General features: G+C 31.4%; 2 protein-coding genes across 2 annotated transcripts; one reads left to right on the top strand and one right to left on the bottom strand.

Annotated features, from left to right (window-relative positions):
• Window positions 1-15997: 15997 nt before the first annotated feature.
• Window positions 15998-46488, bottom strand: LOC143081030 (uncharacterized). The gene is made up of 35 exons (XM_076257265.1): window positions 46377-46488; window positions 45990-46019; window positions 43989-44123; window positions 41960-42088; window positions 41337-41456; window positions 40628-40753; window positions 40098-40208; window positions 39631-39762; window positions 38799-38906; window positions 38327-38449; window positions 37649-37756; window positions 36697-36822; window positions 36023-36130; window positions 35301-35420; window positions 34474-34581; window positions 34009-34140; window positions 33471-33575; window positions 32573-32698; window positions 32244-32360; window positions 31830-31955; window positions 31384-31500; window positions 30581-30712; window positions 30156-30266; window positions 29498-29623; window positions 28939-29046; window positions 27963-28088; window positions 27025-27132; window positions 26146-26256; window positions 24645-24770; window positions 23368-23472; window positions 22489-22614; window positions 20529-20654; window positions 19913-20029; window positions 18852-18980; window positions 15998-16207 (listed from the first exon to the last, which is right to left on the bottom strand). The coding sequence occupies exons 1-35, from the start codon at window positions 46486-46488 to the stop codon at window positions 16059-16061; spliced, it is 4119 nt and encodes a 1372-aa protein (XP_076113380.1). The 3' UTR covers window positions 15998-16058.
• A 9482-nt stretch (window positions 46489-55970) lies between these two features.
• LOC143078331 (uncharacterized) lies at window positions 55971-68294 on the top strand. The gene is made up of 11 exons (XM_076253223.1): window positions 55971-56117; window positions 58199-58265; window positions 58773-58898; window positions 59885-60013; window positions 61457-61591; window positions 61953-62093; window positions 65619-65741; window positions 66266-66373; window positions 66771-66914; window positions 67440-67571; window positions 68084-68294. Exons 2-11 carry the CDS (start codon window positions 58199-58201, stop codon window positions 68248-68250), a joined length of 1272 nt encoding a protein of 423 aa, XP_076109338.1. The 5' UTR covers window positions 55971-56117; the 3' UTR covers window positions 68251-68294.
• Window positions 68295-72089: the final 3795 nt, after the last annotated feature.

The following is a 72089-nucleotide window of genomic DNA, read 5'->3' as shown; positions in this document are numbered from 1 at the left end:
TTTTTTTTCAGGTGTTTTTGCTTCATTTAGACATGAAAAGGGAACAACGGACGACTAATTAAAGTGTTTGTTTTCATATAATGTATTGAACTTCCGAATATATCTCACCCAACACGTTTTGATCGGGACAGTGAAACCTAGTTTAATACGGTTTTATTCATTGAAGTTTGCATGCATAGTTCTTATTTAAAAAAAACACACAAATAAAGCAAGATCTATTAATTAATTGGACTGAAAAGACAAAACTAATTATTTTGCATTCGCATGTATCTTAATGTAGGAAAATTACCAAATCAGAAACAAAAGGAACATTTACCGGATGAATATTGTGAAGGACCTTATGGATCTAGGATTGTCCGATTAGAAGTTCTTAAACAAGATGTTTAAAAAGCTAATTGTTGGAAGAGTTTACTTATTGTTTTCTAAGGTCTGGGCCCGTATGCATAAAACATCTTAACTTAAGTATTCCTTAGACTTAGATTTCACTAAGAATTCCCTTAGTTAAGTAAAAATCTTAAGTCGTATGCATAAACTTACTTAAGTCTTCACTTAACTAAGGAATACTTAAATCGGAACCTTTCTTTAATTACCGTATGATATATATGAGTATATTAGCTCATCGATTGAACTGATCATCCGTGTAAAAGTTTGTTATGAATATTTACATTGATTGATCAATACATACTTTTATCATATACTTAGACTAAATAACATATGATTTTTACCGTATGATAATAGCATTAAATTAAAGTATTTTCCATATTTTTCGAATTGGTGCTTAGCGGGCTGATATGAAAAGTTTATCACATGCTTCGATTGTTATCACATGCCTTTCCGTAACGTTATCACATGGCATTCCGGTGATACTCGGCAAATTCCGGAAAATACACCTCAAAGCTACGTTTTTAGTGAAAAACATTACAAAGTAGTGTACAAAACAATTATTTGAATAGTGGAAAGTATATTGTGTAAAATGATTAAATTAAATTAAAAAAAAAAATTAAATATATGCAGTTTTTAAGTTTTTCTGAAACAAAATTTAGAAAGTTACTTTAAAAAAGTTGACTTTTCCAAACAATGTTCATTATGTATATTGTTGAATTATTTTTTGTCGATTCGTCAATATTAAATGTGTTTTTTTCTCTGTTGAGGCATATGATAGAAAGATTTCATATTGAATGTATCAAATTTTGGGTCCGACGTCCGTGAACTTTTTACTCTTTCAACTTCTTTTCGGGAACCATGTAGAAGGATCAATATATGAATCTGCTATTTTTCTCTACTGTTGAAACATATGATAAAAAGATCATAACATTTCATTTTTCATATCGCATGTATTATCAGCCCTCGGTCAATATCAGCCCTCGAGCCATGCGGCTCTTGGGCTGATATTGAACCTAGGGCTGATAATACATGCGATATGAAAAATGCCATGTAATAATCTGATATTATTAAGAGCTGGGTCAAATGGATGTCGGTATGTTAAACAATTCAATAACTAAAAACGGATGAAACATTAATGCATAAGAGAAACGATTTACGTTTTGATGTTTCCAAAACTTAAAACTACTCAATCTTTAATGCATCCTTCATAGATGTTATATTTTCTAGAGACAACAATATTATTTAAACTCTAACAAAACTTGCATGATAAAGGTTCCAATGGCGTAGCACTAGTGTAGCATTGTAAGCAAGTGCTTACAAATAAATTAATAAAACTTTTTTTAAATAAAACATTCAGCTGCTTTTGGACTGTCGTCCCCCCTTTCAGACCTCCTTCTTACTTTTTATTTATTGGTTTAAAAAAATCTATTACGATTTGAAATAAATAGTTTTATCATTTTCCTTTTACAAAAAAAAAAAAGAAGAGAAGAATCAATTTTCCACGAATCCATATAAAAACGAGGGCATTTTCAAAAAAGGTCCTACAATCTTAACTAAGACACATGATTAGATTGATATATTCACAGCAAGGTATTATCAACATCTTAGTGCGATTATCAATATTTTCGTTAACAGCAACTTATCACTGCATATATAAGGAAACATGAAAAGTACGGTTAAGGTACCATAAATACGTTATATAAACGTCGATTCGCATGGCAGTGGCGGATCGAGGGGGGTCATTGGGTTGGAACCCCCCTTTTTTCGACGATCAATTTATGTGCATGGGGACAAATAGTTGGAACCCCCTTTATTCTGGGTTAGGAACCCAATTGTAAAAATGGCTGGATCCGACCCTGCATGGGTTAGCAGTGGCGGATCCATAAATTTTCATAAAGGGGGGGGGGAGGGGGGCACTGACTGCCATAAGAGCTCCAATGATTTCCTAAATTATAAACCAAATTGTTCCTCAAAAAGGATGTTCGTACCCCCCCCCTTTCCCCTCTTTAAATGCACCACTGGCTATGGGAAGGTCTTAAAACTTTCCGATTTGTAAGTGTAACAAATTCTGGGAAATTTGCCTTAAATCTTTAGAATAAAACTAAATAATGGAAAATTTAACCGATGCCGCTCATACACACACGCATACAGAAAACAAAGTTTGGCATGCATGCAGTCTTCATCTTTCTTTCTTTTCATACTGTTTTTTTTTTTTTTACTAACGGTTACAATTGATACCACGAGGTGTACTTAACAGATTAACGTTATAAGTTATGTGTGTAAAAATACACGTACAGAGTAAACAAAAGAAAATAATAGCATGAAGTCCATGCGTTTAAAAACTGAGTACTCTTCGGTATAGATAACAACGACATTGAGAAATAATGGTATGATGAAATTATATATCTACCCTCTGTTATCACTTGATTTGTTTATTATACGTGATTTTAAGAAAACTACGATGATCGTTAATATTCAGCGAATTATTAGTATTTTATTACTGATATTATTATTTAATCAATTAAATTTTATCTATGCTATTAATGTTCTGCAAAAAAAATATTCTTTCAAATGATTTTAACTATTTCTGAAAATTTAAGGTAACTCTATAGGTACCTTAGACTTAAGTTAATTCTTAGGCGTTTTCTTAGTATAAGGGGTTTTATGCATAACACTTAAGTTTTGTGGGCGGGACTTAAAACAACTAAGATTTTACTAAGGAAATACTTAGTTTAAGATTTTTTATGCATACCACTTAGATAAAAAGGGCGGAGTTTCCTTAACTTAAGTGTTTACTAAGGAAAATCTTAACTTAAGTAGCTTTATGCATACGGGCCCTGATCTTTACGATTCTAATTCATGATTACTGACAGATCAAAAACATCAAGTATATATAGCATGAAGTTGTTGGGCATAATATTCATTGGTCAGTTATAAATGAGGTCTGTATGGGGGTTTTGATTGCCTGATTTAATAAAAAAGAAATCGTTTTTTTGAAAAGTTGGCTAAACAAATATAAATTTAACCTCTAATTTTGTAAAACTATCTTTTGGTGTTATTTAGATGCTATTCCTTTTTTATCATGAAAAAATAATTTTATGATGTAATGCCATTAAATCGGTCCGTTTTCATTTTAATTTGGTAACTGTTAATTGTTTATATCAGTCTGAGTACTGTTTAACAATCATTTAAGTTGAACATATTTGGACTCGTCCAGTTCAGGGGAATTAGGGTTCTGCAAGTGCTCTTTATGTACTTTTCTTATATTTTTGACGGTTTGTAAGTCAGTAAAAGTTCAATGATTAAGTTAATATTGACATTAAAAGACCTCCTCACAAAAAAGGCTGTTCAAATCCCCTCGCCCTTCGGGCTCGGGGATCTGAACACCCCTTTTTGTTCGGAGGTCTTTTAATATAAATATTAACTTATCACTGAACTTTTACTATTACTAAAAGAGCATTTAATTATTTGGTTGCACATTGTATCCGAAACGAAATAGTAAACAGTAAACTTCGTTTCTGTCATCTTAAAATACAAAACACAAACCTTTGTCCTGGATGAAGAGACATTTGACTTGATTCCAGTCACCTCATGTGTTCCTCATGAAGAAACTTAAAAACATCAAGTCAAAACATTAAAACTCAGGAATATTTGGAGCTAGTTCGACCAAAACTGGAATATTCATGTACAGTATGGGATCCTAATTCAGTTGGACAAACTTTTTACATACTCTAAAGTTTTTTTTTCAAAAATTTCCGTCATTCGAAACAAAAATTCTTTCCGGATTTTATAACAAAGTATGTGTTAAAAGTCTTTCTACACCGTCTCGAATGTACATGTATATACGATATGTGGGTTATCTATTAGACCTCAATGTAAAAACTGCTGACCTCAAATAAATTATTAATTTCTGAGATATCCGATACTTTTACTTCAATACTTTCTTATCTTGAGGTTTAGAAATTTTCTTCTATCATATTCAAATTTATATCCTATTCCGATATTTTTTCTTAACTAAAAATACAAAAACTACCCGTAAAAACTTTTATGATTGGCTAGAGTAGAACAAAATTGAGATACAATTCATCATCATTCAGCCTTTCTCGCTGGCGTACCCAAACGCGTACGGTAGTGTTCATTGTTACTTTTTCTTCACGAGAAAATGAGACTACAAGTGTGGATTCTACTGGCTTTTAGCTGCATAATATTGGGTAGGAATATTAATGTTTTTCATACTATTTTGATTTATTTTATTCTGTTTAATAACGAATAAAATACGCTGATATAACTTAAACTTTTAAAATCAACTTTAAAATCCGCGTTTTAAAGAGTAAACCACTTAATAAAAGTCCAGTGTCTCCCTTTGTTATCCAGCTTCTGTCAACCCCGATCCTAATCATCAGTTGTGTCGTTCTAAATTGTGTATCATTAATGAATTTTGGCTTTATCCATTGCGACTATTTGAATTTTTCTTTTCCTTAACTTTGCAAAGATATTTTCTTTTCTTTTTTTATAAATAGAGACGTTAGATTCCTTTATATAACACATTTACTAATTTGAATATGAAGAATATTTTGACAAACTCACCAAGCATTAAATTATAAAGAACAAGTGTGTAGTATACATATTTTGAAAGAGTAAAATATCAAAAACATTTTTAGCTAGAATATATGAGTAATATTTTTGCCATGTTCTTTTATTGAGGGAAAAGGCTCTAATCGTACATTTTGTTCAAAATTGTGAAACTAAATTTAGAAAAATCAATTCAATCTTTTTGCAGGACAGCAGGTATTCTTTAAAACGATGGGTTTCTACGATACTCATCTTTTATCAGATAAAGGCGCTTTCCAGAAAGATGCACCGTTTTTTACTTTTTATTATTTGTCTTGCTATGAAAGTGTTATATGGTTTCTCTCACAAAATGAGAACTTTGGCGTTCCATTTTATAAAGCAATAGTTGGCGGATGGTCCAATACCAAATCACAAATGCGACGAAATATTTACTCTGATGCGGTTGCAGACATTGAAATATTGCAAACTGTTGCTGGAGCTGAAATGAATTGTAGTGATGTCAGACAGTTTTGGGTTAGCTGGGAAAATGGCGAGTTGAAAATCGGAAGAGGAAGTATTCAAGACGTAGAAATCATCTTAAATGTAAAACAGGAATGTCCTTATGACATACAAAATATTGGCCTAAGTGGAGGACCGTATGACGCATATTGGCTTTTTAACAAAAGTAAGTACAGTTATATCTATACAGTTTATTTAAAATATAGCTATAAAGATATCAAAAATGAATTATATACAAATACATATGAATGAGCCTATCTCAAATCAGAAGCCTGTATAGGTGGTTGTTGATTGTTACTGTACATATAAAAAAAGATGATTTGGTATGTTTGCTAATGTGACAACTCACCACAAGCGATCATTTGACACAGAAATTAGCAGCTAAAGGTCGTCATTCGGCCTGAACAATGAGCAAACCAAATACTGTACAGTCAGCTATAAAAGGCTTCCAAAATGTAAAACAATTCAAACGAGAAAAACTCACGACCTAATTAATGTACAAAAAATTAACGTGTATATCATACCTATTTTTATTGTTTTTTAATTTCATAATTCAAACCGATAGTTTACTTTCTTGAACTGTTTTTCATAGCTTTTACAATATTTGGGTCTTTCACAGCTTAGTATGCGGGATTGGTTTTGCTAACTGTTTAAGGCAGTACATTTAGTCCAAAATGTGCTTCCCAGAACTATATAAGAATGAATTTTCCAGCTCAGTCTTATATTTCATGTTTTGAGTTACTTTGACACAGTCAAATATGAAAGAAATTACCTGCCAAATGACAGTAATATATTTGTGAATTTTATAGGTGATCCCATTCAAGCGACACATCTGAATATACATTTATACGGGATTTGACACCCCCTTCCCAGGTTTTGTGACCAGTACATATCTATTCGAGGGCACCTCTATATAAAACCGAGTACCTGGTATACATACCATATAAAACAAACAATTTAGTCTTAGATGAATAATTTATTTTATTAGTTATTAGTGGCTTTGAACTAGTTATCAGTTAGCTGCGAGTACTCTTAGATCTGTTCCTAGTGTCTTTTTGTTGTTGGAATGTACAAGTACCCGGCCACGTTCACTTGTATTTTTGTCCATCTGATGAGTTGAGCCTTTTTCAACTATTTTTATAGTTCGTTCTTATGTTGTACTGTTACATTGTATACCACTGTCCCAGGTTATGGGGAGTGTTGTGATCCCGCTAACATGTTTAACTCCGCCACATTATGTATGTATGTGCCTGTCCCAAGACAGGAGCCTGTAATTCAGTGGTTGTCGTTTGTTTATGTATTACTTATCTGTTTTTTGTTCATCTTTTGTACATTAATTTGGCGTTAGTTTTCTCGATTGATTTATTTAACATTGTCATGTCGGGGCCTTTTATAGCTGACTATGCGGGATGGGCTGTGCCCATTGTTGAAGACCTTACGGTGACCTATTATAGTTATTAATATCTGTGTCATTTTGGTCTCTTATGGAGAGTTGTCTCATTGGCAATCATACCACATCTTCATTTTTAAACGTATATATCTATCTTTTTGTTTTCTTTTATATGTATGTGCTGTACATAATTGATTTAAATTACTTAAGGTATATACATATTCCATATGGATTTGCTACTAATTACACGAGGCTTATACACCGAATAAGAAACCAAGCTCCATCTGTCGTCATAATGATCGTTAGCATAATAAAACAAGAGGCTCTCAAGAGCCTGAATCGCTCACCTGAATTTTTTTGGTTTAATCTCTCATCAATGATTATTTTGGCTTTTCAATTTATTTAAATGTTCTTTGAATCGTCCTATTTTCTTCAAAAGCAAAAAAAAAATCATTTTCTCCTATGTTCTATTTTAGCCATAGGAGCTATGTTTCTTGACATACAAGGAAATGAAATATAAAATTTATACTAGATACTCCGAAACTCTGAAACTCATTTAGCCTAAGTTTGGCTGAAATTGATACAGCAGTTTCATAAGAGAAGATTTTTTAAAGTAAGTCAACATGATGAACAAATTGTGAAAAAAGTCTTTAAAGGGCAATAACTCCTAAAGAGGTCAATTGACAATTTTGGTCAAATTGACTTATTTGTAGATCTTACTTTGCTGATCATATTTGCTGTTTACAGTTTATCTTTATCTATAATAATATTCAAGATAATGACCAAAAACTGCAAAATTTCCTTAAAATTACCAATTAAGTGGCAGCAACCCAACAATTGGATGTTTGATTCATCTGAAAATTTCAGGGCTGATAGATATTGACCTAATGAACATTTTTACTCCATGTCAGATTTGCTCTTAATGCTTTCGTTTTTGAGATATAAGCCAAAAACTGCATTTGACCCCTATGTTCTATTTTAAGTAACGGCGGCCATGTTTTTTGACGGATCAAAAATCAAAGCACACACTTTGTGCAGGATAATCTAAGAAACAACCATGCTAAGTTTTAACCAAATCCATTCAGTAGTTTCAGAGGAGAAGATTTTTTAAAGTTAGCAAATATGATGAACAAATTGTGAAAAATTGTCATTAAAGGACAATAACCCCTTAAGTGGTCAATTGACAATTTTGGTCATATTAACTTATTTGTAGATCTTACTTTGCTGATCTTTTTTGCTGTTTACAGTTTATCTTTATCTATAATAATATTCAAGATAATGACCAAAAACTGCAAAATTTCCTTAAAATTACCAATTAAGTGGCAGCAACCCAACAATGGTTTGTTTGATTCATCTGAAAATTTCTGGGCTGATAGATCTTGACCTAATGAACATTTTTACCCCATGTCAGATTTGCTCTAAATGCTTTCGTTTTTGAGATATAAACCAAAAACTGCATTTGACCCCTATGTTCTATTTTAAGTAACGGCGGCCATGTTTTTTGACGGATCAAAAATCGAAGCGCACATTTTGTGCAGGATATACTAAGGAACAATCATGTTAAGTTTCATTCAAATCCATTCAGTAGTTTCAGAGGAGAAGATGTTTGAAAAATTGTTAACGACGACGACGACGACGACGACGACGTCGACGACGACGACGACGACGACGGACGCCAAGTGATGAGAAAAGCTCACATGGCCTTTTAGGCCAGGTGAGCTAACAATGACATCTTACACATCCACATTTAACGAATTGAAAAGTTACAAAACACCAATTTACAAATTGACAATTTACCCATAAGAGAAATGACACAGTTACAAGTAACAAATTGACAATTTACCCATAAGAGAACTTACACGGTTACAAGTAACAAATTGACAATTTACAAATTTAGAAGTTTGAAATTACAAAGATACAAGTAACATAATATTGATTCTAATGCAATTTGTATGTAACAATTTTTTTCATTGGCTAAAAGTTGTCGTCAAATCCACAGTTGACCAGGCGTATCTAAGGAGGGACAACCATTTTGAAATGATTGAATCAACAAATGTTCGATTACTACTATATAATTCAAAATAAAACAACTCCTACCTCGAATTCGCCGTTTTAAAGTTATTTTATCCGAATTTGAAGCGTACAGGTAACCTAAAAACCTCCAGTTTGTAAGTTTTTATTTGTATGACGTCACGTTTACCCATGACGTCTTTGCGCCAAAATCATTCATGAAGTTTCGCGGATTTTTTTTTATTTGTCAAATTTAGACATTTTCCCAAGTTTTATCGTATTATTTCTTTTTGAAATGCATTAGAATCGGAATAACAGTACTGTAGTTGAAGAGTTGCCACCGTCAATTTTGATTTGACGGTCGCAAATCTCCGTTTTAATGTCTCCGCTACGCGTCGCCAGTAAAACTGCATTTGCGACCGTCAAATCTACAATTGACGGTGGCAACTCTTCAACTACAGTACTGTTATTCCTTAGTTGACAATTTACGAATTAAGAATTTAAAATTACAAAGATACAAGTTACAAATTGGCAATTTACAAATTAAGAATTTTGATCTCGTTGGCTTTCCATAATATTATGGTACCACTTCAGCTTATTTTATTGTTATAACCGTTTTTTTATTTTCTGTAGCAACACCTATTGAACCAGAACAAAAACAGATAACTACACGTGTCATTACAAAGTACGCAACAATCAATGGTTGCCCGCTGTTTCGTATCATTTCTACTATCTATAATGTAAGCTTAATTGAATGCATGGCTTTTTGTGCACAGCTGACTAATTGCAATCGTGTACAGTTCACAAGATTTCACCATAGCTGCATAGGACTGTCATCTGAAGCAAGCAGCAAAGGAATAATTCCAAATTACATCGGCGCCATGTAAAACTATAATTTCACAACCTGATTCAGATATAGATCATGTGTCCAGGCGTTTCTTACATGAATTTAACTTAATGTTTTTATACTCTCTGTTTAGTAAATTATTGTATCAGCTAATGAAATAGGACGGCGCTATGCTACATGATTTGCATTTCAACAGTTTTATATTTACATGAACGTTGGTTTCAAGCAAGCAGTAATCCATGAAATTTATATACAGACGAATGCCAATACGTTGTAACACATTGTGCTATGCTGACATAGTTTGAACACGTTTTTACTACATTATTTTCACAACTAAAAGTAGGGCAATGCATTTGCTATAACTTATGACGTATGATTATACGTGTAAGCATCGAATGTATTTCATTTGTGATGTTATTGGCTTAGAAAAGCACCGGGGATCAACGACTATTTTTATTTTACATGTACACATTACCTTTACCACACAAATTGTACCCTATAAAACCAGAATTTGCAATTGTGTATTTCTTGTTCTATTATAAAACAACGACAAGTCCCTTTTTCAACTCGATCGTCCGCGGCGCCCATTTGACAAAAAAGCTTCATGTTGTATCTTGCAGCTGATATTTTACTTAGAGTAAACACTTAGTTTTCGTTATGTTTAGTTGATTTATTTATTGTCAATATAAGTATTTTTTGTATAGCAATATTATATTTCCCACAGAAAGTAACCAAAAGTTAGCGTGCAATAAATTCCAATATTACACTAATGCAATAAATCTTCAAAATTCATGACGTCATCAACGACAAAATCTTAGTTTAAATCAATTTTTACTTTCAAATATTATTATATTGCTGTATACTAAAAGGATTATTGCATGAATATTGGGGAATATTGTCCCTCGTAGAGCATATATTCGACTCGCAAGCTCTTGCAATATAAAATTCGACTCGAGACATGAATATTCCCCAATATTCATGCAATAACCCTATAATATCATACTGTCTTTGTTTCTCCTCTGTTGGGGCATATGTATTGGATGTATTTCATTTGGCGTCCGAAGTCCGTAAACTTACCACTTTTTGAATTTCTACTTGATAACCACTTCAAAGGATTAAATTATATATGTATGTGTTAGTTTTTCTCCATTGTTGAAGCACATGATAAAAGGATTATTAAATGTCATTTTTCATATTAGATGTATCAACAGCCCTCGAGCCCTCTGCTCCTTGGCTAAAATTGAGACGTTACGCGTGATGTTCGTACATGTAAGCGTAACACAACGTCGCGAATATTTCGTAACGTCAAACCGAAAATTCGACTGAAACGTTGTTTTTAAGCAACTGCGACATTCTTGTAAGACTCCGCAAAATCGACGGTGCTTTTTAACTACTTACCGAAAATTGATGTATTTTAGTTTTTTGAAAATTAAAGAAAAATAACATTTTAAAAAATCATAAAATTCTACCATTATAAGAGCAGTGATAAGCAAAAAATTGACGTAAATTTGAGTTGACTTCGTTTTTACGTCAAAAAATGGCGGTGCGACAAATTTGTAAGCCTTCGAAAAATCGCTCATAAATTACCATATATCATTTTTCAGGATATTTGTCTTTAAATTCATAAAATTAAGCAAATTAACATTGATGTAGTAAATACAAATACTAAACTTTTTCCATTTTAGATAAATGTTTTTGATTCTCAAATCTGGAATCCCAATTTTTTTCCCCGCGGGACAGTTTTGACCTTGTAGAATGGAACGAGGTTTTTTTTCTATGACGTCATCATAACGTCATAAAAAATGCATAAAAGACTGGAGGAACCATTCTGTTTAATAATGGAAAAAAAAGTTTTTCAAAATATTAAATTGTTTTGACGAAAATCATAATTTAGTGGTTACAATAAATGAAATATGTTACGCGGGACAACCTAAAAATCGCCGTTTTTTTAAAATGAAGCTTGTCGCATGCAGCATAAAACATAGTTTCAACAATTATTTTTTTCGTTTTTATTTTAAAAATCGTTATTTTTTAAAATACGTACAATAGCAATGAATATGATATCACACAATTATATATTTTGGACTTGCATCTTGCCAACAACACCGAATTTCCAATGAGGTACGAACATCGCGCGTAACGTCTGAACCTTGGACTGATAATACATCTGATATGAACAATGCCATATATCTAATAATCTGGTAATATCAATATGCAGACAAACCTGAAAATCGGTACGTCTAAATCGTCTAATGTATACATACGTTGTGGATATTAATTTACCGTCGTTAGGTTTTGTATGCAAATGTCTTTATATTACCTTTGCGATTTTCTCTCTCTAATCTTTATTTGGTTTCCGACCGTTTTTAAAATCTAATGGCACTATAGGTTTGCGTATTGCCTGTCATTGATTTGGAATGAATGTTAATTGCGTTTATTTTTTTGTGTTCTAATTGATGCCTTATATAAAAAAAAAAGATGATGTTGTATGATTGCAAATGAGATAACTATCAACAAGAGACTAAATGAGACAAAAGTAACAACTATAGGTCATCGTACGGCCTTATCTTTGCTTTTGTAAGACAATATGAATTGCTGTACTTTCTTGGTGTTTTTTTATTAATGATAAAACGTTCTTGTAAATCTGCGTATTTCTATGGTTGAGTTGCTCTATCGTTGACTGTGTCGAAGTTGTATTTTCAATTTTATTATTTTTTCGTATTATTTTTGTAGAGTTGTTTTTAAAACAAAAGATGTATTTTTGTTTAGTATGCGGAACTTCAAACGTTCATTTGAAAATACGATAAGAAAACGTAGTATTGGATTGTTGTGTTAGAAGTAGGTCAATTAAATATTCATAAAATGATTTTTTTCCCTATGACATTGTTAAATTTGAACCTTATTTTTTTTTCATTGTTATCATTAACCCGTAGCCCACACACGTAGTAAGATACAATAGTATATGAGTGTGGGGAAAGCACAATGTGAATTTTTAATACGGGAATAACTTTTAAAAAGTATGACGCGTATTTTAAACATGTATGACAATCAAATAACTTTGACAAGTACAAATGCAAGACACAGCTATGGGTTTCATTTTTATTATCATTTAAAACGGTAAAATAAAAGACAAATCGAAAGAGTTGATTTTGTTTTGTTTTTGAAAAAGGCCAATGCAGATACAAGTACAAATAACATTGAGAATAGAAATGGGGAATGTGTCAAAGATACAACAACCCGACCATAGTGAAGACAACAGCCGAAGGCCACCAATGGATCTTAAATGCAGAGAGAAACTCCCGTACCCGAAGGAGTCCTTCAGCTGGCCCCTAAACAAATATGTACTAGTTCAGGTATCATGGATATATATTTTTTTTCGTAGAAAGGGATAACTCGTACTATCTAACACATCTCTGATTCGAACAAGAAATTCAATAAACTGACCTTATCAAGATGCTTGATTTCTTAAGAAGCAAATTAAATGTTACGTTTTGAGGGCACAGGTTCTTGTTTCTATTCATTGAAAGACCCACTATCAACGTATATTTACGAGAAGGAACCCAACTACTTTTTTCACCTCTCCGCTTTAAACCCTTATTTCTCTTTCAATTTAGTCTCAAATGTTTTGTTCCATACACCATTCGATTCATGAAAAGTTTTTCCTTAAGATGATATGCATTGTATTTACCCTTAGAGTACCCCTTATCACCAATACCCAAGATTTGTCAATTAATTTTCATGTTACTGTTTTAGTCCTCCTACAAAATACATAGCAAAGCCATTTTTTAATCTTTCATGGTCTTATGTATCCTTTGTCACAAATACTATGCTTCACTGCAAATATTGTCCTCTGAAATAGTTAATTACCATGATAGGTAATAGTGACTGGTTTTAAATTTTGTAATGTCTAAGGGTGGAGTAGATTGATTTAATAGTGTACTAAAAACTAACTGGCTACTGGACGTTTCCTTACTGGGAAAAACGTTTCATCAACTAGTTTTCATTCAATCTAAGTATTCCAGTAGCACGACTTGCGACTTGTGTAGCAAACAAAACATTAATTCGAATTATTTTGTTTTGGTTTGCTGCTCATTCTTAATTTGTCTTGTATTGTGTTATTGTCTGTCTTCATACATTTTCCCCCTTTACTATAGCCTGATTCGTTCTCTATCAAAAATAAATCACATCTTAATCATCTATGTATGTTAAGATGTTGTGATTACTTCGTTGCTATTGCGTTTTATTGTTTTATTCGTATTTAGTTTGTATCGTACTTAAAATTTGCAACAATTTGATATTTGTTTAGGACTGAATATTGAAACGTGATCACCTCTATAAACCCTGTAAACAAATCAGTATTTATTTATACTAATAAATATACAAGACATTTTTTAAATGTTCATATGTGAATCGAATTAAAATATTTTTAGTTAATTGCACCTTGCAACAAAATACAAATAGAGAGAACACGTATATTTTCTGTCCGTTTTTCTCAAGTCTTAAACAAATATATTTTTAATTACTTGACAAACACCCAACAAAGCAAATAAAGTTGAACAATCTATTTATTCGGAATTTAACTATATAAATTGTACTTTTAATTTTATTGCAAAAGCTAAAACTTACAAAAATACCGAACTCCATGGAAAATGCGAAACGGAAAGTCCATTAAGAAGACAATAACAATCAAAACCAAGGAGTAAACAAAGACTAAAAAAATCAAAGGACATTTACATCAACAGTTATAAATAATAAATAAGAAACAACACGAACTCTACTAAAAACCGGAAGTGAAATCAGGTGCTCCGGAAGGGTAAGCATTTCCTGCACCGTATACGGCACCCGTCGTGTTATTTCTTTGTTCAGTGCGGTAATGATAGAAGGTTATAATGACTGAGGAAGAATATCCGATATGATTTCTGACACACTTTTTGTCATAATGGACAATGCGCTGAAATGGCAAAATCAAAAGCTCAAACACATAAAACAAATGAAAAAAAACTGTAATATTTATGACTTAGTACAGACATTTCCATATGTAGATAAAAATGAATTAAACTTAGATTTATTGCTAGCTAAACAACTCACTTGAATGGTGCGAAGATATGCTTACCCTTTCGAAGCACGTGATATCACACCCAATTTTTGTTGGGGTTTGTGTTGCTTAGTCTTAAGTTTTCTATGTTATGTCTTGTGTACTATTATTTGTCTGTTTGTCTTTTATTTTCGATCTATGAGTTTCACTGTCCCTCCGGTATCTTTCGTCCCACTTGTTTGACGGTCGCATCAAATTCAATTGTATTGACAACGATGTTTGAGCAAAATAAGCAGACATCATAAGACCAAGGTTAAAATGTCTAAAACTGGGATACAGCAGTCAACATTGGGTTGTAATCTTATTCACTATGAACACAAACAACAATGTTAACTAAGAAAAACAAAATTGCACGATACCATCTATGGACAAAACAAAAAAGCAACAGTGAAAGTAAAGAATACAAAAAATACCATAGCGCAATAACACACTAGCAGTAAGTATGAATACCGTTCACGCCGAAAGGATATTACCAAAAATGGACAAAATAGTAATGGATAAAAATACACAAAGAAAAAGAACACCAGAACACGCATTTTTAGCCATGACGTTGTCGGTTTATTTTCGATTTATGAGTTTGACTGTCCCGCTGCTATCTTTCGTCCCTTTTTTAAAAGAGTTATACAACGTAAGTACCTAAAATCTTTGATAGACAATCAAGTACCATTTGTGAAGTTGATACAAAATATTTATCAACAAGGACTTGGTATCACAGAACTCCAAATGCATACTGTATACAGCAGATGTTCATATACATGTAAAGGAAAATAACATTTTATAAACGGAATGCAGCCTAAGTGTAGCACTTTTATTGATTGCACTTTACTAGGAACATTTAAAATAAAAATGTTAAAGTCAATAATGAACATGTCGAAATTACCTGTTATTATCCAAGGAAGCATAAATAGACTTTAAAGTGAGCATATAAAACTTATGGGTGGGGGGGGACAAAGAGCCAAGAAAGGTGTTCAAACTGTATAATGGTTAGAAACAGCGTCGATTTTTTTTTTGATTCACTGTTTCATCGAAAAATACTATTATATCACTTTCTACATGTATTGAACAATATTTACCAGAATATAAGATTGAATAATATGATGTGTTCCAAAAAGGGAAACACTATCATGCTCCAACGTCTACTAGTATTATCATAAAAGCACATCAAGGTTCACATTGACATGAAAATAAGAGCGCATGGTATTATATTAATTTATTCAATAAATGTTTTAAAAATATTTGGACTGCGTTAAAAAGGACATCTCTTAGGGGAGTTCCGAGGTTGACTGACACTGATACACCACTTTCTCATTCTCGTAATTACATCTGCAGCTCTGGTAAAGTAAGCCATTCATTTTAACATCAAAATCAGAATCTCCAACTTGACGACATTTACCTTGTATATCTCTACATTCTGTGTAATAAAAATAAGATTGTTTATAATCATTTTTGTTTTACTACATGTATTATCATTTCTCAACAAAATAATATATGTTTTAGACCCGCCCTTTTTTTCGCTCGGTCAAGTCAGAAGCCTGTTAGTCCTGTGGTTTTTTTTTTATAACTTTAGTTCATTTACATGTTTTGAGAGTTTATAATCACATCCCTTTTTCAATGAAATAGTACACATTTTTATTTATGGGCTAGCTGAGGCCCACCTACGGTTGTGGGATTTTCTCGATGCTTTGCAGACCCATTGATGGCCAACGGATGTTATCTGCTCTTTTGTCGGGTTGTTTTTTCTTTGACATATTCAACCTTTATATTATAATCAAATACAACTTACATTTCAGTTCTATGAATGAACACGAATGCGGCCACTTTCATTTAAGACGGAAACCGTCTAAAATTTAAATAAAATGCTAAAATTGTGAAGATTTCAGTAATTTAGCATGACTTTATGATGCTAGTACCCGATATATGTGCATCATATTGTCAAAAACAGCCCATATTTATGTAGCAGAAGCATTTTACTTTCCAGTTGATAGCTAAAAGATTACATTTTCACAATTTTGTAAAACTGCTATATTTTGAGGCCAAAAAGGGGTCTTACTGAACCTATTCCAAATTTACGAGAACTGGTGGATTAATAATTTTGCTTCATTGCAGTGAAGACCCGTTGATGGACTTGATGTTTTATGATCGTGGGAAAGGTTTGTAATAGTGTCTTGGAAACATTCCCCGTTTCCATTCTCAATTATTTTGTTCGGTCACAATCTTTCTTTTATTCGATTTTTTTTATGTATTTGCTATTAATTCTAATAAATAGGAAAAGAGTGAATCTATGGCTGTTAGTTTGTTCCTTTATAACCGGCAGATATTGACCACACTTACATACAATTGTGTATGTTTAAACTAATTGTATGTGCAATTTTATAAAATTACTAAGTTTGCACGCTCTGTATTTTATATACACATACATGTCTGTAACTTATGTTGGTTCAAATGCTCTTTTTGAGCGTATGACGTAGCGTATTTACCTGACGGTATCAGGATATAGGTATTTAGTCGGATCTTATCATATTCTTGTTATTTGTTTATAACCGGTATTGATAAAGGTAAACAAACTATGTCGAAATGTTCATGACTTAATTAAATCTGTGTTTGGGTAAGTTGATGCAAGCATACGATTTTTATTGCGTCTTACACTTTGAGAAGCAAATAATCTTTAACTACTTAATTAAAATATTGTGTAAAAATGTTAATTATGAGCTATGAAAGTCAAGTGGCTCGAGTATTTTTCTGAGTAAGTTTTAAAAAATTTCAAAGAAATATATTTTACATTGGGTTAGCTTACATTAGTCTTTACCACTTATAGATTAACAACTTTTGGTTATATTAATAATTTAAAATCTTCATTGAAGGTGGTGCACGAATGCACAATTAATAATATTAATTATATGTATGTGCCATTTGTATGCAAGGATGACATTCCTTTGTATTATGCTTAGATTCGAAAAAGTCAATGTGGGATTGTCTCCCTTTAACAGGTTCATTATTTTATAATTAGGTATAGGTTTCTGATTTAATTTTGAATAATTACAAAATGTATCATTTCAATAGATTTCAGTTTTTGTTATTGGTGTATCAAAGACACTGATGTACGAAATCGAATATAATTTCATAAATTTGTAACTTTTAAAATAATTACATACCAATAAAAAGAACCGTTCATCATTATTGAAAAAGACTATAAATGAAAGTTGAAATATTTATCTCCCCTTCATGATAGGTAAGTTGGGGAATTTACCAGAGTTATCAAGTATTAATCACAGAGAGTGACTAGCAAGCAATTTTTAATTTAGCTTATCTAACGATAAAACAATTTTCCACGATGAACGAATGTTACTTTATACAAATATAAGGACTTTGTTAGCTAAATCTACAAGTTTTATTAGATATTATTTATTTTTATTACAATAGATAAACATGCTATATGACGTATTGTTGTTCAGTATGACGACTTAACATAAAAAATTGATTTCATTTGATTTGACGGCATTGTATTAGACCACAAATCGTTGTAAGACGTCAAAGGAGAGATTTTCATAATTGAAATGTTAGTTTTTTCTTCAATGGCAAACAGTGATATAAGACGTTTCATTAAATATAACAGTAAGTGTTGTATGCATTTAAATAAGTAAGCATTGTATTATTTTGAAAAAAGTAAGCATTGTACTATTTGGAGAAAGCATTGTTTTACATTGAATAAGTTACTGTTGTTATACATTGTACATAAGTACACGTTGTATTATCTGTACATTGAATAAGTACAAATGTAAACATTGTAATATATGTACATTAAAATTTAAGTGTTGTATTATATTATAAGTAAATATTTACATAATGAAGTAAAATATCCATTTTATCAACTTCAGTAGTGTTTTATATTCTTTTTTTAAATTATATTGTTTCAGAGGATAAAGCTCAAACCAATTCATTCATTCTATATAACTGCACAATATGTAATTCACACGGTATATTCATGTTTAACATGTTTAGTTGACTTTGTTGACTAATTTTTGTTCCCGACCAATGGTACTTATAAACAAACTCACCATGTGTAATTATCTTTTCGAAATAAGTTAAACCTTTGACGTTACATGATTTTGTCACACATTGACTTTCTGTATTCTCATCCCATTCTGAACCAACAGAGTGACATTGTCCAGCTGCATCTTTACATCCTATTTTGTAAAAATAATTATGAGTGAAGAAATGAGCCTCTTCATAGGTTTCTTGACTATGCAATGACTTGTCCATTTTTGATACTAATTATTTGATTGACTTGACCAACTTTTTGATGATTTGATGATTTGATGACTTGCGCTGGTAGAATTTATCAATGATATTACTGTTAGCAAACACCAAGCATTTGATTAGTAAAACAGTAAGTCATTTAGAGCTTATCAGGTAAAACTCGATTTCGGAGCAGTCATAGATAAAAATTGCTGAGGAAGAAAACCTGAATTTATTCATTTTGAAAAATATAGTACATATCCCGCAAAGTGATAACAATGATGATAAAAACATATTTGTATACACGATAATATATTTATCATATATTTACTATGGTTGCTGCAAGCCCTTAACTCCCTGATTAAAGCATCTACCAAAACGACAATATTAATTCAAATTTGAATACAAACCGTAAAATACCCGTTCATAAATCATGTTACTGTACTGAAACTAGGGTTTCAACTCACCACATAAAAATGACTATGTGAGGTGTCTGTTTTATTGTTATGCATTTATTACTTGTGCACCAAATCATGTTATACTGTCAAACTTAATGAATTGTTAGAACATGACAAAGATATTTAAGAAACAGGGATCGTACCAAAGACCATCTGGATAAATCAAATGGTTCCACATAGAAAGCGATTAACACATGTTCTACTAACAATCACATGCTGTATTTTCATATAGCGAACATTTTTTTATATGCATATAAATAATGCATAAGTAAATTGTGGCAAATATATCACACTTAGATTTTTTTCTTATTTGAACACATCAGCAACTGATCATGATAGTTGAGACAAATCAACAGGAGGGTATAGAATAAATGACATGATAAGTATCCTCGAAAACAAGTTAGGTGAATTTTGTACACTACCTTGCTGTGATGAAAGCTGAAGAACACCTTTCGACCTACTGCAGGAGTACTGTGCACACTCTGCATCCCAGGCAGATTGATCTACAGGATAACACGTGCCGTCATCTCCTCGACATTCTGCAAAACGAAATCAAACAAAATGTGCATATAATTTATATTTATATTTGCAGCAACCTGGATCCCTTCGAGTTTAGGCACTGGAAGGGTAATTGAGTCTACTGTAATGTAGAAACAGGTGTACGTAGCAAAAGAAAACAAATCATGTAAAATAAATAAAGTAAGAAAGGTCCTGCATCTTTCAGGATTAAAGAAATAAGTGCGAGGGGTTTGAAAGTAACACGTCACATCTATTGTTGCTTAAGCATCAAGTATGTGTTAACATACAAACAGTTATTGGGGAAACGTATAATTGTATTCCCTGCAGTCAATAGTCTTGAAGTTCATTGTAGTCACGTATTTATTCTTTTGTAAAAATATGAAAATACGGATGGGAAGATAATTTCTCACAATTTCTTTGCAGGTAAAAAAAAACATGTTTACAAGCTTACATACGAAACAACGAGAAAAAGCATTCACTTTATACCACAGTTGAGAAAAGGAGGAATTGTTTACTTACTTTCCCCGATTTGAACAAATGTAGCAGCATCAATAGTCTTGACACATTTATATGTTTTACATTCCATTACAACCTCGGCACCAACATCATATTCTTTGCCAAAAGCTGACATCTTACATTTATGATCTACATTAAAATAATAATAAATAAAGAATTATTCAATGGATGATCATCACTCGCATAGAATCATAAACAGATTGATATAGATGTACATTATGCCAAGGGTTTACTTTTATATTAGTATATTTAACCCTCCCTGGACCTCTCCAAACATGAATCAAAACTAATGCAAATAAGAGGTACCTGTTAGGATCATACTCAGATACATTTATTTAGAATAAGGATGATAGAAACTAATGCTCCGGGTAGGGAGAGTACCACGTTCCGATCCTGAACTGTTAGGGTTCCGTAGGTGATCAGTTACAGGCATAATATCTGTTCTTATTTAATATAGCATCCTCCTCCTATGACAATTCTACATTTCTTCCAAGAATGGACCAACTTATCGACTAAACATCTTTATAAAGTTCTAACAATCATACCTTTTACAGCAAAAAGTAACCTTCTGAAATATGATAATGTTTTACCAATGGTGTCAATACGATGTTGTTTTTTTCACAATTCTAAATATTTAATGCAAAATCTTTAATAAAAATTATGCTACTAAAGTGTTTTTGTTTCGTATTTACCGACAACGACTGGTTCCAGGTCTCCAACTTCACCGCAAACATATGTCATTTGCTCTGTGCCTTTTGTGTACTCATATACCTCATTAAAGCCGATGCAGTAACCATCAGGTGTCATACAACCTGTCATATCGAATCGAAATCATTAAAAAAGAGTTATGTCAATGAAACAAACTCTACGACAAAAAAAGTCATTTTAGAGGTCAATTTAAAAAATGCACAAGCATCTATTCATAATGTCAATATCAGAGGCGTATTGTGTATTATATGTTACTAACTGTGTATAGTAAGCCATATATAAAGTAATCTACATACATGAGATCGCCGATGTTTAACTTGTTGAACGGTCCATTAATAAATACATGTGACCAAAGAGTCAACAGAAAAAGAAAGAAGTGTATGTTGCTACTCGATATTTGTCATTCAATCTACAGAATAAACGAGAGTCACTTGATTTTTAGCGTAAATATCAGATGAATTATCCTTTCATATTCCTATCAATCCTTATTGTTCAACAAAATACGGTCTGTTTTAGAATCTATTTACTATTATCAGTAAATGCAGTTTATATTGTACTCACGATTGGATATAGTTTTTGAAAATCCACCAGCCATACATTGAGTTGTTTTACAACCATGAGTAAACTCGTCTCCAACACGATGGCACTTATGGTAACAATCCCAACAACCTTTGGAGTAAATGTATACATTCATGTTAAATCCATCAAATATATGAAGAGAAAACAAGTAATATTTTACTAAGAATAAAACTTATATGAATATCATAATGTGTTTTTTGAAAATAAATTAAATTGAAAAACAATTCAATAACCATTCCGTTTCAATTAGTCAATTATTTTCTTTGAAATGTGAATAATTCAATATCTACAAAACTTTCAAAAAGTAAAAAAAAACATCCAATATGTGTTTCACATTTCAGTCTTCTAATGCCGATAGAACCATCACTTATCTTGTGATTATGTTAGTCATATGACGACGAATAAACTACATTGGAGATTCGTAAATGTAAAATACTCCAAAATAAACAGTTCAAACGATTTCATTCGTGTTCTTTCCAATTTTAGTATGTTTTACACACTGCCATGTACTAATGATGTAAAAGTCAATATCCATCAGTGTACTACCTCGACATTAAAGATAGAGCAATCTGGTTTGCAATATATTTAGTATAACACCTTATAAATACTTTGTTCATATATGTAAAACAAAAAATCACTTTTGAATTAAAAGATTCGGAACTGTATGCTATCTTACCGTGCTCAGTTATAAGTCTAGTATCAATAAAGTTTGGACCCTCTGCTGCAATCACACATTTCTTCCATGAACAACCTTCTTGTATGCTCATATGTAATGGTAGACATTCTCCGTCGTATTCACAACCTACATCATTGTATATGGTAGAATACAAATATAATATATTCATGTTTGAAAATGTGTAACTGGAGTCATTAATTTGGTTTTATTATTACTTTTGGCGTTATCTACTTTTGCATCAAGAAAACCAGTACATAGTGTTTTACTGTCTTCAATCAACTGCTATGGCAAAACGTTGTTCAAATTTTTTTTGGTATACACGTTGAAGGTGGTGGTATTGTTTGTGTGATTTTGATCGGTACTTGTTTACCATAACAATTACAGATGAGTTTTGATATAAATGCCAGTACATTTAAATTTTGTCATTGCGAAAATATAGTCTAAACATTATCGAAGACATAAAATTAAAACAATGTGATCGTAGTGTTTAGTTGTTTTCTTCGGTAGCCAAGAAATTAATTTGGAGAGATGGTATAAGTAAATACAATATATAACTTGCACAATGTAATACTTGCCACATATATTTATGAATTAGGGAAACTTCACATATATAGTATCTGATACATGATTTAGGTCATGTTTCCAGCTACAAACGTATATAAATTGACGCGCAAAGGCAGTACCTTACCAACGGGAGATATATTCGTATTTAATCAACTCGGTATAGCTGCATAGGCAGTTCGATATAAAGTAGCCATGCTGCTAAACAGTTGAAGTCTGAACACTGAGGCGTGAAATCCAAGAAACTATTTAAATATGCAAATGAAAAATAGCTGTCCGGTGTTTGATAGCCATTCAAATAAAAATAGTTTTACAAACCTATGTCAGTTGGTACCATCTTTCCTTGTTTACACTGGAACTTAACACAATCTTTCCCCTTTACTCTTGCTCCTGGGCGTACACATTTGTCGGCAGTTTGACATCCTAAAATAATCATGGAGAATGATGTTATAACACAACAAATATATTTACGTTTAAAATGAAATAAAGTTGTCTTGGTGACTTCTTTTCTAACCAACCTTAGGTCAAGGAATTGAACAAATCTTTTTACATACGTAGACATGTAGTTAACATATGCATTGCCAAACAATTTTTACTTATATTATATGTTGTGTTCCCATTATTTAAGTTTTACATTTAATGCATCGTACTCGGGAAAACGATTATTCTCTAATCCACACATACCATCAGCAAAAGGAACAAGAATTTATGAATTAAATTAAGCAACAGTAGTTAACGGATAGTTAAATTAACAAAGAAAAATAGGAGGAACAATATGAACACTAATAAAGCAATGACTGTTTGCGCTGACTAGGTAACATCCACGTGGAAGCAGGTATGAATTAAACCTTGCAGATTAAAACAAAATGCATTCACTTTGTATTGTTGACATGACTAACGAAGACAGACCTATTTACCTAAGATACCGAAACAGTTTTTTTTTTATCTATTAAAAGCCATCTATACGTTCGATGTGTTGAAACAATTAAGAAGTACTACCTAACAGTAAACGAAATAGTAGTTGCTAGTAGGAGATAGAAACTCTAAACTTGGATATTGAACAAAGAGGTGTATTTTAAAGGGAATGTATGGTATACAAATTGTGGATGTTTCAAGTAAGCTAAAGAATAAAAAACATCAAACTTTAAGGTAATTTTCAGTATAGTAATCTAATCATCAATTGTCCTAATTTTTCAAGAAACTAACTTAAGGATAACATTGACTTTTATTCTCGGACTATATTCTATATAATCTTTGCCCACTCCAAATGATTGGTCCATGTTCCTACAATAGGGTCACATACTTTATGAATAAGGCAGGAAGCTCCACTGATTGAACTTCGGAGTCCTTGAATAGGCATTCGTCCTCATGACACACAGGCGCCGGGCTCTATGTACAAGTAGCCTGGCTTGATACTTAAGGCCATTTTGCACAACTATTCTAAAGTTGCTTTCCAATCTCAACGACTTTATCATTTATTTTGCCATCCCACCGTTTAAGAAGGGCACAACTAATGATCTTTTTGTAGACGAAACATATATCTGCAATAGTTGAATAAATAGCTGGGACCTGTACTAATTCTTTATTTAACCAACCTGAAATTCTTTCTATGACGTCAACATCATTGGTTTCTGGATTGTAAACACACCTGTAACCCAGACATGTCTCCTTGTCAAACCATTTATCATCGATTTCTTTACAGACTCCATTAACGCTACAAGCTAAAAAATGTATTGAAACTCTTGGTTAGATGTACAATGTGTATTTTGTAAGCACAACTTACAGGTTGCACTTTGTAAATACAGCTGTTTCTCAAAACACGCCTCTTTTGGGGAGTAATTGAATATTCATAGAAAATTGATTTTGTTTACATACTGGTTCCCAGTTATGCTCTCTGTGTTCCATATCACAGAGACAGAACTTGGGAATGTTACCAGTAAATAAACACGTGCATATTGTTTACATTGAAATCTGTGGTAACCTTTCATTCGAGGTAGGGGTCGTTAAGAAAATTAGTGTAAGTTTAAACTCTGAGAAGTTCAGGGCATATAAACGTTGAAAATATGCCGAACAGCCCTATATTTTGACCTTTGAAAAAAATTGTGGTGCATATGAACTTTCAATTCTAGGATAAGATTTTTTTCAAAACTTCATAGTAAAAGTGGTACAGTTTTAGCCGTAAAAGGAGTTCCTATGGGGAATTGCATTGTCAATATTTACAGAAATGCAACCTATAGAAATAATATTTGGTTTAGTTTTTTTTAATCGTAGTGGAAAACGATGTCTATAGCGTCATATTTCAATTTAAATACATGTGTCTGTTTAGAAGATGTTTATTGTTTTGAAAATATAAATGCTGGATAGAAAATGTATAGCCCTGGAAGAATATAACTGTAGCCTTAAATTGGAAACAAATTAAACGGATAAAAACGATACAAACAAGAAACAATGCAATAGTAGCTACATGGGCAAACACGTTCTTGCTGATTTATTTTTTCAAACTTCAAATCTTACTATATGTTACTATTACAAAATAAATGCATCACCTCGGGTCGATAAAAGAACGTTAATTCCGAGTCCTATGTTATTCCGGGAACATAGTATGTTTAGAAAACATTGCAAAAAACTCTTTAAACTAGTACGCATTTTGTCTGTTGGCAGCAAGTAATTGATACTAGTATTACTTAATTTGTTTGTCACTAGAACAAGGCAATCAACAAAAAACAATCATTCAAAGCCAACAGCAGATCCCTTTATAAATAGATATATCAGCTGTGTTGTAAAGCTTATAGACTGGAATCAACATTGTAAACCTGACGGTGATTGCAAATCTAATGATAATTTCTCACACCGCGTTAACACGTCTGAGATTACAGAGCTAAGGTAGACTAGTTACGCTGATGCTTAAACTATATTATGGCTGCAAGGCAAACGAGGGAGGTCACACTGTATATATGCTGGTGTTTAAAGTTAAAGGGACAGGCCACACAGTAACACTTATATCTACACATATAAATGGTATCTAGGCCTACAAGATTACTTACGTTTACATGCTGGTTTTCAAAGTTAGCAAGGATGGATCAAACTGGTACTTACACATATGAACTGGTTGCAAGGCTAACGAGGACGGGTCACACTGGTACTTGTTACAGTCATTATCTATTGTTTCTCCTGGTAATACACATCCTCCGTCAAATCCAACACAGCCTGCATATAAGATGACATTGAAATTAGTTATAATTATATATATACCATGCTATGAATTAATTAATATCAACGATGCATTTCAATGACACCCACTACTTGAACTTGCACGTTCAAACTAACAATATGATTAATGAAGGAAAAAATAGAATTAATTATATAGCATTCATTAATAAAAAGTAAAAAAAAAAACACAGTTTATAAAGAAGATTAAAAAGAAACCACGTGGTAATGTACTTTAACTGACTTAGTAATGGTACTTAGAGCATTACATCGAACGCAGCATGTGTGTATGACGACTTTGGTCAAAGACACAAATTGCATTAATTGTCAAAAATAATGGCATATTTATTATGTTTATGGTTCAGAAAAAAAATGTGATCCCAAATAAATGATCTGACGTTCTAGTCAAAAGCTTATACCCATATGATATTATTATTGTGGACTGATTTATTTTCGTGGGTACCAATTTTCGTGGGTAAAGGATACTTTTATTTCGTTGTTTGACAAAAGTCTACATTTCTTCCCATAGAAAATAAGTAATTCGTTAAACGTTTAAATTATTGGTTTCTCTGTAACCACGATGTGTACGATTCTTGATATTCAGGAGTAATGAATACATATTAACTGAAATAATTTTCAAAAACGCATTATCATTTTGTTAAATATTTAAATTGATTTAAAGCAGTCGTTAATATAAACTAATTTTTATTCTTTTTACATAAGACGATCTGTCTTTTTAAATCAAGATTAAAGAAGAAAAGGGCTTACCAAAGTTCTCCTCTTCAAAGTCTCCTCCTGGTTTGCATTTGTATGATATACATCCATCTCTGAAAGTTTCTCCTGGCTCATAACATTTACCATCAACTCCAACACAACCTGTTTGTAAAAAATGAACACAAATCATTTATAATTTTGCTGAAATGTAGTGAACCTATTCTTGTAAAATATTTCAATAATGAATTGGAACGAAAAGTAAATTTAGCATTTGAGAATCACTATAAAAAATCAATGTTGAAATACACGACAATTTAAACAACTTGATGCATTCAATGCAATGTTCAGTGGTTTTCTTTTGTTTGTGTGATTCATAAGTGTTTCTCGTTTCTCGTTTTATATAGATTAGTTTTGTTGTTGGAATGGTTTTACAATGGTCATTTTTGTGGCCCATAATAGCTTGTTGTTCGGCATGAGACAAGGCTCCGTGTTAAAGGCTGTACTTTGACCTATAATGGTTTACTTTTAAAAATTGTGACTTGGATGGAGAATTGCCTCGTTGATACTCAAACCAAATCTTGACAAGACCATATGATGGAGTTATAAAACCACAATTAAGCTCGAACAAAATATAACCATCAAGGAGAACCAATTTAGTGTACTTTCAGTAATACAAACTCATAACAACCACAATACTCCCCTATTTTTGAAACTAGTTAGTTATTCAAGTCACAGAAATTATAAACATATAGCACATATTATGCTGGTAAAATCCTAAACATTGAACATTTGTCAGCAGCTATCTCATAGAATAACGGCATGATCATGACACGCATATAATATTGATATTTGTACAAATAAATAATGTTTTACTTTGCAAAATAGTTATCAGAATATTTCTCATTTTGAACTTTAAGAGATTTTGTTTCCATTAGCGCGATTACATATAATTTTATGGTGAATTGTGTCTTGTAAGATCTCCATCTACTAACCGTGACGTTCGGCAATCTCGGTTTCTACAAAGTTAGGTCCTTTATCGAGCATAGCACATGTGTACCAAACGCATCCTTCCTGCCATGATTCGTCAATAGCGTAACATTTGCCGTTCTTTTCACATCCTAAAATGATCCAACATATTTTCAATAATTAAAGGAAAAGATAGATATATGTCTGATTTGAAGATATCTTGTATGTATCAATATTTCTTAAGGTTTTGTTCCATTGTTATTGCCTTACTCCAAGATGTTTAACACAGGCAGATTAAGTTGTGAGTAAGTGTAAGCCTTAATTAGGGCAATATTGTTAGCAGTAGTACCGACCATGTCCTTCCATCGGTGTATCTTTGAATATTTTTTTAACTTGTATGTTTAATTTAAAGGTTTAAATGCATAAGTATCAAAGAACCAGCTGATCATAAACAGGGAGATATATACGGCCAGTGACTGTACATAAAAAAAATGATCAGAAATTATTACACGGCCAATGCAATTTGAATGCGCAAATAGTACAGCTGCAGTGTATACAAACATTATACTTCCAAATAGAAACTCCATATGAAACCTGATTATTATAAACTTTCTGAGGTCGAACCTTCGGTGGAATTAAACAATTATATCATGCTTACAAGGGATATTTGGCTAAAAAAAACGGTTTCGAGGTATTCAAATGTCCCTCTCCTAACGGCAAATACCCTTTGTAAAACATGATCTATTTGTATACGATACGTCTCCTTCTGTTGATTAGTCTATAGTTACATTAAGTTGAGGTTTTTCATATAACAGAATATTCAGTTCTAACATTTAATAACAAAAACAGATAATTCTATTCTTTAAAACTTTTGTTTTTTTTTGTATACACACATACCAGAAAATAAGTCAACTAATCATATTGAGTTATCATTCGATGGGTTGGTAATACTAAAATAATGTTTGTCTATATCTTCTTATGCATAAAAAGGACTGCACTAACCTGCTTTGACAACTTGGAAGTTTCCCTTTGCATTACAAACAAATTTATTACAACTTCTTTGCTTTCGCTGGCCTTTGCTGAAACATTCTCCACTTTCATCTTGGCAGCCTGAAACACAATCACATACACATTAAACCTAAAACTGGGATTATCTATGTAAGATACTGCCGTCTTGTATTAGTTTCTAGTAATTGATTTTCCTAGCCACCAGGGTGGAGACGAAATATCAAAGTCGTAATAAAATCATTAGTCTAATAGATACTGACAATTTAATGGCATAAAAGGAATTTGACATACGAGACAACCAAAATTAACATAGCACTGCATGTACACCCAAAATTGATCGATACGATACCCAACTAAACCAGATCGATGCTTCTCCACACATGTCAATCGCCTTAGTATTCTTTTAACCTTATTAAATTCTCCTGTATCCATTAATTGTCTCAGGAACCTTTAAGTCCCTAAAGACATATATTTTCGAATTGAATTGCATTCAGTTTGCGACATTATACATACTTTCCTAATTGTTTGTAACAGATATGATACAAAAACCTACCATATTGTTTTTCTGTTATGAATAAATCGTTTAATACTTGGTCATATCGACATTGGTATGTTATGCACGTCCTTGGTTCCATCCATGTTGAATTGAGTGGTTTGCATTCCTTCCAATGCATGCATCCTACAAAAGTTTGATAATATATTATAGTATTGAAATTTCTCATCTATTACGAAGATTTTACAAGTATCGTCTAGTATCTCCCTATAAGAGAACAAATGTCACTAAAGAGTTAATAGACATTCCAGTTTTGGAGAGAAAAGACATTTCAATCAAATTTATCGTAGTGAATTTAAAATGACGTTTCATTCGAATAAAATATCAATATAAGCACTGAAAGAATTAAAATGTACTCTGTATAAACAAATTTCGCTAGCTCAATTTTCATATATGGTTAATTGAAACTTTTCATTTACCTAGAGATGAGGGTTGATTGCTGTAATATATACGTCATAATCAAGGAAATAACACTTCTAGTAGTAAATTTTAAGGTCACAATTCTGATTGTACTTTCCTGATTTTTTTATTAATTTTGTTTTCGGCGTATTCTCGCATTGAAGCCTTAACTCTTATCTATATATTTTTTCCCAATTTCAAGAAATACTGTCATTAACCTAGCAAGTACATTCGTAACGTAACTTCATAACATAAATACCTTGACCAGTTATGAAAAGTCCTCCTCTGCTCGTATCACATACATAATCAGTACATTCATATCGTCTAGTATCGCCCTGTTTAACACACTTTCCATCTATTCCTTTACATCCTTTTAAAATAACAGAAAATGTTAAGGTTGATTCTTCGAAACCTCAAATTGAAAGATAAAATGAATCAGGTGGGAATAGGGGATTTTGTTTCAATATTTGAAACTGCTGTTATATATTCCTACACTCTTAAGAGTTGTTGGTCTTATTGCTGATAGAAATTAGCCAGCTGCTAGCTGTTTTTTCCAAATTCCGTTGAGTATCAAGAAAAGTTCTTCGCATGCTAATTAATTAACTAACCGTACCTTTGGTGCAAAGGAGAATAAGTGTATTTGGACTTTTTACATGCTTACCAACATATCGTAAACACATTTACCTGGCTTTTCAATTGTATGCATTATAACCCTTGTTGGACTGACATTTTCCCGCTTGCACTTATATGTTGTACATGTTTTTGTGTCTCTCCATACAGCCCCATCAGGTTTACACTTATCGTTGTAAGGACATCCTGAAATGCAAAATCAACTAAATAACTGTCAAAGACGCTATATGTTTATCATGATAAATTATCCTGAAAATAAGTTACTTTGAAATGGCTATGACGAAATCAAATACGATATCCATCGTTAGCCTATTCAGACAGCTACGATCAGCTATGGTCTGTTTTGTTTCTACCATATCAAATACTAATTTGAACAATCAAATGCTTACACATATACTAACCTTTCGCAACCAATTGAATGAATACGTTCAAATAAATTTTACTTATCAGTTATATATATATAACAAAAATTAACCGGACTAACATAAACCCAACAATTTAATTATCTATCTGTAGTTTTCCACCGATCATCTTCTTACTTTACGTGAAGAGACATTTGACTCAAAATAATTATAAAATTATAAAAGCGCATTTAATCATTTGTGTTTAAGACCAAAATCCTTTATGTCTTATAGCTGCTTAAATATAACTTACGAAAACAACAAACTAAATTCTTGACTTTGTACAGGAATTTTAAGAAGTGGCCTTAGTTTCTGCTATCAGCTCTGAATTAATATGTTCCACATTAAATGTATATTTCAATACGTCAATTCAGCATTATGCTTCTCATGTATATCAATGCTCACCAAATAAATGGTAAATAGAACAAAGCTACAAATAAAAAAACGAATACGTACCAACTATGACTGGTACCATCGTACCATATCGTGTGCATTTGTATTTAATGCATGGATTGTTCTCATCTTTGACCTTGGCGCCAAATGGTCGACATACTCCAGATTCATCAGTGCATCCTTTAATCAAATTAATAACTCTGTGATATGATAATAAAATATCCATATTCAAAGATTTCAAAAAAAATTATATTGCCCAAAGCATAAACTGCTCCAACACATTTGTCTTAAATTGGTATTCGATTTGTCTTAGAATAACAGTTTATAGTACAATCTTATTTTTGAAAATAATTTGTAAACATGAAACGTTAAAGGTGCATCAAAATTATTTTTATATCGATAAGCTACTGTTGCATCTTATTTTGAATATTTCGATTTCTCTTATTAACCCAAGAACTTACTTTGGTTATTAATTGTAAACCAGATTTAAAAAAATCAAGCAAGCTTACCGTATGGTGATGGCAGTATATCCGGGAACATGTTACCCTCTTCGTAACCACATGTCTCTCTAACACATAAGTCTTGATTAACCCATGATGTATCAAGAGGCCTGCATGCATTGTCTTTTATACATCCTATAAAATAACATATTTGTGTACGAGTTGCTTGTAGTTTTATAAAACGTACATTGTAAGAGTATATGGAAAGATACATCATCTTTTATGTACCTTGCATTATAAAATATCAAACTCCTCTGAAATTCCAAAATGGCATGTGTCAGGTGTTAATTGTTTTTTTTTTTAATTTGCAGTATAATCATCTTGTTGAATACCCATACAAATTAAAATAAATAGCCGATTCCCTCCATTTCCTTACAAATTTGACTATAGAAAAATTATGATTAAATGAAAAAAAGTAGTTACCAATTTTAACAGGGACAAAGCTAGGTCCAGCATCTGTTTTTTGACATTGATGTACAACACATCTTCTCAGTCTCCTTTTCCCACCGAACTTAACACACTTCTTTCTTCCCATGCAGCCTTTAATATAGAAATGATTAAGACAATAATGAAATAACATGAAATAACATGAAATATCATGAAACATGTATTTGCAAGATCATGATAATTTTTATATATAGATATGTAAACTATTTGTTTTGTCTACTGTGTGAAAATATAGTCTTAATATATTAAAACAACACTTTTTTTTTATTTATATGAGTCAAATCTTTAGAGTCAATATATCTTACCCCATACAAATGATTTAACAACCGGTCGACCAGTTAATTTGCTTAGCTCGCATCTGAATTTTTTGCACTTTTCATCATTTCTCCATTTTGTTCCTAAAGGTATACACTGTCCAAGAAATTCACATTCTGCAACAAAATACAATTTCTTGATAAAGTTAGTTAGCAATCAATATAAAAATGAGGACCGAATTGACAGAGAATTTAACACATTTAGGTCATCGTGAGACCTTCAACAATGAGTAAAACCAATAACATACAGTCGGCCATGACATGCATCGAAATAACAAATGTAAAATAACTCAAACGAGAAAAAAAAACGCCAGTATTAATAGACAAAATTATAAAAGAAAAACAAATATGAAATAAACACCAACAAACGGCAACCATTGAATTACAGGCTGCTGACTTGATATAGGAACATACAAGCGGTATGTAACTAGTTTTAATGCGCCAACTCCCAGCTAACATTACAACACAAGATGGTTGAATAAGCATCTCGCAAAATCATTTCTAGACAAATATAAAGTCGCAATCTGAAAAGTTGATTCCTTAAATTTACTTTCAATCTATATGAATTGTTTACGAATTTTGCGAGTATCTGATTGCACGATTCAAAGGAATAGTATTTATTTCCTCAGAAATTATTTAATTTTTCAACTTGCAAAGAATCAAGCTGATTTGAAATTTTTCTATTTAAGCGAAGGAGTTCACAGAGAAAAAATAGTGATATTCTGAATCATGTGACATCAAATCAAAGATCATAAGTAGCGATCTGCTAACGGATGCATTATATAGTCTAAAAATGTATATACCTTAACATTACATCAACTAAATTATAGACATTAACATGTTAAGCATATAAATTAAAGGCTGACTGTATTTCTTAAAATAAACCTACGTGGATCTTGTATTTTAAATGTTCCGTCCCTTGAACAGACATAGGTACTACAATCTTCTACTTTCTTTGCTCCAGGGAAGAAGCATTGGTCGTGGTCTAGGCAACCTAAAAGTATTTATAAAAATATAAGCACGTAAAATGATCGCATTTGTCTTTCCCGAAGTGATCTACAAGTATTGAATCAAATATTAGCATGAATAATTCTTGCTGGAAATACATGAAATAGAACAGACTTATCTTTAAAGACCAGCAGTTATCATTGTAAATGTTCTTTATGGTATGAAATCTTAAGAAACTTACAAACTGTGTACCAATCTCAAATAGTATTCCAATGATCATATGAAGTAAAAAATCAGTTTCTGGTGGCACCAAATGATGGGATAACATTATATTAGTCCATCTAGTAATGATGAACAACTTTAGTCAAACACAGTATTTGTAATAGATAGTCCAGCAAAAAAAAAAGAAAACTATAGGACGTCGCATCTATACTAAATAGTCCTTACAAAATGTATGTCCTTATATAAGTATTACCAACCTCTGATTTCTTTAATTTTAGTAGCAATAAAGCCGTCTCCAGCACTTGACATAACACATCTGTATTTTATACATTTTTCTGAGTCAACTTTATAATCATTCACTTGCATACATTCACCGTCTAATTCGCAACCTTTGAAACAAAAATGAGCATTAAATGATTCTTTGAAATATATTCAACGTATAATGCAGTTTATCATTAAGGCTAACATACGCTTTTTTTCCTCTATTTTATACAAAATTCTAATTAAGCTTAAAGACGAATTACAGAAAAACAGATTTGAGCTGTATTCTGGGTTGTGTAAACAATGGCAAATGAACTATGATAGTAAAATAAGATGTTATACACAGAAAAATGTGCAATTAATTTTTTTTATGCAGTTTTTTGTGGTGGATCATTTTTTTTTTTGGTTTGGTGTGTAGTTAAAGTGTAAATCATGTCTTCGTAAATTTATAATTTATTTACCAACTTTCTGTGGAACAAGTTTTCCATTGGTACAATCATAACTGATACAATTGTCCTGATCTAAATCTTTCCTGTCATTAATACATTCGTCATTCATACCACGGCATCCTGCAATATAAAACAGTTTCGTAATTTCATCATATTCGAAAAGTGTTTTTAAAATATAAATAATCGTTTTGTTCAAGGGAAAACGGTACTATTTATATTCTGCCATAGGCGACAATACTACCATTTTCTAAATTTACCACTTTTTATAATATAAAGCTGGATAAAACATTTATGTGTGGTGTTAGTACTTTATTATTCTGTTTTATAAATTGAAGCCAAATAGTATCATGCTAACTTCCAACAGAGCTTGTTGATATTATCAATGCCCACTGTCAATTTGCACCAAATTTATGAAATTTTGGAAGTCCTTTTAAATAATTATCTAGAAAATATTTCAATAGGTTCCAAATTTATATTGTAAATATGCACACTGCAGTTATTCATAGATAAATAAAAAATATATTGTACCCTTACATCCAATCACAGCGCTCCTAATCTGACTTCTTTCACCTGCCTTTGTACACAAAAGGCCAACCTAATGCTGGGAAAATGTAATAGTACCGTTTTCCCTCAATTAATGATATCGAATTAAAAAAATAAATAAGTAAGTATCTACTATATCAATAGAACACACATAACTTTTTGTATAAATGGACATGCATGTGTAAATAATCAAAATAAAGTTTATTACGATTAGAAAAAATGGTACTTCCTAAAAATTATGTGATGTTTTACAGCTGTTTTCTTTACATTTTTAAAACTTCTTAAATATTTCCTACCATAGGTAATTTCTTCTATATCTAAACCATCATCGTCTTCAAAACAACCGTATCGTCTACATGTCTTCTTGTCAAACCAGGTCTGATTCAAATTTTTACAGTTGTTTTTCCATGGACATTCTGAGAGAATAATTTGAAATGTATACTAATTAACACAGTACAACAATAGTTATTGCATTCCAGTTCAAACAATATGATCAAATTGAGAATGGAAATGGAGAATGTGTCAAAGAGACAACAATCCAACTATAGAACAGACAACAACAGAAGCCGATTTAAATCCTAATTGCTTCGAAACTTATTACTCTGTCAAAATAATGTTTTTAAACCATCGTTCGCTTTTTAGTATGAATAGAAGTTAATTTAGATGAACTTCAATGTCCTTTGCATATCTTAAAATGTTTATATTCCACTTTTTACCACGAGGTAAACTGCAAAGAGACAATTGACCCAAACATTTGTCTTTATAAAATCGTTAAAACTACATAGACTGTTTCGTTATAACCTATTCAAGTATATAAACTAGTTACAGACAACCTTTATGTTGCGAATGGTTTCGATAAAAGCTCTTGTCAAAGTCCAATTAACTGTTGTTCATGACGCTTTTTAATGACAAAGCTAATTTAACCTTCCATTATACAACGTACTAGAATCCAATGACAATAAATCGTTGTTTTTGGAGCACATAATGACAAAGCTAATTTAGCCATTCGACAACTTACTAGAATCAATTATCTGGAATCCTTGTCCATTCGGCTGGCATTCATATTTTTGACAATCCTTTTCATATGTATCACCAGGATTTTTACAGATGCCCTCTTCCAAGCAACCTAAATATTCACAAATACCATATAAACACCATACAAATGAATATACTATAGTTAGTAAGTGTGATTCAACTAAGGTTGATTTATTTTGTCATGAGAAAGTAGTTCAACTAGGAGATATTGTTTTTTCTCTCTCATATTTGCACTTTGATGCTAAAAAAAACCCATATGGAATCAATGCCTTACATGTATTTATTATCCGCATGTCATTCTATATAGATAGCTAAGGACTATAATTTGTATCCATTTTGATATTTGTACAAACTTATCTCCATTTGCTCCATTAAACATTATCAGCATATGTATGGTTAATGCTTCATAAGAAAAGAAAATCTAATTGATATTTAATAATGTTTAAAACGATGAATTATATATTTCTATCAATCCTATAAATGAACGACATTCCAAATTATCAAATTATCGTCTAATGAAACCTTTATTAAACTATATTGAATCCATCCCGTATATTTATGCATATATATATTCTTTCTATGAAATATGTCATTTATGATTTGCTAACTAAAACTATATTTGTGTGTATTTAAACACCACTCTTAAACTGTACTTACCGTATGGAGAAGACGTCAGTTCCGATTCGCCAGTAAAGTCGTCTTTATAACAGGATAAAGTCAGGCATTCAGCCATATCAACCCATGTCTCGTCAGAGCCATAACATTTGCCCTTAAACTCGCAATCTGTAAAGGTATTTCCATAATATTTATTGATTACAAAATTTTATAATCAGATTCGAACGATAAGATTGTTTCACCGTCCAAACAGAGAATGAGAAAAAAGAAGATGATATTTATTTCAATAATACTTATTATTGTACAAAATTGAACATGATGTTGAAATTGGTTTGGTGTACAGAGAAATGAGGATGAATTGAAAAAGGCATAACAATAATGAATATATAATCGGTACCGAAGATGGGGGATTTCGAAAGTAGTCAAATTGAAATTACTCGTCTTTGAAAGTTCGCTACAATTATAGTTAACAGCAAAATAACAACCTGTAATAAGTTTACCAGTCTATGTCCACTTATATTAATTCGTGCTTGGATTTCATTGTCATTTTATTAAATAAAGACTGTTTTGTATTACACCATTGATGAGATATAATTTGTGTTATGAATTCTAGAGTGAATTTATGTAGCGGTAAGTAGATAACTATTTAAAGAAATAAATACTAGAAAAAAGATACAACTTCTTCAAAGAACAAGGAAAATAAAGTAAAATAAACATTACATATAATTTAAAAAATGAAAACTTTTCAAAAACCGTGACTTGTCGACTTAAAACCGTAATGTAACGCGTTTTGTTGAAATGGATTCCATTACAAACATTTACAAAATGTAATACTGCATACATCAATCTATTATCGGATTGCCTACGTATTAATATGTTTCCTGTTATTCGAAATATAATACTCGACATACCATTTTTCTGAATTTGTTACTGGAAAAACTGAGGGGAAATTAGTGTTTATAAAACCGTATTAGTTTATAACTTGGATTCTAACCTTCTCGTCTCAATATATGGTCTGAATAACATTTATATTTCACACAACTGCCGTCCTTCACTGCAAACTCTCCTGGTGCAAAGCAGTTTCCTTTGTCATCTTTACAACCTGCAATGGTTTTTAAAACATGTTTAACAATAGAGTGTAACAAAGTTATATTACGATTTGAACAAATTATTTGTTATTTTTAGAGAAATAAACTACAAAACTACTGTGTTGTTTTCTTTTATAAAACAATTAACGACAAAAACTGGTCGTTCGTATTCTGAATTGTTTGCGGTCAATCTACAGTACCAATTGTCTTTCAAAAACACGAAAATATGAATCATTCGTCATCAGACAGCAACCCAACGTAAAGAGAAACTACAAAACAAAATCGAAATTTCGATGTAAAGTATCTCGTTTGGTACCTTTATTCAACATTAAAAGAGTCTGAAAAGAGGTGCAATATTACTGTTTTTTCTTCATGTTACATTTTATAACTATGGTCGATTTGTTTTCCATTCAGTTGATGTGTTTAAGCTTTTGATTTTGACATTTCAGAAAAGTTTGTTTTGTTTTGAATTTACCTTTGAGTTCGATATTCTTGCTATTAAACATTTTACACATAGTCTACCTTATTTCAACATAACTGGAATTATTAAAGAACTACTTGTATCAATTCGCATATCATCTTACCGTATTTCCTTCTAAAGAAGACAGCCCCTAATTTTTTGTCAGCCCTACAAACCACGTGTTTACATCTCTTTCTGTCCACCCAGTCATCTCCGATATCATAACATTTACCATCATATTCACATTCTGATTGAAACAGAAAAAAATAGGGTTTTGTTTTAGTTAAACTTTAACATTAGAATAAGCCATACCATTCAACAAGAATTGGCATACTTAACCGATGACTAGTCAATAACATACATTGCATAAACAAGATGTGGGTTTAACATTTTGTAATATTTTTTTTCATAGTTTCATCTGCTGTAAATTCTGCGCTTATAAAGTCTGATATTAACTTTTTAACCTTTTTTAATTATCCAAAATATAACATAGTACTTTTAATTTTTTAAACGTCTACACTTATCGAATATCCTGAATACACATGTTTTAACAGATTGTAATACAATCAAGTAACCCTTAACACGTGAAGTCTTACTTGCAGCAACTCTGTCTAATTTGCCGTTGTTTTTACATCTGTAGGTCATACAGTGGTCATCAAATTCTTTACCCGGTTTTACACATTCTCCATCAAAATTGTGACATTCTGCAAAATCGAAAATGTTTGTCAATTGGTTTCACCTAATTTGCGATAAGATTTACTATTAAATGGACGATTTATCGTCATTTCTAAAAATGAAGGTTATACTTGAACAGAAATTAATGCAATGATAAAAACAATACATTTTCACTATCATAAACTGACGGAAATGTTAGGCAACTTGGCTTTGAACCTGTACTATATTTCATAATATTGATCAATCATGCCAATAAAGGTACTAAAGCGATCAAGCTTCAAATGTTCTCTCAGAAAAATCTCATACAATGTAATTCTATATATATAATACAAAAGGTGCGACAATACGTATGAAAAATGGTGACTAAGGACATCAACTTGGTCGGCACCTCCTAGATCATTTTACGTATATGCACCACGTGTCTATAAAATCCCACGTAATTATTAGCCTCGAGTTTGACAAAACTGTGAATATAATCTACACGACCTAAAAATCTATGTTGATTAATTGCAGAATTGAAATATTACTAATGAGTTCAGAGAAAAGAGTAAACAAGGCGAAAGGTGTTCGCTTTATACGTTCGTATTTAGGAGTGTCGTCATATTATTAAGGTTGTATAAATTCATCGCAGTCGTGACTGTTATCGATATAATCACGGATGGCTGATATTTGTACCATAATTGTCATTGATCGTATCACACATACAGTCAACTAACATATGCTACTACGAATTATATAAATATATATACAAACCCAAATCTTGTTCAATATCTGTTTCTACAGAGTCGTCCATTGTGTCTACCAACACACATCTAAACACTGCACACTCCCCAGGTTGTCGCCATTTTGATCCAACTGGTTTACACTCTCCATCAACATCACATCCTAAATTTATTCATAAGTTAAAAATGAAGACTGAAAAATCTTCCCAGTTTCTGTCTTTGTCTTTATCATGTAGTTGGTATGATTTTTATTCTTATTTTGAAACATTACTATACGAATTCTTAACGTTACGTTATAAACTATGCTTTTATAAAATGTTCAGTTGGTGTCTTAATGTTTAAATTGATTTGATAAAGAGTGTGTTGGCCAACTGATTAAGTTCTTTTTATCAATACTTAAAATCAGTGAAAAGTATTATAAGACAAAACTATCTTTGAATAGAAATTATAGAAATTACAGTCTTTAAACATATCTTTAAAGTTTTAAAACCATCTAACCTGCTTCAATCAGTTCTAAATTTCCTTTGTTGTCGCACTGATACTTGATACAACCCTTTTGGGTAACAACATCTCCTTTGGCAGCGCAACTACCATCTGTCCCTTTGCAACCTATGAAACAACACAACAATGAAACAAAGTCATATAAACTATCAAGTTTTGTCGAATTTAAATCAAATGATGTTAACCGCTATATCAACCGGTAAATGTGATGTAAAATATTGGTTGTTATATATAGAAACATTAACTATTGATAGATTTAACAAAAATTCTTAAGTCAAAGTCATTTAGACTTTTTTGGTTAGTTGTCGCATTGAGATCAAATAATGCATGTTTACTTTTTACCAACTCTCACCCCTTTAAACAAAAAATTGACAAAATTAATACATGAACAAAGAAGACCATTTACCGAATAGTTGCATTGCGTTAAATAGAAGGTCAATATTTCTTCAAATTGTTTTTGATTTAGATAGATTATTTGATATTTTTTGATACATGTCAATACTTTACGTGAGTATAATTGTATATACCTGCAACTCTTTCCTTCATCACTAGCCTGTTTTGTCTCTTAGAGTATGAACACACAAAATTTGTGCATGTGCTTTCTTCAAAGACCTTTTGATTTTTCATCAAACATTGTCCATTATGTTCACAGCCTGAATTAAAAACAAACAATTGGGTACATGTTTATATCTTATATTTATACATTAGTCCCAAATACATGTATACAGTGAGAGATTTTTTAATATTATAATGTGAGATATAGTCATTATCAATATTGTTACAGCACACAAGTAAATGCAATAACTCGATCATTACTGAATGTATTGTTCTAAAATAGGCAATCAGGGATTTGCTTCTACTGTTACCGAATGAGACTTCTTGTCACATCTGGTTTATTTGATTTAGGATACAACTGCTAAACAATCTGCGTAGCAAATATTTCGAATTGATCCAACACTACCTTTCTCTCCGTTGCAGCGAGTTTTGAATATTGACAAGATTTTCTATGTGCTGTTTCTTTTGTTGTATTTTTTCGAGTGTTTTAATTGGCTAGGAATTAAATTGTCATCATTTATCGACCAATTGTATTCAGTTTTTGTTCTCTGTTTTGGGTTCGACATACCTTATATTTTCAAAAGCTATCTCTATATCGATTTCCTATACATGCAGCAACTTATATTTCGGAAAATGGCCTTTAAAGCATGGAAATCATGAAATATTTAGAACATAAAATACCTTGTGATTCCAACATAAGTTCATAGCCCATTGCTTTGTCGTCATAGTTGCAGATTAATACATCACACACTTCTGTTACCCTTTCACCGAGCTGTACACACTTATTGCCATATTTACATGCTGAAAATAAGGTGAAAATATTTATATGTGAAAAATTGTCAAACACTTACGACTTATGAGGACAAATGGAACTGCAACATAATTATCACAAATGTTGCACCAGCTATAAATATTCGTTAAACATGAGATTGATCATCAATACATATGATTACGCATTATAAATTGTATGATCAATTCAAATGAAGCATTATTCCGAAATTTATAAATCGTTGGTATGTAATTTCTGATAAAAAATAAATAGACATTAAGACATGGCCATTATGTGTGAAATGATATAAAAGTATTCGGTAAAACTGGATGAGCAATGAATATGAAAATACATCACACTATATAACCTGAAGCAGGATACCAATGTGGGAACAGTGTGGCTAACAATATATATGTTCCTGTTCAAACCAACCAAACGTTCCAAATCGGTGGCTTTCTGAATAAGGTTAAACTAACGTATCCATAAAACTCGAATGCTTTATTTCAGTACAAAAGGCGAAAAGAAAATTACTTACCGGTATTCACAGGTATAAATTCAGCAGTAAGGATGCCATTGAAAGTTGAGGCTTGACATTCAAAGCTGATGCAATGTTCTTTATAAGTGTAACCAACCTCACTACATGTTCCGTCAGATCGCACACATTCTGAAAACAGATTTTATCAATCATGTTTATTATAAAAGTTTCATACATTAAATTTTAAATATGATAGTACAATGTATATTTAACTTAATTTCTTTTACGAAATAAGTAATTTAAAATGTGTATTTTTACATTTTCGAAAAAAAAAAATCTTTTTTATCTCTTTGGTGCAAGATGTCGTTTAAGCAAGACAACGGACGGTTTATATATTTAAACCGGTACTACGTTGCTAACATTCAGAATCTAGATCAATTCTATAACATCAAAACGAAACAAATTGAGAATGTTTATTTTTGATATATAAATTATGTTGTCGTTCAGAATACAATTATTAAAACATTCACCATGTATCTTCAAATATTGCTACAGCTTAACGTTTATAGACAAAAATTAATTAAAAAATACGACAACCACTTTTCCCCCAAAAAACAATTTGGTAAAAAATAAAAACGAAGAAACAGTGACACACAAACCTTTTCCGACCATCAAATATTCGCTGTAAACTTCATTGTTATCAAAGGTTCGTCTGATACATTGATAGTTGGCGCAGACGTTTGTGTCCTCGACAATTTTATTTTCATCCACGCATTGACCGTTGACCATACATCCTGCAAGACAAAGTAATAAAGGTTTAAGATAAATCACTTAAACACCATACATCCTGCAAGACAAAGTAATAAAGGTTTAAAATAAATCACTTAACAACCATTCATCTCGCAAGAGAAACTAATAAAGGTTTAAGAGAAAAATCACTTAATCATATTCTGTTCTTATTTGTTTACAATTGCTCAAATATTCAAAGTTAATTGGATTTCAATTTGACCATGATTCTCTATTGTGTCATTTTGATCTACATTAGTATGTCCTGTATTATATTTTAAAAATATTATTATTTGTTAAAGTAAGATAGGAAGATTGATGTTCAAAACCTGTCAAAATTTAGCCTGTTGATGAACCAGCCCTGATTAACCTACTGATTTACTAGCATTGGTTTATCATAATGGCGTATCCTTATATATAATTTATATGCTGATGTGCTCGAATTGAAAAACATATACTTATTTATACACCTGGTAAAGTACCAGTATCGATAACCAGATGATGTACAAACAGTGATACACCTATGATGATGTACCAATATAGATAAACCTGATGACGTTTTGATAAATATGGTTACGTACCAGCATATACAATCTTAATGACGTACCATCATTGATAAACCTGACATAAAACTTATTGTTAAACTGATGTTGTACCAGCATCAATGATAAACACAAAGATAAACCTGATAATGTACCATCATTAATTTACCTGGTTAAATCCTAGTGTTTGAGAACATCCATGCGCATCAATATTAAATCACTATCGACATGCCAAAACTGAAGATGTACCTGCATTGATAAACCTTATGCCCTACCTGCATTTACAAATCTGACCCAAGAACACAGTTATATCGGAGTGTTATTCTTTTAACACAATATATTCAATTATGCAAATTCGCTCCGATTCCATCTCAAAAAGTGAAGTGAACTACTATTGGGACAAATTATATGAAATTTCTATTAGCTCTAACTCCAAATATTGACAATTATGTGTTAAGAGGGTCTAAAATTGTGTTTGACAGCTTCAGACATACTAATGTTTTACCTTATTTAACTGGACCATATCACTACTTAAAATAAAGCTTCAGTACCCAAATTAATTTAACATGTCATTTCATCCACTATCTTAATATTTCATGCATTAAATATCAAGAAATAAATTGTAAAAGTGTATTAAAATGTAAGTTATACAATGTTCATACTAGGGACAATATTCGTAGACAACGAAAAAAGCAAAGGACGATAACTGTGTCATTGAACACGCGGATAATGTACTTTTATTGAACAGTCTGTTGACATACCTGCATTGACGAGTCTGTAGTTGTAGCTTGGACACAGATTTTGTTTACAACCGGCAGGTTTGGAACATTTATATTGGTAGCATATATCACTTCGTTTTTCTCCCCATTCAAAGCATTTTCCATTATTGATACAGCCTGAACGAAATAATATATATATATATATCAAGCATATATCAAAAAATTTTAAAGTGAATTTGCAGTTTTAAAAAAACGCATATCAATAAAACTAAAGAAGTTTAGGTAAAGAGATAAAACGTAATTTTAAAATATATAATATTTGCAGACAATAAATTAAAAGTATGAAAAAATGTAATTACCATAAGGTCAGGAAAAGGTATTTACATGAAAAACAAATGAAAACATCGACACATTGAAAATAAAATAAACAAGAAACACTTGAACACTTAAATCTAGCAATGGATCAGTTCATAAAAACGTAAAAAAATATGAAAAATGTATTGCCTGTACGTTATTTGTTCATGAATGGGACCTACCGAATTAGACTATTTACCAGATTTGTAATCACATAGCAACACGACGGGTGCCACATGTGGATCAGGATCTGCTTACCCTTTCGGAGCACCTGAGATCACCCCTAGTTTTTTGGTGGAGTTCGTGTTGCTTATTCTTTAGTTTTCTATGTTGTGTCATGTGTACTATTGTTTGTCAGTTTGTCATTTTCCATTTTTGGCCATGGCGTTGTCGGTTTGTTTTCGATTTATGAATTTGACTGTCCCTCTTGTATCTTTCGTCCCTGGTTTTTAAATATTGGTGATTTGATAAGATATTCATAGTGTTAAGATTTTCACTTCTGACATTATTTTGATATAACAAAATGTTGATGGATTTATTTCTATAGGATATATCATCATAGATTTTCGGATTCTTCTTTCAAATCAGTTTATTTATTTCTGGTGGGATTCGTGTTGCTCTGTCTTTAGTGTTCCATATGGTGTTGTGTGTACTATTGTTTCCCAATTGGTATTTTTTTCCCTTTGATATCTTTAGACTCTCTTTTAGATTTGGCGTTGTAAAAGTAAGATAGTAATGTTAACATGCACTGCGGTTTTAGATTTTTGGAATGATGCAATCTGTTTTATAGAGCATTACTTCTGTTATATTTTATTTATACAAAGAATACAACTAATGTTCAGATGAAGTAAATATATATGTAGTTTGCCCTATAAAATTACTTACCAGTAAAACCCATCTTTTTCCATTTTGAATTGATGCATTTAAATGTACGGCATCTTTTTTCAAACACTTTTCCTTCCTCGTAGCAAGGAGAACCTTAAATTAAACAAAATAAACACATTTACTTTTAAGTGTTTAATAAATTTAAGTGATTCAGAAATCAAGCAATCTGAAAGGCATTACATGCTATGTTGGTTTTTCTTTTAAAATAGCTTTTTAAATAGCTCAAAAAGTAAATTTTGCCGCAAATTTTTAGTTGACAAATAGTATAAGCGCAAAGTATATCAGTAACGGAATAGTAAACACTTTGTGGTATAATATAATATGGTATCTGGAACCGAAATACTTGGAGGTGGGTTGGTGGTGGTGGGGTGTTGTTCGAATCCCAGGGGGTGAGTAAGAAAAATCTGGACCCGATTCTCTCCCATGTAGGATAACTTGCGATCAGGGTTCTTCCGCTGTATAGCCAGTCAAGGTCGTTTAAAACTTCCATCGTCCTAAAGCATTTATAAAACAATCACTCATTGTGTTTACGTATTGGATAATGCAAGGGAATGTTCGACCTGCATTATTTTTTTATTGTATGTATTTGTTTATACATTAATACATTGATTACAATACCTGTCAGTACCCCGATGATGTTTAGACTCACAAGGACACAAATATCTTTAGAACCGTTCTTTCAACATATAAATGGTACTATTTGTTTCTGACCTAAGAATCATTTCTTCTACATTATGGAAAATTCATAGTGAACAATGCTGACAATTTTTCTTTTTTTCATTTTTAGATAGAATGATTACTTACCATTCTGTATAACTGTATTCTGTTGTATAACTATGGAAAACAATACAAAATATGATTAGTAGCACTGTTTGATAATCTATATTTGCAAAAATAAGACGACACTAGATCATCCCATGTTATTTTAAAATGTTGTAGCGCGGAAGTTACCACCTCCCCTTATAAAATAACAAAAGAGGTATACAATTTTCGAAAACATGGCATTCGCATACAAAAGGTGACGGAAAATTCTCTTTATCATGAATTGTAAAATTGCGGTAACAGGAAGACTTTAAACTTACAAAAAAGCTGTGTTACACATATATTAAAAAAAAATTATTTACGAAATAATTCAATATCCTATTTCACTTTATATCATATAACGGTTAAATGAAAAATTATTTGACCTACTTGGACACATATTGTCAAAGATAGCAACTTTTAAATCTTCGAGGGCTTGGTAATCTTTCAGCATTTGATACATATCCGCATTCCCAAGTTGTGGTTGTCGAACAATCGCCATTAATTCTTGTGAGTTTTCCTCAAGTTCTTTGCCAATACCTAAAGCGTAAATAACAGCAACGTCCTTAAGATTGTCAGCATATTCGATCGTGAGATCTTTTCTATAATTTGAATTTCCATCTGTAACAAGTATCACGAAATTAGGGATATCCTCTCGGTCTCCTTTAGCTGCAGTGAATAAGACGTTTTTGGTTACGTTTAAAGCACCAGCTGTGTAGGTTACACCGTCGGTGTACTTTATTTGTGACAAGTGTTTATCAATGTCAGCTGATGTGGTGTACGAGTCTAGATGAAATTCTATTTCTACCGTCGTTGAATATACGACAGCCCCGACTCTGACAGCACCATTATCTATAGACAGGTGAGTGAGAAATCCTCTCAGAAAATTCTTCAGTCTCAAAAAGTTTCCCCAACCTATGCTATTTGAAGCGTCAATGATAAATACCAGATCCAGTTCACCAGAGACACACACTGCGTCTAAAAATAGAATAGATGTACAATTGAAAATGGAAATGGGGAATGTGTCAAAGAGACAACAACCTTACCAAAGAGCAGATAACATACATTTCTATATTAATTATTCGGATAGAGAAAAGTATATTATAGTCAATACCTGTAAAGTTTTAAAAAATGCATTTACAATATCGGGTAAAATGTTTTGTTAAATATTCGGTTGCAGGATACAATGAACATCTTTATTTAGGCAAGCCTTTTAGTTGTTGGGCCTTTATACTCTTAAACTACGTCCTTGATTTAGCTTTTAACTCTCTTTTTTTTTTTATCTAAAGCGTCTCTGATGTTTTTATTTAGAACGATCTTCAGGTGAACAACAGTATAAGACTGTTATCTTCGAAAGACAAACCTAAATAAATTGAGATGTAGGGTGTAAGTAACTGAATCAAGAACACAAACTACAAAACAATATGTTTTTAGCCCAAGAACAAGAATTACGTCGCTTTAATTTTGAAGTTAATGTTATTTGAGTCTCTCTGTATTGATACTTATATTTAATACTAATATGTAGTTACATGTATAACAACTTATATTCGGATCAAAGATATTTCTTAAACTTAATGTCTATTGATAAATTGGAGAGATCCAAATCTCCTTTGACCTAAGATTATTGTGGAACATACTGTATTATATTTGAATATAAAGCAACCAGAACATTTACCATTATTCTGTAGAATAATGTTTTTTTCCCCTGAAGTCATTGATATACATATTGTTGTCTCTCATTTAGTTGATATAATCAATACAAATAGACGTGTTATTAACTGTTGGATTACTAATCTTACCATTTTGAGCTGTTATTATACCCAACGACAAACAAAATGCCACCAACAATAACAACAGGCGAGACATCGTGTAACCTAGCTAAAAAGATGTACATGTACATTAGATAATATAAATCACAAGTATAACATCCCGATGACTACAGGTATATTATGATCAATACATTTTAAAATCGCAAGTTACTGGTTTCTTATCCCAGGCATAGATTACCTTAGCCGTATTTGGCACAACTTTTTGGAATTTTGGATCCTCAATGCTCTTCAACTTTGTACTTGTTTGGCTTTATAAATATTTTGATATGAGCGTCACTGATGAGTCTTATGTAGACGAAACGCGCGTCTGGCGTACTAATTTATAATCCTGGTACCTTTGATAACTATTATCATTTCTATAAGTTCAATAAAGCATTTGTTGCTAAATTCAAATATATCAAATTTTATGTATTCAAAGAGTTTAATTTAAAATTGCAATATTTGAAAATATTCCCTCTATACCGAAAACCATAGCGCAAAGCGTAGGACAGCATTATTTCTATTCAGCAAGTAAATTACCATGGCAGGACTCTTAGCAACTAAGAGAATTGATTTGTTTGTTCTATTTTTTTTTTTTTTTTTTTTTTTATACTGTTTATAGCACACATCTTATCGTTAAAGTTCAAATTACGAATTAATTACTAAAATATAATTTAGAGCGATGTTATCGACTACCTTTTGCATGATAAAAAGTCTTTCGTAAGATAGGAAAACAACATTGAATTTGGTCTTAGCAAAAACACCAACCATGTTGATTATCGCATAAAACATTGTTACAGTGGTAAACCTCTGTTCAAAATTCCGAAAACAATTAAAAAACGAGCAAACACGGACCAAGAGGAGCACAGAAGTAAAACAAAACCAAACGCCAACATGTGGTAACAACTGCAATATTCATGACTTGTTACAGAACTATAAGGTATCAGAAAACATTTCAATACTCGTTTATTAACTATCATATAACACTGATTCATAGTTGAATCAAACTTTCAACAGTGAGCAATGATAACGGTGATTGCAGTTTTCAATTAAATACACTTCCATTTCAAGTTTATACTGTCATTTATCTAAAAACCGATGACTTTTACTTTTTGTATTATGAAAATAATTTAAAACCACTTAGTATGCCAAACAATGTATGGTATAATCAATGTGACATATCCTTTAAAATTAAACATAACTATCTTAACTGATGAGGTTTCACCCGAAAAGAATTTTCAGCATGGTTATTGAAGTAAAAAAATACGTGAAATTATATGTTTCAGATATATATTTATAAGATTGACTCAATCCTAAATATCTTTGTAAACAAACCCGTATGTAGTCTGCAATTAAAACAACTTCTGTGATGTCATACGATTCCAAAAGGAAAATCATTGGCATACGTTAAATTCTTTCAATCTGCTAAGCATCAGTAATAAAATATCTAAGCCAAGTGTCCTTGATAAGTTTTTTCTCAACAATGACTTTTGACTCCTGTTTCACTATGTTTTTCTGACGTTTGATTTTAAGTAATATATAGTTATATAGTTTTAACCTCTATTAGAGCCAATGAGACGTTAAAGGAAAAGTGAACAATTTACCGCAAGTCCCTGTTGAGCTTCAATTTAACGAATAACCCGTTTGATCAATTACAAGCCTGGTATATCTCAAGAAGTTTTTAAAGCACTTCTTTAAAAATAAGTAATACAAATATCCCAGAATATCATATTTTTTTTTCATACTGAAGGGACATGTAATTGAAAAAGTACTGTATTACGATAATTGATACATACTAGTTGCGAGAATGAATATCAAACAGTGTAAGTTGTCTAGTTAATCGACACCAAAGTCTTGTGATCGATACTTGCTCTTTCATCAATCGTCATCAGTAACATTCAAAATTTAAATGTTGAACGTCAATTATAAATCATTGCAATTGCCATATTAAAAAAAAATCAATACTTACTAGAAAAGCCACGTTTAGAGGATAGTTGTAATGTATACTAATTACAACAAACACAAACAAAGTAGCTTAGATATGACTCATAATTCAATAATAACATTAATTCCATTAAGCGTTTCTATTTTCCCATTATTGGGCATATATAGATCAAAAATGCTTACCAGAAATGACCGTTCCTGCTGAATGAAATGGTTACAACTACGACTGTGAAAGTTTGTTCCTTTATATATGATTTTTTTTGGCCGGACAGCATTCAATATGGATTTGTTTCAGAACAAAAAAGACAGAATAATAAAGATTTATCAAAGTTGTTTGACAAAAGAGATACAACAATAGAAGTATATAACACGTATCATGACATTAATCTTTTTTAATCTTTTCATTTACCTTTATGAAAAGATGTCCTGTAAATATTCCTTACGCTATAAGTATTACATGTAATCAAACAAGATTTAGAAACAACCCACGTTCATACTTTACGTTTTGCGTGTCTCTAGTGTTATTCAGTCCACATCATCACTTTATCAATTGACATTATGACCTCTTCAACAACAATATAGATGTTGTCCTTAACGTTTGGTACTATGTAGCGAGCAAGTATGACAAGAGGCGTTTGACATTCCCACTTTCAAAGCATTACTTCTGTTGGTTTTGTTCCTTCATTTGTACCATGTACATAATGTAGAGACTGTAAAATTGGAAGCCAGTATCATCCTTTAACCTCATGTTCTACTATATGCATGTAGATAAGATCATCTCTCTGAAACAAAATCACAGTTTGTAAACATATAAATCACATTTTTCTCTTGCAATACAAGTTATTAAACATAAAACTGGGTCTGCCTTATGCTATGGGAAGTTTTAGTATTCTTGACTTTCATTTTTTGTAATGTGCTTTGTCTCAATGCCCTTTTGTGTTGTTTTGTTTTGGTTACATATGACGTGGCCCTCTATGTATACATCCCGTCATTGTATTATGGTAATTTTTTGTATTCTTGTCTTTCATTTATGTCTGTCTATATGCATGTTTTTGTATTTCTATGTTACTTATTTGTTAATGTTTGTAGTGATTAAGATTAAAACATACAGTTGCTGCTGTGCTCAAATTTTTAACATTTTGTACCTATTGTTTGTTTTAAGTAGATTTTAAGTGAAGAACACATTTTATAACTGATCATTGTTAAGCTGATGATTCTTTTAATTTGGTTGTTAGTTATGTTAAATCAACCCTCTTCACTACACTCCATTAATGACTTCTAATTAAGATTGAAAAGTTGAATGAAAAATCTGAATGCAAAAATATTTGACGCATGTTATATAATGGTTGCTTCATTAACCAAAAAGTTCAAAATTATCAGATGATAACAATTCATTTTTTCATATCAGATGTATTATCAGTCCATGGTTTTATATCAGCCCAAGAGCAAATGGCTGATAATACATCTGATATAAAAAAAATTACATATTATAATCTTTTTATCATATGCTTAAAAATGGAGAAAAATAACATTTAGTATATTGATCCTTTTAAGTCGTTTTTAATTTAAAATTCAAAGAGTCTACGAACGTCGGACACCAAATATGATAAATCTGATATGAACTCTTTTTATCACATGTCTCTACTGAGAACAAAAACAAAAGTCTGATATTTTTTTTTATCATATACTTAGACTAAATAATATATGATTTTTACCGTATAATAATAGTATTAAATTTACGTAAATTCCATATTTTTTTTAATTGGTGCTTAGTGGGCTAATATGAAACGTTTATTACATGCTTCGACTTTTATTACATGTCTTTCCGTAACGTTATCGCATGAAATTCCGGTGATGATACTCAGCAAATTCCGGAAAAACACCTCAATGTTACTACAATCCCCTTCATGAATGTGGCCTACCGATTAGACTTTTAACCGGATTTGTAATCACATAAGCAACACGACGGGTGCCCCACGCTGAGCAGGATCTGCTAACCCTTTCGGAGCACCTGAGATCACCCCTAGTTTTTGGTGGTGTTCGTGTTGTTTATTTTTTTAGTTTTGTTATGTTGTGTCATGTGTACTATTGTTTGTATGTTTATCTTTTTCATTTTTAGCCTTGGCGTTGTCAGTTTATTTTCGATTTATGAGTTTGACTGTCTCTCTGGTACCTTTCGTCCCTCTTTCAGTGAAAAAAACATTACAAGGTAGGGTACAAAACAATCATTTGGATACTGGAAAGTATATTTTGTAAAATTGAAGGGGAAAAAACACAAAAAACTAACAAATCATAAAATAAATGCATTTATCATGTTTATAAAAGTTTCAAACATAATTTAGAAGGTTACTTTAAAAATGTTGACTTTTCCAAACAGTGTTCATTAGGTATCTTGTTGAATTTTTTTTTTTTTTATCGTTCATAATAAAATTTATATTACTGCTGTTTTTCTTCTCTATTGATACATGTGCTAGAAAGATTTCGTATCGAATGTACTACATTTGGGGTGCGACGTCCGTGAACTGTCACTCTTTGAACTTCTATTTGAGAACCACGTAAAAGGATCAATTATACATTAATCTGTTATTTTTCTCAATTGTTGAAGCATATGATAAATAGATCATAACATGTCATTTTTCATATCTTCGGTCAATATCATCCATGAAACCATGCGGCTCTTTGGCTGATAGTGAACCTACGGCTGATAATACATGCGATGTAAAAAATGCCATGTTATAATCTGATATTATTGACGATAAAAAATAATCAACAAAAGATAATAAACACTGTTTGGAAAATTCAACATTTTAAAGTTTGTTTTTTTTTTCTAAATACTGGTGGCAAATGTTAAAATGAATGTATTGTATCATTTTTTTTTTTTTTTTTTTTTTTTTTTTTTTTTTTTTTTTAACTTTACATTATGCATTTCCTGATTAATTGTTTATACCCTACTTTGTAATGTTTTTGACTGAAAACGTAACATTGGAGTGGTTTTTTTTTCATGGAATTTACAACCGTGTATCACCGAAATGCCAAAATGATATCAATCGGGAAAGGCATGTGAGAAAAGTCAAAGCATGTGAGACATTTTCATATCAGCCCGAAAAATATCTTTTCGGAAATATATGTAAATCACTTAAATTTGATGCTTTTATCATACTGTAAAAATTACAAGATATGTTTATATGATAAGCTAGATAAACTAACTACAACCGCGAAAGGTTAAAGGCTTAACATCATCCATTTACGTTCCGACAATAAAAATTATTGACAGGTTAATGTATTCATATGGAAATCATTCTCAAATAACAGACTTGTTCTTGTATTCATGGTGAACCGCATTAAATACCTAAAGTCCAAAATTGAGATTGCACCATGTAGTTGGCCTTTGCCGTATTCGACGTACGTAGATCAAACGCGCATCAGGTGTCACAAATTATATTAGATATAGGAAGATGTGGTGTGAGTGACAATGAGACAACTCTCCATCCAAATAACAATTTATAAAAGTAAACAATTATAGGTCAATGTACGGCCTTCAAAAAGGAGCCTTGGCTCACACCGAACAAGAAGCTATCAAGGGCCCCAAAATTACTAGTGTGAAACCATTCAAACGGGAAAACCAACGCTCTAATCTATATACAAAACGAGAAACGAGAAACACGTATAAATAACATAAACAAACGACTACTACTGTACATCAGATTCCTGACTCTGGACAGGTGCAAACATTTGCAGCGGGATTAAACGTTTTAATGGTAAGCCTGTTAGCTTTAATGAGTTTCTTTGCTTGTTCTTCATGTATCAAGAATGTTTCTTGCTACAACAAAACACTTATATTCATATAAAAAAATTGTAAAAAATATCATCTCTCTTTATTTGATATGCAGGTGTCAAAAGTAAGAGTAAGAGAAAGTAGAAAAATAAAGCATTGTATAAGAATAATAAAAATTAAAATCCTGGAAAATAACCCACTTTATATTATGCTTAAATAAAATAACAAAAATACCGAACTCCGAGGAAAATTCGAAACGAAAAATCCCAAGTAAGCAAATGGTAAAATTAATAGCTCAAACACATTAAACAAATGTCGCATACAATGCCATTATATTGACAACGATGTGTGAACAAAATAAACAGACGTAATAGGAAACAATGTAAACAAAGGTGTACAGCAGTCAACATTGTGTTAGATTCTTAATATGTATAAGACCCAAAAAAAAACATGCCAAAAAAGTAAACCAAAACGGTATATATACAAAACGTCATTCACATGTATATGCTCTTTCCGTATGCAAAGTACAACTTTGTGTACATGCAACTGTAGTTTCCCTTGGTGTACACGGAACTATAGATTCCTTTGTGCTTTTTATGTCTGCAATTGTATAGGTATTTATCTATTTATCTGTAGCTTAGAATACATCGTTTTATGTCTGTTAATTTGTATGATTTAGATTAAATGTGTAATTTATGTGTATTCTACCATTTATCTGCAGTTTTCATTTTCCTAGAGTAATTCAGATATTTCTGTTTCAGTTTGTACGACAGAAATGTGTTTGCTTTCTCATAAAAATGTAACTCATTGGATAACTTGATATGTAAAAAAAACATATAAACTAAGTCATTTAATTTTCAAGGAAATATTTTGACAGAAGTCTACATATATAAATATATTTGATAGCAATTTTAAAAGTTTTATTTTCTGTTTTGTATCAACATATATCTCAAGATAATCAGATTAGAAACATATGGTGGATATATAAACACGTTTGACAATCCAATAAATCAAAGCTTTTGTTTTTTTCTGATTTATCGATGATGAAAGTTACAAAAAATTCTTTAAAAAAGATTTGAAGTATTGAAATGTGGTTTCTCGTCGAACATACATAAGAAATGTCATTAAATTGAGACAAGGGATTTAAAAAAAGTAGAGATTATTATACACACAAAGTTTTTAACGTCACGAAATGATTTTTGAAACCACAATCGTACATTTGAAGGAGATTAACTGTTAAAATATGTTATATCAAATATGATCATAGATGAATAATTGTGTTATTGTCATGTTTTATCAAGATACTTAATTTGAAACTTATTGATAAGGAATCATTTGAAATTGTTTATCTTTCCGGATAACTAACATATTATCTAGGTAGAACTTAAAAGTACATTCCATAACATTCACCACTTTCCAAAGCTTTCCACATTAAACATTCCCAAAAACTGATCCATTTTCAAACAAACACTAAGTCTAATTAGGGGAATTTTCCTATGAAAAATAACTTTCCTGTTTATATATTCATACATTGCAATAATCCTTTAAATTGTACAAGTGACTAAAGATCTAAATTTCATGTCTGTGCACTAAACGCATACAAAATTCATACCTATATAGAGATACATTGATTTTCAAAAACGTATACTACCAATTAAACAAAAGTTATTGCTATTACACAAAAAATACATTATTGTACATAAATAATTTGTAACTTAAAGAACAACTATTTTCAAATTGAATTTTTCCAAAACAAATAGCTGACTGGCGTGCTTGGACGATAAGTTTAAAGATAACAAAAATAATATATCAAGATGAAAACAACATCGAGAACAAACAGACTTGTATCCTAAAGCTATCAAAGAATTATTGAATTTATAACAAAACAATACAATCCGATAGAAAATGTCAGATCCTTGAGAATTTTTGTTGGATTTATGCACCACTAGAGTCGTTAAAGTATGCCCCATAGCGATGGCAAAATTCTTGACTATAGATAATTATTATAAGTACATTTTTAATAAAATCTAATATTACAATTTGGCATACACGTCATCCACCTTCCCTATGTAGACTACTATATAAAACATGATATAAGTATTTTTCTAGAAACAATTTTGCAGTATCATTGACGGTCTGTACACAATTATTCATTGAAATTAATACTTATGGTACACCATCCCACATACAACAAGCCTTATTCATAATCGGTATTACATGTCATGTGTCATCTTCTAATAACATGATTGGCAATTTTACTTTTTCTGATTTCATCGCCATTGTTAACATGTGACCCTGCGAAGTATTTGTCTCCTTGGAGTTATCCAATACAGATTAACGTCAATAAAAATATCATTTATTAACAGATAAAATACTCTTTAATATGTTATAAATTGACTACTTAGTTTAAATAAGTCAGTATCGACTCGACATTTTTTACCAATAGTCCGAATTATATCGTGGTTTTATTTCATCAAACTCCACATTAATGGCTGATATTAATAAAACCTTAGAAAATGCTTCATATTTTCAGTCAACAATAAGATCATGATTCTGGGTCCCTTTACAAAGTTGTGTTTGAAGTATTTGTCTACAAAATAAACGGTAAGATCATTTTTTATATTTATGTAAAAAAACTTTTCACTTATAAGACGACAACAATAAGATACGAAAAGGATAATAAATCTTGGGGTCAATCTAACGTCTTGAACAATAAAAATGGCTAAAAATCTTCTAAAATGTCAAATACTTCTTGCACTTTTATCTAATTATTTGAATACACACATTTATCAGATTATCGTTGCATAGAACTGCGGGGTAACTCGAAACTGAAATTTGCATATGCCACAAAGATTTTTTTCAGTGATAAAGCATAGTAATTGGTAAATAAAAGATAAACAATAAAATGTACAAATCTTATATAAATCTGTACGCTAGACACGTGTACCGTGTATATTCAGAAGTGACCATCGAAGCAAATAAAATGACAAACCTTACAATCAAAAATAAAACGAAAAGCAATGTCACCATCAATAGAGTTATCCAAAAGAGTTATGTCAAATATAGCTATGTTTATTTTTCGCCTATGGCGGTGAAGAAAAAAACAAACCTAAGTATTTCGATTTGATGATCATTAAATTTATAAGATACTATTCTGATATAGCATGCATAAGTCTGATTTTACAGGGTGTGATTTTGGTCGGCCGTTTATTACCGTATTTTGTTATCTAAATGCGCAACCTATAACATCAAACATAATTGTTTAATGTCCTACTGTTAATATATTTTATGATGATAGCATTAAAAACTGTTATAACGGAATCTTATCTTTAAAAATGTTAACTTAAATAGTTGCACTGGAAAATGCCGTTACATGATATACAAAATTAATGTTTGTTTAACAAACCATTATATTTTTTTATGTCTGTAAGTCGAATTTTAATTGACACGTCATTGGATTTGTCCGTACTTTGTTAGTAATTTCAAGCTAATCATGCAGCTATCATTTGGAGTATTTGTCAAATGAAAATAGAATTTTATTAATTTGAAGCAACGGAAAGGACTTTCTGGATTAATCTAAGTAATGAACGCAAAACCCTTAAAAAATGAATGAAGAAAATATTATAAATATTTGAATACATGGAGAGCATATTGGTATTATTTAAATGTTACTAGATAGTTAAATATAACATGTATCTGAACGTAAACTAAAAGTTCATATACATTTAGCATAAAAATGGAAAAATAATAATCTGGAAAAATTAATCAATACAGGTCTTCGTATATTCATTTGTTAAAATCGCAATTAAGTTTTTGATTTAAACATTTAAAAAGAGTATTCAGCTACCCGGAAATTCAAAAAAAGGTTTAAGTATTGAAGATATCATTTCATCAATACATATTAAACATCGATATATACAAATACATAAATGTAATCTGCGAAATAAAAAAATGATATATATTGTTTGTCGGTATTGATTTTTGAACTTACCACCTATTTTGATTAAGCGTGAATGATATCAAACATGTTTTATCAAAAGGTACCGAAAAGATTATTTTATTTAAAATGAAGGAAAAGAAACTATATTACAGCATTCGTAGAGCAAACACAGTTGTTTAAGACAGATATTAATTACATCGGTTTAGATACTTAATATTTATTCTTAAAAAGCCTTTGTTTTTTAGAAGAAAAAAACTTGTTTTGCCGAGGAAATATCTATCATAAAGAAAAACTGAGAGTAAGAAACATAAACACTCGACAACATGATTCGGAAAACATATCAAATGTGAATTGCATTGCTCCGAAAAGCAATGCAATGCATTTCAACAGAACTATACCAAGGCAATGAATTGTAAATATATAAATCAATGTTATTGGACAAACTTCTTAAACAATCGCAGTTCGTCTCATTCATTGCATAAAACCCCCTAAATATTGATCCGAACTGAACCTGATTGTTACTTTTCTGAAATGGACAGCAAAAGAAATATATCGAAATATGAACCAGATCCGATTGTGTCTTTAGTTTTCATTATTTCAAATTTGACGATTCCTACTCCAAAATTAAAAAAAATGAATTGGGTAATATATGCAGCTATTCATGACGTTTAACCAAATTCTATCCTCTTTTCGTTATTTTTTATATACAAAAAAATGTCATCTTGGCTCCAATGTTTCATTACAGATGTTTCTAAAGATTATTCTGGTACTTCTTGTTCCTGCAGGAATATGGGCAGCAAAGGCTTATACAAGTAAGTACAATATAATCCTGTTTTTAACTTTAGAAATGCACGTCACAGCTTTTATCAATGCATTGTTTGAAATATAATTAACAGTAGGGAATCTAGCCTTAGTTATTCTTATTGGTTGCATGTTTTCAATAAATGTAAAAGAAACCATAAAACAAAATTGTGTAAGCGTTGACAATCAAAGTGATCAGCACTTTTTGTTCTTCCATCTATGGCTAATGATTTATGCTGAAAAGAGGTTCTTAAATCATATTTAGTTGAAAGAGTAGACGACAGTATGTCTTTTTTTAAATCAAGATAACTTATAGAAACAACAATAATATTGTACGCATTACTTCTACAACTGTCTTTCTTTAGAAATTTACAGAAATAGATATATCACTAAAAAAATCTATGTTATATAATTGTAGATCATATTTAAACAAATGTCACACATCATGTTACATGATATCTCTGTAACCAACTATTGAGACGAAAAGATAAATCCTTACAAACTATTTTCCATTTCAGTGCCTTGCGCTAGTTTGACATCACCAGACGAAGATCCTTACAACCATAGAGAGGAAATCAAAGACTCTCGCTTATCTTGTAAATACTATAGATGTAACAATGGTACCTGGGTAGAGGGATATAGAGGTTTGTATTGTTTCCCTAAATCATTTTTGACATGATGTTTGCTGGTGTCACATTTATAATGAAGTATTCAATGAGACCGGAACTAGAAAAGACAGAAACTGTCAACACCATTTTATAATGTTCCTATTGTTTGTTTTGTTTTGGTTTTTCCATTTCCACTTGAAAAACTTTGAAATGTAATCGGGCAACACTTCTCCAACACCACACACAGTTAACAATAAAAACATTTAGGGAAAACCAATACATAGATGTTTGATTTTAATGTATTCAGTCTATAGATGGTCGCACCCGATCGGTGGAAGAAAAATTCAACTTTCAAAACATTAGCTGAACAAATAAAATCACGAGACAATAAGTAAAAGAACTTAAATCAATCATCAAGAACATATTATCTAGTTCAGATGCTCATAATACAACTAGAAAATACTATATTTAAAATGTGCTGGCAATTATTGACAATAGCTGAAAAGTGTTAGACATGCCTAAATTTGTTAAACATGTTAAATATTCTTTTATAGACTGTCAAAGGCCACAAATTGGTCTGCAATTAACCACAAACAAATGAAAGTTTTTAAAAACCTTGATTGGCTTAACAGCCCTTGCACGGTTGGATTAAATATAGCAAGAAAATCCCGCACCCAGATGCGTGCTTCAGCTGGCCCCTCAACATATATATGTACTAGTTCAGTAATAATGGAAACATATCATAATTTTACACTATATGGTCAACATGTGTGTAATGATATTTGAACATATAACTGATTTGTTCTCATCAGAAATTTACATTAAGCATCCGTTGTTCGTTGCTGTATGTCTTGCAATAATTCATGGCACATCCCTTGTCGCGGAAGACTATTTTTTTTTTATCTCTTTAATGTGTAGTAATTTAACATATTTTAAGTATTTCTTATTGTATTTTCATGCAATAATAAATACCCATTGCCATCAAATAATTAACTTTTTTATGATATTTTTCGTATAAATAGCATGTGTTTTCAACAACCGATGTTATCCAGCGAATCGGAAATGGACATCTGGCTGTAATAAATTGAAGTGCGTTGTAGAAAACAAATCGATGCTAGAAAAAATCTACAGGACAATCATCACATCTCCAGGTAACATTATCTCTTTAATTCAATTAAACAATAAGGTCCACAAACAATATTGCATTTGTTATTAATAACAATGTTGTCCGTCCTCCATGATATATGTATCTATGTGTATATCGAAATTATGTCTTTTCACAGTCAAAGTTTAACCATTGTAAAACTGCTGATTTTATATAGTCATTGTCATAAAAAAAACACTTCGTTATAATATTCTATACATTTTTCATAACACTATCTTAAGAGACTGCGTATTTTGTCCACTGTTCATTAAATTTGCTGTCCAAAATATGTTCTACGGAAACTATTACTTGATTTATTTCACCTGACTGGGCGGATTTTAACCTGTTCGCTCATAATAGACCAGTCCATCTATAAACAGGTGTTTTGGGATAAACTCAGCAATGAAGTGTACGTGTGCAGTTATGGTCATTGATCCGCTTAAAATATGTAAACACTATACGCGTATTCGTAAAATAAACAATGAGACACAGCCGTTAATTTTCTTGTAAAGCAAAGTTTAAAAACATGTAAAATTTGTCCAACTTTGGAATCTGTGGATATAAAAACTACGCGACATCAGTTGCACAATATGCATATGTTGTTATACAATTTAGTTTTCAAATAGTTTTTATCCCTTATATTCCGAATGCTTTTGTTTTTTGGTGGAGGCAGGGGTGTACGGAATAAGTTGCAAATAGCATTGAACATATTCAAGGATGAAAGTAGGCCTGGGTCAAAATTTCATTTTCTATGTTTATTTCATTATAAATCACATTAAAAGTAAATCTCACAATCAGAATAGTTTCAAACAGAATAATACAATAGCCGATACTTTAGCACATATAAATGCTATACATCTTAAAGTATTTGATTCGTCCTATATCATACACTCAGTTCTTTTGTATATCTGTTTGGTGACACTGATAGGTGATTAGAAATCAGTAATGATAATTTTAACGACATCCTTATCACACACATCTTCGAATAGACTGTACGTATGCAAATTAAAACGTAAGCTCCGCCCGATCAGTTGAAATAACATTGGTAATACTGAACCAATGATTTTAATCTTAATGAAAAGTTAAAGTTATCTGTCTGATTTAATTTTAGGAAGCAATTTTCACTTAAATATTCATAAGTGAATATTCATAAAAACTAATCCTTGAACATGTGTCATTCAACGTATTGTTGAAATAGGTTATCGTTTTTTGGGGGTAATTCTAAACAATTGTCCGAACTACGTGGGTATCTTTAATGAAGGTTTTTCTACACAACGTCAACAGTGTCTGTTTCGTTCCTGTTTTTGATTGTTGGTGACCATTTGTTTATTTTGTTTGTGTACATTATTTCATATGATTGTCATTAAATTTACGATGTTTATTGCTTCTTTGATAATGTCAACATTTTATCTATAAGACACAAATGGCTATCATTGATCATATTTTGTAGAATGTTCATTTGAGGGCCAATGCAAGAAAAAGGGAGCAACATGGGAATCAAACTGCATAAAATATAGATGTGAATTCAACATAACAAACAATCCTGAAGGACCAATATATCGAGAGAACCTAATATCAGAAGCAAGTAAGTAACAATAGCTTATATGCTATGAAATTAACATGCATATATAAGTATGCATATAGATTTAAAATAATTGAGTGCATAGTTTGATTTCTCTTTGTATACGTACTTCATACACATGCATTTGCTCCGTGTTGAAGACCGTACCTTGACCTATAATGGTTTACTTTTATACATTGTGACTTGGAGGAGAGTTGTCTCATTGGCACTCTTACCGCATTTTCCTATATCTATATGTATGGTATGGTACGTATCTGATCGTTAGAAGATATGAAGAATACAAAACACCACATAAACAAAAGGTGTGTGTATGTGTTACCAACTCGATATAATTGATTTATCATTCATCAATTTTTGGTTACAGGTTGTAAATGGGGAAGGAAATGCATTAAAGCCGACGAAATAGTCGAAAAGGACTGTCTAAAGTACAAATGTCATATAGAGTACACTACTGATGACTGGGGCGTCAAACATATCAATCGACATGTCAGACTTGAGAGTAAAGGTACGTGTAACAATTGGATTGGTGTTTTTGTGGAGTCATTTCATTTGTTAATTTACGGTTTGGCTAGTCTAAATATGGTATGTATACATCAAGATAAGCAACAATGTACTATACAGCAAAAACTCTCTCCTACTTTTCTTTCTAAACCTTTTACCCTATATTTAAAAGGTTATAAAATAAAGAAGAACACATTAAATTCATTCAGGTAATAAAATAGATTAGATAATATAATTACACAATATTTTCCATGTACTTAACATCATAAATTCAATTTTGTAAAATAAAATAATGTGATGCCTATACATCGCGTGACTGACAAAATTCTAACAGATTTTCATTAATTGGGAAATATCAGAAGAATTTTCCCTAATAAAAGCCCATTAACATTGTTTTGACTGACTCTTTTCGAGCCCACCTACATGATACAACTTTATTATACCTCAGTCATCATTTTCTATATAGAATAAGTACATAATATTTTCACTATTGTTTTCAAAATGAAAGCGTTTAACTATTGGACCGATCAAAAGTTTCCAATTATTAGATCTCGGTGAACTATTTGACAACAGCGTCATCATAATTCGCAGCATTTCAAATGCAGCTATGGGATTGGTTAATTTTGAGAATGGCGCTGGAGGTGCAACTTCGAGTGTTACGTCTAGTATCTAGAGTTGTATCAGTACCGAACGTAGCCTCACCATTCAGACTATATATGAAGTAAATATGAAACAATATGATTGTGTTTCTTTTATATTACGATAATTGATGTAGTCCAGACATATATTGTCTGTTGTCTCTTTCGATATAATAAAACACTTATTGACTGGATATTCGTGGAATAGTAAGTTAAGTGTCCCCTCGTGTACACCTATTGTCCTCGGCTACGCCTCAGGACAATAGTTGCATCCCGAGGACAATAAACTTTCTATTTCACTCATACCCAGTCAATAACTGTACAATAGTACATCTTAAACAAAAGGGGTAACGAATTCAGTTTAGATTAATTAGTATACGATACATTTTGTATTATTTCATATTCAAAGCAATGCAAGCAATTAAAATTACCACTTACAAACACAGAAAACGTACGATGTAGTCATTTTGATTAAAATAAGTTGACCTTTAAAAGATTGCTAAACAAGCAATTGAGTATAAATAAAAAAGGAAACACAGCTTCGTAGCCATCAATAGAAATTCAATATTCACGTTTTGAAAGATATAACAACATATGAATGGTATGATTTCCTTTCCAAAGACTTTATGATAACTAAATTGCATCAAGTTGGCAATATCCGCCAAGATAAATCACGAGAAATAAAATAACCCACTTTTTGATCTGTGTGTGTGAATAAAATGAATTAACACTGCACTTCAACTTCCTTTTCAAAAGTAATGGTCTTTAGAAGCAGCTCTAGTTGAAAGTAAATGTATTTTGTGAGAAATTATGTTCAAGTTTCTCCAGTGCAATGAAGTCAAGCAGTGCCGCGAATAAGAAATATGAGCAATACAGTATAATCAATCTATGTTGTGTTATATCTAAAAGAAATTGTCAAAACAGCATTTACTCAAAAGATATTTGAAAAACGAATAAAGGAAAAACCAAAATATTCTCAAAGAAAATCATCATATAGGATATGAAAACCTTGCACTTGACAAGCAGGACCGTTTTCATAATCTTACTGTGAGCACTGTATCAGCATTTCATGGATTGCATCACGGATTTCAAATTGTGAAGTTTTGGTTCTCCATTCGAAAGTTCTATGAATACTGTAGGCCTTTATGTGACCGATATGACCCACTTCTTGTGACGACCATCTCGTTTTTTCCCTCAGTTGAGACATTATGTTATACTACCTAACACCATACTTTCAATGAGTCGCTCTTGGTGTTATAGATGAGCAGCAACTAACTAATTATCCCGTGTGTACCCAAGTTTATTTGGTGAGCTTCGAGTTGCTTATTCTTTAGAATCTTAGAACCTTGTGATGTTTTTTGTTACTATTTTGAGTTGAATTTTCTTTGTAGCCATGGTTTAAACTTTTTTATTGGACTTACGATTTGTGATGTTCCACTCGGTATCGTTCCTTTTAGTTTTATCATTACCGTCGTTCGAACTTTACCTGAACCATGAGTAAAAATACGGAAAATATACTGAAATAGCGAGGGGTACGAAGTGGTCATTGAAAATCATAATTGAACATGATGAAGCTATGGACACCGTCAACACTAGAATTGACATATTCTCTCAACAGTACCCAAATGACAAGAACATGCCTGGTTGGAAAAAGAATTCAAAAGCAAGTCACAATAAAACAACTATGTGACTACAAAAAAATGAAACTCAAAATTATCATATGTGATACATTTATTTAATAGAGACTATTAAATAAAGCACACCAATTTGAGACTGGTTTCAATTTTACTTTTTAGTTTAGAATCTGCATTGTAAACAGCAAATCTTTATCAATAATATTTTAAATAAACAGCATGCTCCAAAATACTGTAGTTTATTTGTTGCTTACTATCAATTTTGATTTGCAATGAAAATCTTTTAAATTATTAGATACACAATGCACATTATTTCATTGACACGCGAAACAAAAATGAACACAAAAGCAAGTAAAGCAATAGAGAAAAAGAAACTGCAAGAGTTTTCAAAACCTTTCTGAATTTTGGCCATCAAAATTCATCAACTGCCTATTCTGCTGTGTCTTTTAATCACTTCCATACAAACGTCAGTTATGCGTGTTGTAGACGAAAAGTGAAAGAGAAAAAGATTTTATATCACTTTGGTCACTGTAAGTTGTTCATAACATTGTTCATTATCTGGTGTAACATGAGAGTAATTGAAAAGACGAATTGACTATAATTAATATCAATGAACTATATCATTTGTCATCTGCGATATATCCATTTAATATAATAGTCTACTGGTTTGTAATTATTAATGCAAGTTGGAGAATTTACACTTTATTGCAGTAAATTACTGTTTAATTTGTTGATTTCGGAAATATATAAAGCTATAATGTTTAAATAGTTGAGTTTTAATTCCCCGATGGTTTCGCAAGCCCAGTAGTCAACATTTATGTGTTGACATGAATTGTCATTCATATGGTCATAATTATAGGTTAACTATTACCTCATAAACAGATTACTTAAGCTGTATTTGACAAAACTTCTCTGAAATTTTGGTCAATGCTCTTCACCTTTCTGCACAATATGACACTCGTTTTCAAATTTTGTAAAATGCCGTATACAAAAGCGAAAAAAAACCAGGATTCTACAAAACTCTAAGCAATAGAAATCAAGTCAAAACAGAAGACGGTCCCAGATGCTCAAAAAAAATGAGCAGATCCTGCATAATATGGCACCCATCATGACTAGACCAAAATCATTTGATGAGTGTTATTCAGTAATATCAAATAGTTTTCTAACATTGAGCAAAAACGTTAACATTTTTCAGAGTTCATTTCGTATCGTAGTATTCTATTATTGCTAATTTCCGTTAGATATTTTTTTATACAGCTTGTTTTGGAATAAATAATAAGAAGTCTTGTATACCAATTGGACAGACAGAACAGTTTGTATGTTCAACCTATGAGTGCAAACAATCAAGAAACTTCATGGAAATGGTATTAACATCGTATGGTAAGTGCATCTTGAATCCAAACGTAGAAAAAAAAACATAAATTCTGCATAAGTTATTTTTATATTTACCAGAAATGTTTAAAGTGATGAATAACTATTTCGAATGTTCTTCGTTTAATAGTAATTCTACAATGTTGAAACATGAATAAATCAATAAACGGTAACACACAAAAAATTCAAACAATATACCAGTAATAGGTACAATAGCAATCCGTTTGACTATTTTCGAGTGAAGAACTTAGAATCCTTGAAGGTTTTTTTCGATGCAAAGGAATACATGTCTATATAAAGGGCTTTATGATCCAAGTGAGGTTATCAGACAATATTATTATTAAACCAGGTTTAATCAACCATTTTCTACATTTGAAAATGCCTGTACCAAGTCAGGATTATGACAGTTCTTGCCCATTCGTTTTTCATGTGTTTTGTCATTTGATTTTGCCATGTGAAGATGGACTTTCCGATTAGATTTTCCTCTGAGTGCAGTATTTTGTGATTTTATTTTTTATTATACATTTATACAGGTTGCAAGGACAAAAATGGGGATTGCGTTTACGAGTCAGGCATAGTAAATACTACGGCATGTACACAGCATACTTGTACAAGGACAGGATGGCAGTTAAACTCATATGGTACGAACATTAAAATAGTATCTATTGAATTAAATGGAGAACAATATTAATCGTACATTGTTAGACATGTTCAACAAACGAATCACTAAAGTTAGACTTCTCACAAATAGTTAGTATCATTTCAACAAGCTTAAAGACACATTCGGGCATAACCAAACTGCATAATGTTTGATCTACTGTAAGCTAACACACCAATGTTCATTTAACTTGAAATCACTAAACGATAATGCGATAATAATGGACTTTTCATAAAAGCAATGTAATTCATTTCCATATCTCCTAGTGGCCTTATTACTGTGTCCGTTCCGTCTTTTCAAATTTGGTAATTGATATGTTTAAACAATATCTTACAACATGATGTTCTGATATTTTTTTTTTTTTTTTTGGGGGTTTCCAGCATGTTCATACAACAACGAATGCATACTGGAAGGCAATAGTGTATATGATAGAACAGACTGTGTAAGACGAGTATGTACATTGACAAGAAAAAAGTCCGGCAAAAACAGACGCGTTGTTATGGAAATGAAAATAGCTTACACAGGTGAATATCACTGATCTTGATATATCGATATAAATATATATAGATATATTAACGCACATGTTGTGTATGTATCAACGAGATAGAACAAACCCTGAAAAAATATAACCAGAAGACTTCTTGATTAGATAGGTGGATAAACAGTTAGATAAAGTCATCATAACCAAATAAGATGGCCTACTGGTGTGAATTATTACACATTTGTTCACGTCTGTTGTTTGCTAATTTTTGAAGTGTGTGCGATGACCTGTAGTTACTATGTCTACGTCTCTGGTAGAGATTTTCTCGTTACCCTGAAAGTGAGATTTTCGACATTAATTTTCATATTTCAATTTAAAAGTTACGAAAGTACTATTTGTCTAGGATATTAGGATATCAGAAATGAATCTCTTTTTATATAAATACATCTATACAAGAAACCATTAAAAAAATTGTCGCAACTAGGTTGTCTAGATCTGAAGAAAGTCAAGCAAAGGGTGTATCCTGGAAAAAATACATTGTTCAAAGTAATGATTTTATTCTTAACAGGCTGTCCATTTAATGGTACTTGTAAAGGAGACAACGAAAAATGGACAGACGAAAATTGCGTTGAGAGAATTTGCAAAATAACAAAACGCAGTAATGGATCATACTACCGGAAGAATGATATTGTAAAACCTAGTGAGTAAAAGAACGTGTTGTTCCTCGATATTTCTTATCTCGCCACAAAAAATTTCAAGACACTAATTTATCATGATTCAGCTTGTGAATCCGTCATGTTGTTTCTGTATTTAGAGATAAAAACGGATGAAAAACGGACTTTTTTCGACAGATCTATTTATTTTGCTATTCAGAAAGACGGAACATAGAGTACCAGTTTTGCGTTTTATTGTAACGGATGCGCTTTATCAATATCAATAACAATACAATTCATATCCGGTTACTTAATTTGTCTAACAGAGAATGCAATATTTAAATTTTCTAAAATGAGTTTGTATACTAAATTATCTCTGTCAATCATGATTGTAAATGTTGGCGAATGATTTATATATGTCGTGTGGTTCTTTTGGGGCTTTGTGGGGGTTTTGGTTGGGTTTTTTTCGAAGAATATTGCGGCTTTATATTCAACTATTTTTTGAATAAATGTAATACTTTGAGGAATCACAACTGTTACAGTACCTCTTTTGTTGTAGATTGTAAAGATGCGGACGGATATTGTGTACCGCTTGGACAGAAGCTCAGTGCAAATGTAGACGGAAAAAGATACGACGATTGTAAGTGCTCGAGGAAAGGAAGGAATGGAAACCAAGTCACGTGTAGCAAAACGGTTATTAAGGGCGATTCAATTACACATTCTTAAGTCCTTAAATCGTTGTTTTTAGATAATAAACATTAGGTATGGGTCTATTGTTGTTTTTAGATAATAAACAATAGGTATGGGTCTATTGTTGTTTTTAGATAATAAACATTAGGTATGGGTCTATTGTTTTTTTTTATCTGTTGGTTTGTTATTTTGTGTCAATCAGTTTGAAGTTTCTAAAAAAAAAAATTTCCTGTAGGTTGACAGGTTAACAATTCGTCGTTCAACAATCACTTTATTTGAATTTTTAAATATAAATATATATGTAGGATTCAAATCTATGGTGGGTTCCAAATCTATGGCAGATTCCAAATCTATGGCAAATGTGACGTCATGCCATCCCAAATCTATGGCAGATTTTTACAATCCTAATCTATGGCAAGTTTTGTAATTTCCTAATCTATGGCGGATTTTTGTTGTTTCCAAATCTATGGCAAATTTTGAGCTAAGGCAGCAACCATTTGATTTTCGGGGGGGGGGGGGCTATGGTTTTTTTTGGAAAAAAAAAGTTTGTTTCCAGTTTTTGGAGAAAAAAATAATTTGTTTTTGATTCTGAGAAAAAAAAATTGTTTGTTTCACCCTCAGCTGCCACTATATGTTATGCTAAAATTGAAAGAAAAAAATTGCTTTCGACTTCTTCAGGCGAAAAAAAAAATTTGTCCAGAAAAAAAAAACCATAGCCCCCCAGAAAATCAAATGGTTGCTGTCTAATGGAAAACAATGCAGTACATACTATGATCAATGACTTGTCTGAAACCAGTGGAATTGTACGACATGTCTATAAACATTTGTGAAATGATGGTCAACCAAATCGTGATGGTAACCGATTTTGTTTTGTAAATGATGAATTCCTCAAAACAGACTTCAGGCTTGAAATGTTGTACCCCGTAAAAATTAAAAAAAATATATATAATCATGATACCTATATTTTACCCATTCCTTAGACCAACTAGTAAGTCCCTTAAAAAAAATATAATAAAAATAAACAGTTTGAATTTTCAACTAATATTCATTTTATCGTTAATACTACTTTTTTATTTGTTGACAATTTAAATCAGATAGATATCCGTTAATTTTATCTTTCACTTTATAAAAGCTGCAGATAGTTAAACATTTACTAGAACTCCTTTTTAATAATCCGGTACTGAAAAAAGTGGTGCCCTAGCTTGTACAACGCGGGTTTTGGCTGATACAGCCCATTTTGACCCTCTTTCGAATAATAGGTCACATCTTCCTTTAAATCATCCGCAAATTATTGTCCAGGATAATACCTTCAACTGGAATCCTGTTCAAATCTATGAGCTTCGCAATCGTTTGTGGCAGCTACCATGTAATATTGCGTTATTCTATTGTGACGCAATTTAAAGATCTGCCATAGATTTGGAGAAAACAAAAATCTGCCATAGATTTGAGTTGTTTGGCGTTTGTAACGTCACATTTGCCATAAATTAGGAATCTGCCATAGATTTGGAACACGCCATAGATTTGAGTCCTACATATATACTGTCTGTAAAAAGTTATCAAGGTACCAGGATTATAATTTTATACGCCAGACGCGTGTTCCGTCTATATTAGTCTCATCAGTGACGCTCAGATCAAAATAGTTTAGAAGCCAAACAAGTACAAAGTTGAAGAGCATTGAGGACCCAAAATTCACAAAAGTTGTGCCCCATACGGCTAAGGTAATATATTCATGGGATAAGAAACTTCAGCTTTAATGTTTTGTCAAGTCATCTTCAAAACTTAGATTTTAGATCTGAGTTTCATATGATAGATGAAACCTTGTATTGCAAGAGTTTGTAAGATAAGTGTACTTTGCAATTGTAAAAATAATTTGTATATGTGTTTCGATCAGATGCAGTAAATTGTTACATTCAAGTTATACACTTTTTGCAGCACATTACTTCACAATAAGTTCAGGCAATATGAAGACAGTTTATCAATAACAGTAATCATTTGTCATTGTAGCAACCGATGACCTCATTTCTCAATGGATCATTAAACAATCTTTTTTGTCCACGTATCAACATACAAAGTATTTGTTTAGGATTCAATAAGAAACTCATTTGTCTAGAATTTATCTGTCTCTTTAGTCCCTCTTATACAACAAACAAAGAACTTATGTGTCCAGGTATCAACTTAGAAACTCACTTTTAATGGATCGTTTGTTAAGGTATCTAGATACAAAATATTTTTTTTTCAGGATTTAATATACATACTTATTTGTAAGAGTATCAAAAAACATACGCATTTGCTAATGTTTGAACAAACTAACTAATTTGTAAATGTATCAACACACAAACGCATTTACTAAGTATCAACATAAAAATTAACTTATCAAACAAACCACTGTATAACAGTTTAAAATTATGTACACTAGACGCTTGTGTCGTTTACAAAACACTCAGCAAAGACACTCGAATCGAGGAAGATAATAAACTAATCATAGATACCAGGATTAAAATGTTTATTTTTACGCCATGCGCGCGTTTCGTCTACAAAAGACTCATCAGTGACGCTCGAATAAAAAAAATGTTTAAAAGGCCAAATAGAGTATGAAGTTAAAGAGCATTGACGATCAAATATTCCTAAAAGTTATAGTACAAAGATGAAACCAACATTCCGACAGTTTTTGCCTTGGGTTAAAATCCTTAGTATGTTGAACTATTTTAACTTTGAAGTATAACCAAATGTCAATGAATCAACAGACAAACATATAAATAGAAACAAGATAGAACCGAAATCGGGTTGGAATAGACTGAATGAATCTATATTACATTAGCAATTATGCGTTCAGACTGGCTTAAACTTTATAATTAAATCTACTCATATTGTTAAGCAAAGCAACACTTGTGATGATTGTAACTTGAAAAGATGTAGTATTAATTGCATCAAATATTATTGACTATTTTTAAATTCAATTCCAATGTCAAATGGAAGACACATAGCAATTAACAAGGATTCATACAGTTCAAAACTCATAAGACTTCTCATTATAACTCGCCTAAAGAAAGTTAAGCGACAAAAATATGCACTTTTAATTTGTTTTTAGAAAAGTTCATTACATACGCAAATTGCTGGGACAAATGTATTTTGTGACTTTTGCAGGTAATCAAAATAATATCATAGGCCTGGATAAATCAAAACTTGTTGATCACTTTTAAGATCTGGATAAAAAAAAAATTGTTGAAAATTGTGTGCGCTAGAATCGAGTGTTGTCTACAACAAGTCATCAATTAAACAGGGTAAATTATTTTTAAAGCTAGACGTGGATGTCGTCTACAAAAAATTCAAATAAACCAGTTGTATAATTTTGAACGATAGACGTGCGTGTCATCTACAATAGACTCAACAAAGAAGATCGAACAAAGAAGGTTAACAAAACTATAAAACGAACGAAGTTAAAAGGTATTGTGAATTTAAAAGACTATTTATAGGACAAAGTTGAAAGGCATTGAAAACTTAAAATTTTCAAAAGATTTCGCTTTTGGTATTAATATTAAGTATGTTTTACAAGTCTACGTTTAAGTTAACTTTTAATATAACCAAATATCAAAGAATCAACAGACGAACAAAAAGATAGAAACAAGATAGAACCGAAATCGGGCTGAAATTGACCGAATGAGCCTATATTACATTAGCAATTATGTATTCAAACTGACTTTAACTTTATAATTAAATCTACTCATATTGTTAAGCAAACCAACACTTGTGATGATTGTAACTTGAAAAGATGTAGTATTAATTGCATCAAATATTATTGACTATTTTTAAATTCAATTTCAAAACTGAAGACACATGACAATTAAGAAGGATTCATACAGTTCAAAACTCATGAG

This window comes from Mytilus galloprovincialis, chromosome 6, assembly GCF_965363235.1.
Source record: "Mytilus galloprovincialis chromosome 6, xbMytGall1.hap1.1, whole genome shotgun sequence".
Taxonomy (NCBI): Eukaryota; Metazoa; Mollusca; class Bivalvia; order Mytilida; family Mytilidae; genus Mytilus; species Mytilus galloprovincialis.
Note: the sequence above shows the minus strand (reverse complement) of the source record. Positions and strands in the feature narration are given on the sequence as shown.

Excerpts from the sequence above, each read along its gene's own strand:
- LOC143078331 (XM_076253223.1), top strand. The coding sequence starts at position 58,199 with ATGTTTCTAAAGATTATTCTGGTACTTCTTGTTCCTGCAGGAATATGG. Across the intron at positions 65,742-66,265 it reads AATGGTATTAACATCGTATG|GTTGCAAGGACAAAAATGGG; the intron begins GTAAGTGCATCT and ends ACATTTATACAG. Across the intron at positions 67,572-68,083 it reads GAATGATATTGTAAAACCTA|ATTGTAAAGATGCGGACGGA; the intron begins GTGAGTAAAAGA and ends CTTTTGTTGTAG.
- LOC143081030 (XM_076257265.1), bottom strand. The coding sequence starts at position 46,488 with ATGGCGATTGTTCGACAACCACAACTTGGGAATGCGGATATGTATCAA. Across the intron at positions 32,699-33,470 it reads ATTTAAAATACAAGATCCAC|AATGTGAATTTCTTGGACAG; the intron begins GTAGGTTTATTT and ends ATTTTGTTGCAG. Across the intron at positions 32,361-32,572 it reads TGTTAAATCATTTGTATGGG|GCTGCATGGGAAGAAAGAAG; the intron begins GTAAGATATATT and ends TCTATATTAAAG.